The 63,766-nt window shown below is 34.6% G+C and overlaps 3 protein-coding genes and 1 non-coding gene across 9 annotated transcripts; 2 read left to right on the forward strand and 2 right to left on the reverse strand.

Annotated features, from left to right (window-relative positions):
* Positions 1-7,392: 7,392 nt before the first annotated feature.
* LOC140990100 (uncharacterized) lies at positions 7,393-11,295 on the forward strand. The gene is made up of 4 exons (XM_073459678.1): positions 7,393-7,612; positions 8,925-9,475; positions 9,910-10,818; positions 10,918-11,295. The coding sequence occupies exons 1-4, from the start codon at positions 7,448-7,450 to the stop codon at positions 11,171-11,173; spliced, it is 1,881 nt and encodes a 626-aa protein (XP_073315779.1). The 5' UTR covers positions 7,393-7,447; the 3' UTR covers positions 11,174-11,295.
* Positions 11,296-11,935: 640 nt separating this feature from the next.
* Positions 11,936-26,899, forward strand: LOC140990756 (MAP3K epsilon protein kinase 1-like). 6 transcript variants are annotated; one of them, XM_073460604.1, is made up of 24 exons: positions 11,936-12,136; positions 12,220-12,354; positions 12,586-12,606; positions 12,962-13,035; positions 13,121-13,211; positions 13,288-13,371; positions 15,932-16,033; positions 16,894-17,025; positions 17,317-17,388; positions 17,660-17,763; positions 18,050-18,134; positions 18,318-18,722; positions 19,897-20,220; positions 20,302-20,346; positions 20,688-20,867; positions 20,939-21,022; positions 21,860-21,951; positions 22,051-22,134; positions 22,367-23,256; positions 23,420-23,808; positions 23,897-24,031; positions 24,495-24,901; positions 25,717-25,831; positions 26,510-26,899. In XM_073460604.1, exons 1-24 carry the CDS (start codon positions 12,077-12,079, stop codon positions 26,684-26,686), a joined length of 4,287 nt encoding a protein of 1,428 aa, XP_073316705.1. In that variant the 5' UTR covers positions 11,936-12,076; the 3' UTR covers positions 26,687-26,899. The 6 variants fall into 6 exon arrangements, with proteins under 6 accessions (XP_073316705.1, XP_073316702.1, XP_073316699.1 ...); XM_073460601.1 differs by lacking the exons at positions 11,936-12,136; positions 12,220-12,354; positions 12,586-12,606; ... (1 more) ...; positions 13,121-13,211; positions 13,288-13,371 and adding exons at positions 13,642-13,723; positions 14,079-14,152; positions 14,238-14,328; positions 14,405-14,488; XM_073460598.1 differs by lacking the exons at positions 11,936-12,136; positions 12,220-12,354; positions 12,586-12,606; ... (1 more) ...; positions 13,121-13,211; positions 13,288-13,371 and adding exons at positions 14,107-14,237; positions 14,373-14,488.
* A 645-nt stretch (positions 26,900-27,544) lies between these two features.
* On the reverse strand, positions 27,545-30,909 carry LOC140990415 (probable metal-nicotianamine transporter YSL12). The gene is made up of 5 exons (XM_073460091.1): positions 30,400-30,909; positions 29,737-29,891; positions 29,412-29,644; positions 28,854-29,043; positions 27,545-28,781 (listed from the first exon to the last, which is right to left on the reverse strand). Exons 1-5 carry the CDS (start codon positions 30,764-30,766, stop codon positions 27,684-27,686), a joined length of 2,043 nt encoding a protein of 680 aa, XP_073316192.1. The 5' UTR covers positions 30,767-30,909; the 3' UTR covers positions 27,545-27,683.
* Positions 30,910-58,013: 27,104 nt separating this feature from the next.
* Positions 58,014-58,124, reverse strand: LOC140990781 (small nucleolar RNA R71). Its single transcript, XR_012177707.1, has one exon. It is a non-coding gene; the product is annotated as a small nucleolar RNA R71 (small nucleolar RNA).
* Between the last annotated feature and the right edge of the window lie 5,642 nt (positions 58,125-63,766).

Raw genomic sequence — 63,766 nt, forward strand, 5'->3', positions numbered from 1 at the left:
GTAAATCGGTCGATTGACTGATGAATCTTTAATATAAATAAATATAATTACTATATATATATATACACATACATATATACATATATATATTAATTTCAACGGGTATTCGGATCGGGTGTGGGTCGGATTATATCAAACCTGCCTCCATACTCGAACCCAAAAATCCCCATACCCGATTACCCAATTATTTAATCGGGTTTAAAAATCCCTCCATACCCTCTTCTATTCGGGTCGGGTATCGGATCCTCCAACGGGTTCGGACAAAATTGCCATCCCTAATAGCAACTACTTCGTATGCGTCCTCGTTTTACGAAAATGATTAACCCAAGTTGCTATAGAAGTCCATTGTAAGCCATTATAAACTAATTTTAAATATTTAATTTTTAAGATGTGGGACAAGGGTATCACACTATCGAACCTTCACTTTTTTGTCGCTACTTTTGATCCCCAAACCACCACCGAAGCCGCCGCCAGGGATGCTTTTGGGGTTTTGATCGAGAATTTGGGGCTTAATAAGTTGAAAGAACAGAGGCTAGGGTTCAACCCTGTTGTAAAATTATAAAAGGACATACAGAGAAGGACACAATAAGATATTGGAAGAGAAAGACTTTTTCTTGTCTTCTCATTTATTCATTGAGTGAACTTGCTTAAATAGACAAATATTACAACGTGCATCACCAAAAATTAGCAACAAATTATCACTAACTAAAAATCTGTGAACGTGCAAACTTACTCCTATAAACTAGGGCTAAGCTACTCCATTATTATTAAATTGAAATAGAAAAGCTAAATGCACGAAAGTTCTTGTAGAACAAGTTCAAGAAAGACCCACTACAATTGACCAAGTCATCCAATAATTCCTCCCTTAAACTGAAAATTTTCAAACATTCAGTTTAACACTATCAATAGCCATTTTTTTTTCAAACTTTAATCTGCATCATTTAAGGTGCAAACTCCTAGCAATTTTATCAACTTCTGGAATGTGCAGAATTTCAGTGGTTTGGTAAATATTCAGCCACTTGATCTTCGCTTTTGCAATAGACCAGATCAATGACACATTAATTTGTCAAGTTTCTTAAAAAATGAAACTTTACATCTATATGATTGTTTCTTCCATGTAGAAGAGGATTTTTGGACAGTTTAATAGCAGAACTATTGTCACAAAAAAATTTCGTTGGCCCTTTTTGCTTGAAGTTTAGCTCCTCGAGGATTTTTTTCAACCATGCATACAGCCTGACATGCGCATGAAGTTGCAGCTATGTACTCAGCTCCAGTTGTGGATAAATAACAATCGGTTGCTTCTTTGAACACCATGAAAAAGCTTCTAAACCCATCATAAATACATATCCGGAAATATTTTTTTCTATAATCAAGATCACCTGCATAATTATTGTCAGTAAAACCAAACAAATTTGACTTTTCACCCTTTTTATAAAATATCCTATATTCAATGGTTACTCGCAAGTATCTAAAGATTCTTTTGGCAGCTGAAAGATGCATCTCACATGGATGTTCCATGTACCTACTGATGAGACTCACATCATGCATTATATTTAGTGTTGTTGATGTCAAATACATTAAACTTCCCACTATTAGCTTATAAAGAGTGTTGTTTACATTTAATTCTTCATAGTTTCTAACAAGATTCGATCTTGTTTCCATATGAGTGCTTAATGAATTGCAATTCTTCATTTTAAACCTTTCTAAAACTTTCTACACATTTCTTTTGAGAAATAAAACTCCTAGCAGTAGACTGTTCCAATTCAATACCCAAAAAGTAATGCATCATACCCAAATCAGACGTATCAAACTCAACCATCATAGACTTCTTAAATTTCTCAAACATGGCCCTATCATTTCCTTTAAAGATTAAGTCATCCACTTTCAAACAAACAACAAGCATATTTCTTCCGTCAAATTTAATAAAAAGTGTATGCTCGTATGGACATTTTTTAAAACCTTCCTTCAAAAAATAAGCATCAATCCGACTATACCAAGCGTGAGGAGCTTGTTTTAATCCATATAAAGCTTTTTTAATTAATAAACTTTATGCTCATTTCTAACCTTAATGTATCTAGGAGATTGATCAATATATTCTCGTTCTTCCAAGTCGGCATGTAAAAAAACTGATTTTACATCTAACTAGAAAATAGGCCGTGAATTTTGTGCTGCTAAAGAAATCACCAATATTATTGTGTCATGTCTTGCCACAGGAGCAAATACTTCTCTATAATCAACACCAAGCTCTTGCTTGTTGCTTTTAGCTACTAAATGTGCCTTGTATTTATCAACTTCGCCATTTTCTTTCAACTTTGTCTTGTATACCTATTTCACACCAATGGTTTTCTGTCCTGCTGGAAGTTATACTAATTCCCAAGTGTTGTTCTTTTTAATAGCTGCAATTTCTTCATCCATTGCCTTTCGCCACTTTGATTCTTTTTCAGCATCTTCGACTGCCATAGGATCACAATATGAGAATAGAACAAAATGTGTGAGTGAATCATCAAAACTAGATACCTCATCATCGGTCATCTATGCAGGTCTTTTTCTGACACGTTGAGGTCGTTGATCTCCTTTAATAGGTGGACTTTGTGAGTTTGTAGTATCACTTTATATGACTGTTGAAAGTGGTGGTACTGGAACTGCTTGGTTTTTCTCATATTCCTGATTTTTTTCTTCAAAGTCCACTGGAATTTGTTGTTTTCTAGAGATCTCCCATGTCCAAACTTCTCTTCATCGAAAATAACATCGCGACTGATTACAATCTTTTTGGTGAGAGGATTGTACAACTTGTAAGCTTTCGACTGTTCACTTGTGAGAACCCTGAATTTCCGAAGCGTATCATCTAACATGGCTTGATGAAGTAGTTCAAAAGCTCGGAGATTTGCTCAACGGAAAGCTATTCTATAAAGAACCGCTTCAATCGAAGAGTCGTCATCGGAGAAGTAAACCCCCAGCTCAAGGATTCAATCTTTTAGCTCAATGAAGCTCAACCATGCTTGTCCTAAAAGGACCAAAACAAGAGCTAAAGGAATGGAAAAATTTATAGAGCAAGAATTGTCCATGAGCTAAAGGTTTGAACAAACTTATTGTGCAAGAGATGACAATTGAGTTAACCAAGGAAGGAACTAAAGGAGGTAAAGGTTTGAACAAACTTATTATGCCAGAGATGACCATTGAGTTAACTAAGAAAGCGAGCTAAAGAAAGAGCTAAGAGGCTTGGACCAATTTATTATGCAAGAAATGTTCTTTTAGAAAACCTAGATGATTCTTGGTGCTTGGATAGATTGTTGACCACAATGAATGCTTTCTTGGGGTGCAAGGGGTCGGCCAAGGGGGAAGAAAAGCCATGTTTTTCTCCTATAAATAGTACATGATCCTCACACCAAAGGCACTTCAAAAAAAATCCTCAAAAGCTCCCAAAATTTCGGCCCCCTCCTTACAAAAGAAATCCCTCGGCCGCCGCTAGCAAGGAAGGAGGAAGAAGATTCGTGCCGGAGTTCCGTACTGTAAATCACTGTCAACACTGTAGGAAGACTATGTCCAAATTTCGGTCACCACCTGGTCCGAATTCAGCAAGCTTCATGCGTCCAAGTTTGAGTAACTCGAAGTACACCTTCGCATTTCGGTAAGTGGGTTTTTGTCATGTATTTTATTGTAATTTTAAACTTTGCATAAAAATAACATGACATGCTTGTATGTGTGTCATTAATTTCGAAAATCAGTGTTTACATAATTTAAAATTTTGGTCGATGAATGTTATGTTCTTTTTAATTCGATATTCTTTGACTTTGCTGGATTCCTTTCAAACTTCTGAAAAGTTCTGTTCGATAAATCTGAATTATTTAATACACTGTTACAAATCGATTTGAAATGAGACGATAATTGTAATTCTGTCTGGCTTCCATCAGTGGGTATAAAACTGTGATCTGGCCTCACCCCTTAGAGGACTAACATATTGGGGACAATTTGACCATAGAAATGAGATGCGTAGCAGTGTTGTGCTTGTTCTGAATTGTTTCTGATTTGCTTCTGATTTGTTCTGAATCGTCTGATAACCTTTGTCTCATAATTCGAATTTGATTCGGCTCCGTTATGATAAGTAATAAGTTTTGAAAGTGTGTTAAAAAGAAATGCTTTAAAGATTAAGTTCTATATGTATCTTTGGAAATCGATCGACCCCACTTGCTGAGTATTTCCCAAAACACTCACCCCTTACAAATTTCAGATAAGAATGAAGAACAACTGAATGAGGAGGAACAAGAAGCTTTCTGGGAATGGTGATCGAACGACAAGATCAAGAATCAAGATTTTTACCTTTTCTTTTGTTTAGCTTCCGCAAAACTCTGATGTAAATTTTATTCTGTTGTCAGTGTAAAGACAATATTTTATTTATGAAAAAGACTGGTTTATTTAGCTTTTCGATACGAGACTTATTGAAAAATGACCACTATTTTTACTTGCAATGAAATTTACTTTAAAAGTTGATAATAAACATGTGAAAGCTTTCTTCAGAAATATAATATATTCTAAACCTGAGAAAGCCATATTATTAAGATGGCAAGCGTTGTGTCAAAATTATATTTTTGATATTGTAATCATTAAATCTCATGAGAATATTCTTGCAGATTTTTTAACTATAGATGGACAGCGGTGATATCGATGCCATCATAAAAATGTAGAGGCATTTGAGGGAACATCTTGAAATGCTTCAAATCGAGTTCAACAAGCTGGCCTTAAACGCAAAGGTTGCGGGAAGGCTACAACAAGCCGATAAGAGAATTGGCTCTGATCGAATTACAGGATGTTCACAGGCTTATACTTAGTTATGGTCTGTGACACAAAGGCCTCTCCTCCAAGGCATTGAGAAGCCACTGGTTTCCCAGATGGAGAGTTTTCGAGTACAGGACTCTATACCTGGAGCAGGGGATTGAAATACCCTTAGCACAAGTGTTAAATCGGGATCATCTCTAGATGAGTCGGTTGAAACAAAAATTGAGACTCTAGATCCTTATCTCGAGTCCTCAAGTCAACCCTTCACCTCGGGGATTGAAGAGGAAAAGATCAACTTTAGACCTAATACTGACAAGGGTAAATATAAGGTTGATACTAATGAAGCTACAATTTCTCCATTACAGGTGTACCAACAAAAATGGGAGAAATTAAAAACAAAAGTATGCATTAACCCAGCTACAATCAGGGTTGGTGTTTCAGAGAAATATCCTAGGGGTATGGATGAAACCAAATCCATATCCAAAGGAGGTCAAATAATAGTATGAATTCGGGGCTTTTGCCTTAGTTTATACCACATCACCAAGCTTTCCAGAAATTTCAGGACTACCAAAATGGATCCAGGAAGCTGTTTATGGAACTTGGACAAATAACGACTATTTGTCCAGATGAGATATTCTGGAGCCATACTTTTTCAGTATAGCACCAGAACCAGTAGGGAAAGGCTCGCACGAAGCTTTTCATTTTATCAAGTTAAGGAGGCCAGATACAAATATTCAGAAATTTATTAAGGATCCTCCGACAGAAGAAACACCCCTTGTTGTTTCAATAACTGAAGACGACATTTCCACCAAAAGAGCATGGGGTTTATGGGTCTGTCTTATTGAGATGGACAAAGCCAAGTTTCCATTTATATTCTATCATAATTCGGTAAACAGATCATTCCTGTTAAATACTATGACATGAAAAACCACAAGTTTTGCAGAAGATCTATTCGAAAAGAAAAGAAATCTTCTGTGGAATAGCAAGCTGTTGGGGAGTAAATAAACTCGTCGGAAATTCTGCAATATGACTCAAGTGGGAAGACGGTCAGAACAGATCTACCCAGAATGCCCAAACCAAAAGGAGCCAGAATTCGGAAAGGGCTTCACACCTCGATCAGACAAGAAGCATCTTGCAGAAACATGACCAAGTGGTGAAGGACTACAACCACGTTTTCCTCAGAGACATCAAAAGTTTAAGATTCCTCGACAAAAATAAATGGACATGTGAACCTAATCACCTTTCCTGGGGAATAACAAAAGTAAAAGATTCACCAACAAGAGATAATGGACATGTGAAAAACCCACTAAATGAACAAGAAAACTGGGACTCAATTTCACCTATAAATAACGAACAAATGGGAACCAATAAAAAATACACAAAGGAAAAATTCGGAACCTAAAGAAAATGTATTACACATACCTGAAGGTTTCTAAAAGATGCATCAAGACAATAAGAAGGGAGCTGACAAATTTCAAAGATTTCCACAAAAGACTGAAGGAATCAGGAAATGAAATATCAGCAGATATCATACAAACACAAATCTACTGGTTATGCTAGAAGATAAAAACCGAAGAACGAATTGTTTCTAGATTAATGATCTAGAAGAAGACAATTCAAGAAAAGTGGAAGGACCACTCAACCACCCACTCAAGAGATAGTGCCACCCATAGCTGAAAGGCATTATAGAAAAGTTATGGCAAGAATTTGAAGTCCGAAGAATAAATCCGTAAAGGGCTTCTATAAATAAGAAGGTAGAAGAAAGATAAAGGCATCGATCAACCTCTTCATTTTTCTTTCAACCAAGTTTTAGTATTTTCTCTTTCAAGTTTATGTGTGTTTTGAGTTCGACTACTATTAGTAGCTAAACAAGTTTCTCCTCCTCTACATGAGGTTACTATGTAATAATAATTTGTTATGTTTGAATAAAAGAACCGAAGCTTTTGCCACTCTCATGTATTATTTTCAAATTGAACTACTTTATCATACACCCTGAGGTAGGAAACGAAACAGGGTTGTGCTAAGTGCTGTTGAAGAAATCTGCGTCAGTAACCATCTGTTGCGACTGCGTGGTTGAGCTGTGAGGAGCAGTCTGTAAAACACTGTGGATATAACCCAACGACACTCTGGTCAAAGAGGTAAATTGTTCAATTTATTATACGGAAGCATGATGGGCCAATAAAAAAAAATCGATCATTTGATTATGTTATATAGGCTGAAAACCTTGCGTAGCTGTATGTCTTGAGGCTACATGCTTTTAAGAACATGCTCCACAGGTATAACAATACCACGTACCATATTTAGTAGAAAAGGGTATTATTGGAATTTTAAAAAATTGAGGTAGTTAAAACTAAGTTTTGAAGAGTTGGGTAGTAAAATAAAAGTTGAAAAAAGAGTTGGGTGTTTTTAAGGGGAAGTTGGTGAAAAATACCCAATCAAAATATTTTTTTGGGTTCACTCTCTACCCACAAAATTGTGATATTATGTCATACAAAATATGGTACACTTCATGTGGAAATGTGATACTAAAAAAATATCCAAGAACTGAACACAAAAAAAAATCGACGGAGTAAGAATGAAGGCTAATTTGCCGTGTTTTTAATCAAGTTGCCCTTTCAATTTCTCAAATATAAAATATCGAAAAACGCTTGAGAAGCGATACGAAGAGAAGAAGATGTCGGCCCGATTGCTGAAAAAGGTTCTTAACGAGCAAGCACCACCGCATCACCACCTCAACTCCGACGAAGCCAATGATTCCGACGATTCCGACGCCGCCCCTATACGCCGCCCTAATCCTTTCAATCTCCTTCAGGACGACGACTCCACCGCTTCAGACCAGGTCAAAATTTAATTTATATTTCTATCATTATTCTGACAAATTTTCTTTCCTCTTCTTCTTTCTTACTGCTATTGTTACTTAAGCATGAATCTTGGACTAATCACTTTATAAGAACAAAGAGGAGGATCGTGAATTTGGGCTTTCTTTCCGCGAAGTGATCGATTTTAAGATTTGAATTGGGGAAAATATTGAAGACTTGTTATGTTCAGACCTTGCTGGACCCGAAATCATAAAATATTACTTTACCTACCATCGTTTATTAATGCTCGTTAGAGATTCTAGCTATATTCCGTACCGCGTAGGTAACACCAATGAACATTCGCGTGGATTTATGACTTGAAACCTTGGAGGAGAGACCATAAGACTAATCTGTTAGCTGAAACTTAAGTACTAATCCACTATTTTTAGCGTAACTGATGTCAGACCATAACATGTGGCTGATTTGTGGATCTTGGGCCTTTAACATAGTAGGTGCTGCTTGAAGCAGCTTTAAAATAAAAATTCGCTGGTTGAATTGGAAATTGCTTAGTGGCATTCAAGCAGAAAATCACTTATTGAGTTCGAAATTGATTTCTAGCACATTCCTTACGATTGTATATCAAGTGGCTTTTTCGCTCTCCAATTTCTAGCAGAATTGTTTGACCGTAAGCTGTCATTTATGTAATATTCGATGATGTACTTGATACATATAGGCTATTGCTTCCCAGTTATGGTGGTCTATATTTTTGCTTGCCGTCTGGTGGATGGCACAGTGATTGAGACTTTCCTCAGAGGCTTCCTGAGGCTAACTACGTCCTCTTAAAACCTGATGTTTATTCATTTTGCTCTCAGTTCTCGTGGTTATACTGTAGACTACTATTTTTTTCCGGGTCTATTGTATTTTATGGTGTTAAATAGAAACTAGTTAGAAAAATAAGACCATTCACCTAACACAGTTCAGAGAAAGCAAGGGAATTAAATTTATGGGTAACTGTCAAAAATTTTGCCAACAAGGTTCATCACTCGACAAATGTGTCGGTCTTGCTGTGTATTACTTTATGTCATACTTTTGTTACTTCAGGCAGCAACACACTTAAATCCTGCGATTGATGCCACTACAGCACCATTGTAAAAGTACGTTTATGTTCAAAGCTCCAACTATTTATTAATTGAACTCGTTGTTTGCCCTCTTCATGCAATCATATGCAAATGCAGTTTATTTATTGTTGCTCCTGAAAATCATGCCTATAACGGAAAAATGCTTGTCTTTATGTTTTGTCAATTATATTGCTATTAGAATTTTTTGTTGCCATAAATGACAGTTTATCTGCAGGAAAAGGGTAACATTGTTGACGAGACCTCAAATTGTGACATTGGCGAGCATACGTCAACACTAAAAGCTGCAGATTCAAAGCCGAGTACCAAATCGAAGAAACAGAAGAAGAAGAAGAAGAAGAAAAACAAAGAAATAAGCATTGAAAATGATGAATTATCTTCTAATCAGTTGTTAGAAAACCTTACTCTGGAGACTAACTCTTTTAGCAGTAGCCGTCAACAGATTTCTTCTCGTATGAAAAAACCGAAGCTGCTAAAAGCAAATACTGGTGGGACGGTGAAGAAGCAGTTCAACTCCTCTATCTTACTGGTTGATCCGAAATTTCTGAAGGCTGAAAATGAGTTGCGTAGGATATTTGGTTCCAAGGTAGTAAATTCATATGAAAGAAGTCACTCATCTGTAAATTCTAGGCAGATTCATGGTGGGAGACGAGGGAGTCATAACCTCAGAAGGACTATTCTTATTTCTCCATCAGAACACTGGCCACGATGGGATGGATCTTTGTCCATGGAACTGCTTGAGACTAGAGATGGTGTTCACTATTTCAGGTAGTTGCAGATGAATGCTTTTATCTTGAAGCTGTGTAAAATAAGTCTAATTTTATTGTTGGAGATACTGCAGAAATATGGGAATTACATATGGCGCTTTAAAGTGTACGCATAATGCAAAACATAGATATCGTCAAGGAATGGTGCTTGGGAAAGATTAATCAAATAAAGTTTCAACTCCTAGTCAAAGAGAATTATGTCCCAGTCAATGTTCTCGCTTCACATTTAAAATTCTTGTGAGACATAATTGCAAGTGCAAGAAAGTCTTGTGCGAATTTGAATCCATAGAATACCCACCTCATAGGGTGAACTCTGATTAGGAAGATTATTACAAGTTTTTATGTCTTTTGTTGTCGTCTGTTTTTCTAGTTGCTAATTTGTGCTGTGAAATGTTGAATGCAACTTCGTAACAGTTTTTGGTTTATTCCATTTAGGTATATGCATTCATCATCATATTCCCAATCTCAGAAAGCTTTTGAAGCTGCAAAGGCTATGCACGATCTTAACGGTATTGCAAGTATTTTAATGTACCATCCTTATCACATAGATTCGTTAATGACATTGGCGGACTATTTCAAATTCACGGGCGAACACCAGATGTCGGCTGATGCTATTGCAAAGTGTCTCTATGCAATGGAATGCGCATGGCATCCACTATTTACTTCCTTGCAGAATGGCCAGCTAAAGTATGTCCATGAGACAAACAAACCATTCTTCTCACTACTTTTCAACCACATGAAAAACATGGACAGACGCGGCTGCCACAGATCTGCCCTTGAAATTTGTAAGCTGTTGCTTTCTTTAGATTTAGATGATCCTGTAGGCAGCATGTTCTGTATCGACTACTATTCTTTAAGAGCTGAGGAGTATGCCTGGTTGGAACATTTCTCCGAAGAATATACAGGTGATAATTCCCTGTGGCTATTTCCTAATTTTTCTTTCTCACTTGCTGTGGCAAGATTTTACCTCGAACAAACTGAAAGTTCAAATGACGGGCAAGTGGATGCTCGAAGAGCTGGTTCACTCGATCTTATGAAGCAGGCCTTGATGCTTCACCCATCAGTATTAAAAAAATTGGTTGCCAAGGTACCCCTTAAGGATCGGATGTGGACAAGTGTGGTCGAGCATAGTTTCTTTCGATCAGAGGAACTGGGAAATCCGTCCCTGGATCACTTGATTACTATATACATTGAGAAAAGTTATCTGATATGGAGGCTACCTGATCTGCAGAAGCTTTTACTCGACTCTGCACGCTTGGTAATTGAGACGCTGAAGGACCAAGGAAGCATTGCTAGGGACTGGGCTTGTGTGAGGGAAGAAGCCTTTTCGTCTGAGAATAACGAGTGAGCATCCTGTTGTTACTATGATCATCATTGAATCGATCTGCCATAATTTGTGCTTGCTAAACATTTTATTTCTCTTCCTCTTTGCTTCTTTTTCAGGTACTCTCACTTGCTGATATCGGATTTCTCGGATGCCACCCCAACAATGCCACCTGATAACTTGCAGGACTTCATAGTCGACCAGAGGGCGGTCGGGAATGACCAGCAGCTTCCGAATATTCATGAAGACCGTGTGTTTCGTGATGTTGCAGATCGAAATGCACTAGCTGTTTTATTCGAGTCCTTTCTACCGTGGGTGAATTATGGAACTGAAGATGGTGAGGTTCTCCACCCTGACCAGCCTGATCAAGATTAGATGTCTTTTTGAAACTTTATCTGAGCTATAGCAGAAATCAAGATTTTCCCAATCTTCATGTTTATGATTTGTTAATTTAATATAGTTTCGAGGATGAAAATTATTAATTTCCCCTTCTCACAGTTTGTGTACCAATATTAAAAAAATGTTTAAAAAGTTTCCCATCATTTTTAATCTAATCTTTAATAATATCAGACAATTTATTTGAAGTAAAATTATAACATTTAAAATTTTAAATCGATGATAATTGTGTTTTATAACTAATTTAAACACAAGTTTAGCAAGTTTTCATTTTTTTACAAGTTCATAGTTATTCATGGATAATATTATTTAGTTTTCATAATTTAATTATATTTTATATAAAATAAAATTTCAAGTTCTAAATTCAAATATATCATATAAAAAAGAGTAGGTCTCGTGTGAGACGGTCTCATGAATTTTTATCTGTGAGACGAGTCAACTCTACCGATGTTTACAATAAAAAGTAATACTCTTAGCATAAAAAGTAAAATTTTATATGGATGACCCAAATAAGTGATCAGTCTCACAAAATACGATCCGTGAGATCGTCTTACACAAGTTTTTGCCAATAAAAAATATAAATAATTTTGTTTTTGATAAAAATAATATAATTATAAATATAATATAATTAATATTAATAAATAATAAATAAATTAAATAAAAATATGAAAAAGCTTGTTGACAGGCTGGCGCCCCCACAGAATCACTGGTAAATATTTTAACAATTAATAATAACACGACGAGCTTAAAGAATAATAATAATCAATATAAAATTCTCTTCTCCGTTTCCTCCGACAATCTCCGCCGGAGTATCACACGGCCGATAAGGTGCCGCTACATTGATGAATGGAAGTAAACTAGTGTTCAGAGGGAGAAACAGCCATGTCTCGGCAAATGACGTCATCCGCTTTCCACAAATCCAAAACCCTAGATAACAAATATGTACGTACACGTCTTCACCGTAAGTGTTTCCCTTTATGTGCAGAAATAAGTGGAGACGGTTGAAATGAGATGATTGTGTGCAGATGCTTGGAGATGAGATTGGAAAAGGGGCGTATGGGAGAGTGTACAAGGGTTTGGATCTGGAGAATGGTGATTTCGTGGCAATCAAGCAAGTCTCTCTCGAGAACATTGCTCAAGAGGATCTTAACACCATTATGGTCTGATGAATTTCGTGTTTTAAAAGCAGTTTAATCGCTTTTTATTGTCATCATTATTATTATTGAGTTTTTATTATATATTTCTGCTTGAATTATAGTTAATTCAACTAAATGCTTTCGACCCAGATTATCTTGTGATAACATTTTTTCTAAAATTCAGCACGCTAGCTCATTCTCTGGTTTCTGTTTTTTTTTTCCCTGGGGGCGGGCGTTGGAAATGTGATTCAACAGCAAGAGATTGATCTTCTCAAGGTAAAATTTTGTTCTCAAGTGCGAATATTTTAAGTTTCTTTCTGCACAGCTTCGACTGCATCACTATTTAGCGATTAGGTACTGCCCTGTAACTCTGGCTGCTTATTACATTTACTAAAGAAAGTTGGTTAAACTCGGGTCTCTAATGCTTTTCCTCCACAATTGTTCGTGTCTATGGGTTTCCTAGTTGTTTTGATGTCCCTGCGTGCAATAGCTAACAATCTAATTGAAAAATGAACTTTAGTACCTGATTGACCACCTATCTGTGTTTCAGACTGCAGTTTTGTTGGACTGCAGATATATATGATTTGGTTTATACTCGTGATCTAATTACTGCGTGGTCTATCTCTTGCAGAATCTGAATCATAAAAATATTGTGAAATATCTTGGGTCGTTGAAGACAAAGACTCACCTTCACATAATATTAGAGTATGTTAAGCATTTAATCTTATCAGTGCTCTCCAGCTTGCAACCATTCGACAGGATTGGAAAATAATTTCTGTCTTTTTTGAAGGTACGTGGAGAATGGTTCGCTTGCAAACATCATTAAGCCGAATAAATTTGGGCCTTTCCCTGAGTCTTTGGTGGCTGTATACATAGCCCAGGTTTTAGAGCTGATTTATTTTCTATAATTTTTTTTTTGATTCAGGTTTCAAATATATTGTGGTGTGACGTGGTCAGGTATTGGAAGGTCTGGTATATCTACATGAACAAGGAGTAATTCATCGGGATATCAAGGGAGCTAACATATTAACGACAAAAGAGGTGTCTTATTTTTATTTTTGCTATCTTGTTATATCTTGCTCTTTGCCATTGTTTTTTCTAAAATTGTTATGATCTGTTCCAGTGTTGGGATCTAAATGATCGAAATATAGTATAGAGGGGGTGAATAAACTCTTGAAANTTTTATTGTCATCATTATTATTATTGAGTTTTTATTATATATTTCTGCTTGAATTATAGTTAATTCAACTAAATGCTTTCGACCCAGATTATCTTGTGATAACATTTTTTCTAAAATTCAGCACGCTAGCTCATTCTCTGGTTTCTGTTTTTTTTTTCCCTGGGGGCGGGCGTTGGAAATGTGATTCAACAGCAAGAGATTGATCTTCTCAAGGTAAAATTTTGTTCTCAAGTGCGAATATTTTAAGTTTCTTTCTGCACAGCTTCGACTGCATCACTATTTAGCGATTAGGTACTGCCCTGTAACTCTGGCTGCTTATTACATTTACTAAAGAAAGTTGGTTAAACTCGGGTCTCTAATGCTTTTCCTCCACAATTGTTCGTGTCTATGGGTTTCCTAGTTGTTTTGATGTCCCTGCGTGCAATAGCTAACAATCTAATTGAAAAATGAACTTTAGTACCTGATTGACCACCTATCTGTGTTTCAGACTGCAGTTTTGTTGGACTGCAGATATATATGATTTGGTTTATACTCGTGATCTAATTACTGCGTGGTCTATCTCTTGCAGAATCTGAATCATAAAAATATTGTGAAATATCTTGGGTCGTTGAAGACAAAGACTCACCTTCACATAATATTAGAGTATGTTAAGCATTTAATCTTATCAGTGCTCTCCAGCTTGCAACCATTCGACAGGATTGGAAAATAATTTCTGTCTTTTTTGAAGGTACGTGGAGAATGGTTCGCTTGCAAACATCATTAAGCCGAATAAATTTGGGCCTTTCCCTGAGTCTTTGGTGGCTGTATACATAGCCCAGGTTTTAGAGCTGATTTATTTTCTATAATTTTTTTTTTGATTCAGGTTTCAAATATATTGTGGTGTGACGTGGTCAGGTATTGGAAGGTCTGGTATATCTACATGAACAAGGAGTAATTCATCGGGATATCAAGGGAGCTAACATATTAACGACAAAAGAGGTGTCTTATTTTTATTTTTGCTATCTTGTTATATCTTGCTCTTTGCCATTGTTTTTTCTAAAATTGTTATGATCTGTTCCAGTGTTGGGATCTAAATGATCGAAATATAGTATAGAGGGGGTGAATAAACTCTTGAAAATATTTTTGTAAAAATGAGCTGTTCTAACAATTTTATTTTCTGTAAAAATGAGTTCTAACAATTTTTAGGCTGTTAAAACAACTATCTTTGAACGGCTGGCTTCGCTGGACCATTTAAAAGTGAACAAATGAGGAAATAGTCTGACTAGGCTACTGATAAGATTTTTGTAAAAATGAGCTGTTCTAACAATTTTATTTTCTGTAAAAATGAGTTGTTCTAACAATTTTTAGGCTGTTAAAACAAATATCTTTGAACGGCTGGCTTCGCTGGACCATTTAGAGTTGCATCTTGGACAACTACCTTGCAAAAGTTCAACCATCTATGCATTTCAGATTTAAATTTATTTGGTCATGAAAACTGTGCCTCTTTGTATTTCTGGTGTATTTTCAGGTTAAGCTTGTAGTAATGATGCCGTGACATGCTCATCCACGTACAAATTGTACTATTCAAGTATTATAATAAAATTAGTTTTCTATCAAAAAAAAAACAAACAACCTAACAAATAACCAACGGTTAGCTTGTAACTGCTTGAGTTGGTGAAGTAGCACAAAGATGATCCTTGATTATCGGAAATGAACTCTAAGGCATGTGCTTGATTAACAGCTTGAAGTTAGAAAGATTTGATTGCTCAAAGATCTTGGAATACAGATCTGCATATTTATAGTTGAAAAGCCTTAATAGTAGGAAATGACTTTTCAACGAATGTCATTCTCTCTCATGCATCGTACACTTGTCATTAAATGCCATTCATGTCTCCTTGTTTTTTCTAGATTTAGTCCCTATAGTTTTTGAAAAGTTGCTTGACTTGGAACATTTTAGGAAACATTCATGTCACATCAACGGTAGGTAGGATACTGTACCATGCACTTTATCCGTTTTGCTTGAGTTTGAAAGTATTCCTTGTTTTGCTCTCATCTGATCGGTTCAGAACGGTTGGATAATAACTTTTTATCACGTGTCCGGAATTAATTTCTGTGAACCGGTCATCAGACTTTGATACAACGGTCTGAGAAACCTGAAATACAAAGAGCAAGCGGCTGGATCTTGTAACAGTTCGATGTTGTTAATTTGTCAATAACCAAAACTTAGGGTAATATAAATATTCTTAACATCTAGTATAATTTGCCTGATTATTTTCTGCGTTTTGTGTGAAGCAGAGGGAATTGAATTTTGACAATTGATAGATCAGCTTCACCTTTAGGTGCCTTTGTTTTCTGTGTGCATCTATATTTTTCCCTTCATTTGTTTTAGCAAAATGTTCAAGCTTTTTGGATGGTACTTCTTTTGCTAACTTAAGCTTTCAGGGTCTTGTGAAACTTGCAGATTTTGGGGTGGCAACCAAACTAAATGAAGCTGATCTTAATACTCATTCGGTTGTTGGAACACCGTATTGGATGGCCCCTGAGGTATCTCTCTGATTCTCTTCCTCCATTCTAGTCTAAGTTTTTTCTATCAAGTTGAAGTTTCTTATATTATATGTGCCTTTGTTGTGTAAAACATTGTTTTGCTCCTTCTATCATTCTATGGTTGTGTAAATTACCTCTGTTTGTGACACTTCGACTTTGTTTGCTAGTAAGCTCACAAGATAATTTATAATCTTATCGCCTTATTGGAAATAATCAAATAAAAATATGGATAGTGAGTTCAAAGGCTCCACGTGAGGTGCAGTAGCTTAATAAAATGCAATGATTTTTTTACTCTTTGGAAAACAAATAGGTATGAAGGTTCGTGCTTGAACTCTGCATCAAACTTTGCTATGCTTTTGAGGTTATAATTAATTGAATATTGTTATGTGGTGAATTACTGAAATTATTTACTAGTTGCAGCATGTCATACTCTTTTTGGGATATCAAAATGTATTTCAGCCATTAACCATTAGTATTTGATGCTCAAACTTATTCTAATACCCCACCATTAGTAAATTGTAAAGTATGAATTTCATAATAAAGTTTTATAGTCATATACTGGGTGTGACTTACTCACACAAGTCAATTCAAGATTCCTTCATGATCTTGGGAGGATAAAATTGTGATTTTTGCCTGTGTGATATTTCTCCGTTTCATGTTGATGCCAATGCTTTTCCACACTTTCTAATGAGAGCATACTATTAATTTAATTTGACATGATGTATGATATACTTTATTTCACCCGTTGGATCAGTAAGTTATCCAGTGTTACATTTAGCAGCAATTACTTCTGAGAGGCATGATCGGTTTACTGCTTCTTTTAGGTACTCATGTTGTCATATTGATGTTCACTATTGCAGGTCATTGAAATGTCAGGAGTTTGTGCTGCTTCTGACATTTGGAGTGTCGGCTGCACTGTCATCGAGCTTCTCACATGTGTACCACCATATTATGATCTTCAGCCTATGCCCGCCCTATTTAGGATTGTGCAGGTAGAATCAGGTCTGGGTTATCATCATTCTAATCTGCATTCCACCATCATTATTGCTGCTCATCATGTGAGAATTTCATTGTTTTTTACAAGCCCCTGCATTTTATAACATGGCATTTCACCCTATGCTAATTATAAAAAATCAAGATACTTTGTACTTTTAACCAACAAACACATTGTACATGCTATATCCTTCCTTTGTGCTATAAAACAAACTGGGTGCGTTTATTGTGTTCTTCAGCCGAGATATAATTGCTACTCTGCACTAGATACTTTATTTGTTCTTTTCCAGGACGAGCATCCTCCAATTCCAGATGGTATATCTGCAGATATTACCGATTTCCTACGTCAGTGCTTTAAGAAGGTCAGCTGGAAGATATGCTTGATTTCTGTTTTCTTGTTTTTTTGGTATGCAACTGTTTAACGTGTAATGATGGTATTTGGTTGATGCGTTTAACGCAACTTGGTTCCAAAATTTTGAGTGTGTATTTGAAAATAACTTTGTGATAGTGTCTGGGTAACTTATTTGGGTAACTTTTTATCCATGAATGGACTTGCCTTGTCTTACCACGATAGTGACTTTTTATCATATGTATATATCTACGCTGACTTTAATATTTAATGTGATATTTCAGGATGCTAGACAGAGGCCTGACGCAAAGACGTTACTCTCACACCCTTGGATACCAAATTCAAGGCGTGCTCTGCAGACCTCTCTACGTCATAGTGAAACATTAAGGTATATTAATAGTGATTCTCTCTTTCTTTTCCAGTTTTCCCTCACCCATAAAATGAAGATATCTTTTTGTGTTGTTTTCCAGTTTTTGGTACTTTAAATAGTTTTGAATTTTGATATGGATATTACTGCAAGGGTGGAAGTACATGTTAATTGTTTTTTAACTTCAAAATATTCTGTTATTAGACATTGGATCCAAGCTGAAGGTACAAATTTAAGAAACTTACTTGGATCCAGTATTAGCGGGATAGTTCAATATATATGCATTTCAAATTCTAAAAATTTGCAGAACCATTGAGGACGTTGGATCTGGGGTTACTGAGTTAAGTAGAGGCGAACAAGGGCATAATGCTGAAATCTCTCCTGCTGAGAATGTAAAGTAAATTTTGTTTGAAATTTGCCTCTTTTCTGGCATTCTTTGTTGCTGCGCATCAAGTTATGCACACACACACACACACACACACACACACACATATATATATTCAATCGCATGCTTGTACTCCATGAGAGATGCTGTTTTTATCATTTGTTTTCACGAACCTTGTTTCGCATTTCAGAAAATCAAAACAGGGATGCTATCATCTGAGCGTGTGGGAATCAGCATGTCTTCTGGCAACAATATATCTAATGTTAATCACTCTGAGGAAAGAGCAAATAACATGGAGGAAGATATGATTTCAGATTATGTTCCCACATTTTCCGTTCATGAGAAATCACCATTACAAGCCACTTTAAATAACCTAGTAGACAGTTACGAGGAACCACTTTCTGATTTTTCGGGACGTAAGAAATCCAACCTGGATCATCAGCCTGAAATGTTGATCAATGGTGAATTTGAACGGCCTGAGCCTACTAAGAAAAAAGAAGTTGCTAAAACTGTTCAAGGAAAAGGCAGTTCGGTCAATACAGAGCAGGACACACTAAATTTTGGCCAAAAGAGCCAAGATTATAGTCCTCGGAAGGTAATTTGACCTTTTTGTGGATTATCTTTGCAGTTTGTCTATCTTGACATGAATTGTCAAGGACATATTTATGATGCTGAGTCAATCTTTTGCCGTATGTCTATCTTGACATGGAATGTTGAGGACATTTTTTAGGACATTGAGTCAATCTTATTGAGGGTGCAATAATCGGTCTTTGACATATGCATAATCTTTTATTTGAGGAGAATATTATAATTACTGATCAAACCTCTCAGGCTCTCACTTTATTTTATTTCTCAACGGAGCCTTCATGACATGAATCTTTAGTTGTATTATGCATGGGTGTCTGCTCATTCGAAATCTTGGTTATTCTTGTTTCTGCATTTGGTTGATTGTATTTTTGTTCCATGGTTGTTCGATGGCCAATGACGATTCTATTTACACAGTCAAATAGAAGTGTGTTATTGAGAGAAAGTTTTAGGCTCCTAGTTGGATCGGAAAGCATAAGGAGTTTAAGATTTTTTTTTTCTGTTTCAGAATTATCAATGAATTGGAGTTTTGTATGCTGTTAATATGTTTCGGGTTTTGCGTTAGGTTGCGCGGACCACTTGTCCGCCTTTTGTAATTATAAGTTTTAATTAATATAATATAATATAATATTGTTTCTTATATAAAAAAAGACTATCAACGATCAATTATGAGGCTTGATATCCAAAAAAATAGAAGTGGGTTAGTGGGCCACTTTAGCTTGCGCAGTTCCAATACTTGTGAGCCCAGAAAAGCAGAAGTGTGAATATTATCTAGCTCGTTGGCTGCCATTGGCTTCCATACTTTTGATTTTTTGTTTGCTTGTTTACAAATTACAATGAAGAAGCATTATTCAATAGATTAATAGAAGCTGTGTTGAACACTCATACAAGTTGAAGGTTTATATGCTACTGTGGTGCAACTGATCCTTTAAGTGATTCGAAAGAACAAGAGTAACTAGTTTTTCGTTGATTATTGCATTATTGCTTCATCCACCATTCCACTTTGTCGGGCTTCTCATTTATTTAAAATATTCTTATTCAGTTTATTTGTCTTCTACAATACTTAGACTGCATCTTCCATTGGATTGGTACACTGTATCTTTTTATTGCACAGGCATTTTATGGTAATTTGCACTATAATTTAATATCCTGACATTGATGGCTGTTGGTTACTCACCGTGAAGGCTGAGAAGTCATCAGTAATCTCAGGAGGAAATGAGCTGAGCAGATTCAGTGACACTCCTGGTGATGCTTCTTTGGACGACTTATTTCATCCATTAGAGAACCTTGAGGATCGGGGAGCTGAAGCTTCTACTTCTGCATCCTCCTCGCATGTTAAACGAGGCTATGCGGTCTCTGACAGTGGAAAGAATGATCTAGCCACAAAGTTAAGGGATACAATTGCTCAAAAACAAATGGAAAATGAATCAGCACAGACAAATGGTGGCGATCTATTGCGTCTAATGATGGGTGTTTTGAAGGAAGATGTAATTGACATTGATGCTCTGGTACGATATACATACTGTACTGGATTTCTTATGTTTTGGATATAAATGCCTACGTGTTGTTTACCCATACTTGCTTTGTAGGGATTTGAAGATAAATTACCTACAGAAAATCCTTTTCACCTTCAGGTATTTTTTATTCCTTATTGCTGGATGCTTCAATGTTATTTTCTCATTTTTGTTTACTCTATGGGTTTTTTTATGTCTTCTGGATTTTGGTCAGATCGCTTAAGTGGGATTTGACTGACTAATTTTCCGATTCTTGTTTTGGTATCATGTATATATTTCTTTCGTTTTTATCCATGTATTTGTGTTTCAGACTTGCGATCAGATTTCTTAAATTGGATTTAATTTATGAATTAGTGATTCAACGTTGTGGCATCATCCGTCAATTTCTGTGTTTTATTCTTCCAAAATAAGTACATAACTGATTAGCTTGTTGTGCATGCCATTGTGTTTCTTTGTTGCAGGCTGTCGAATTTAGCAGACTAGTGTCGTCCTTGAGACCAGATGAACCAGAAGATGTGATAGTCTCTGTTTGTCAGAAGTTGAACACTTTTTTCCGTCAACGACCTGAACAGAAAATAGTATTCATCACACAGCATGGTTTTCTTCCTGTAATGGAACTCCTAGAGGTTCCCAGAACTCGTGTATGTAATCTGCAAGAAAATGAGTTCATTTGCCTTGTTGACGCAGTGATTAATCCCTTTTTAAATTTCAGGTCATATGTTCTGTGCTTCAAGTTCTGAACCAAATAATCAAAGACAACACTGATTTTCAGGAGAATGCGTGCCTAGTTGGGCTTGTAAGTATTTTGAATGCCTTGTCAGTCTCTCCCTCCCTTAGGTTTTGATTCATGTACACAAATGGTGTGATGAAGAGAAAGATGGATGTGGTTGTAAGTTGATGGAAGTTGGTTATGGAATACCACACATGTGGGTTCTCTACACACTGAACCTCCCAAAAGGGGAAGTTCATTTGTAGGTGAAATATCCAACTTAGCATGAAAATTTTCTAATTCAAATTTCCAAGCTAATTTATTTGTACATACAAAGCTGTGATAAACGCATGTCGTTTGTTGGACAGTGGTTATTGTGCTCATAGTCTCCCAACTTCATCTGTTGACTTAATATGGGAAAAACAAAGCAAGCATCAGTTCCTCTTGAATTTGTTAAGTGAGCAAGTAGGGTCTTTGACCAAATTTTATACCAATGGAATCCTCGTATTCATAAGGTGCATGTAGTCAGTCGCTATTATGAACTAATTTAAATGCTGGAGTTGCCATTATAATTAACAATAGCTTTTAGTAAGCAATCTTATTAGGTTCTCAAAGTTTTCTCCAGTATCGATTTGCATCATTTTGAAAGTCATTTTTTGCTGCCACCTTGGCAGAAGCAGAGGACATCTAGGCAGAGTATTTGAGACAATGAATCTGAACCTCCAGCTCCGCTGCTTAAACGGGCTTAACATGATAGCTTTTTCATTACTTAAAGGCATAGTTGCATTTTTAAGCTGTGGACCATAAATAACATATATCTTTGCAACAGAGTAATATTATACTGTGAAAATCTTCATCAGCTAAATCAATCATGTGAATTTTAATATTTTTGTGAACCATACTTATCTATTGGTTATTTTTTAGATTCCTGTTGTGATGGGTTTTGCTGTGCCTGATCGTCCTCGAGAAGTTCGCATGGAAGCAGCATACTTTCTGCAGCAGCTATGTCAATCGAGGTTGGTTTGTTTATTTACTGTGTTGATTTTTCACCAAAATCCATTTTTTCCCACTTAAATCCTTCTTCTGAGCAGTGATAAAGACTTTGTTTTCTTCAGCTCTTTGACACTGCAGATGTTTATTGCTTGTCGTGGTATTCCCATCCTGGTGGGATTTTTGGAGGCTGATTATGCAAAATATAGGTTTGTGATGGATGTACTTGTGTCCGTTGTAGAATTTTGAAAACTTGGAACCAAAATGTATGCACACCCTAGTGCAATATCAATTTAATCCAAAATCACTGAGTCTTTTTCTTCCTAATAGGAGAGTAAACTTTACAAGGCTCAGATTCTGAAAAGTTCCATATATACTCATCATGAATTGCATTTTATTTGTATACCCATTAACTCATTCTTATTTCTTCTTCACATGCAGAGAAATGGTTCACATGGCTATTGATGGTATGTGGCAGGTTTTCAAGCTTCAGAAGTCCACCTCTAGAAATGATTTCTGTCGTATAGCCGGAAAGAATGGGATATTACTCAGGCTTATTAACACTCTGTATAGTTTGAATGAGGCAACACGTCTAGCTGCTATATCTAGTGGAGGTGGATTTCCTCCAGACGGTTTAGCTCCAAGACCGAGATCTGGTCCTCTGGATTCTAGCAATCCTTCTTTTGTGCAGATGGATCCATCTTATCATGGGATCGACCAGCCAGATCACTTTAAATTTAAGCAGGGAGATCATGTATCACAAATTGGAGCACAAGAACCTTCACGAGTTTCAATATCGTATTCGCCTGATTCAAAAATTTTTCCTCCAGATACTGACAAACCTAGATCAAATATTGCCACTGTGGAGGCCTCAGGTGCTTTTAAGGTGCCAGATTCTGCATCATTGGAAAAAGGATCTGCACCTCTAATGAGAGATCACTTTCCAGCCATTTCAAGAGATCGGGAAGGTGTAGATCGGTGGAAGAATGACTCTTCCATAGCTGAAGTTGATGTAAAGCCGCAAAGAGGTGCAAATGTAGCCAGTAGAATATCGACGGATAGTGCCCCAAAATCTTTTGAAGCACCAAAATCTTTTGAAGCAGCATCTAATGGATTGCATTTGTCTGTTGCTGCTGCTAGCCAGCAAGAAAATGTTCGACCCCTTTTGAGTTTGTTGGACAAGGAACCTCCATCTCGCCACTTCTCAGGTCAGCTAGAGTATGTACGGCATCTCAGTGGTGTGGAGAAACACGAAAGCGTACTGCCATTATTACATGCATCTAACGACAAGAAGACAAATGGACTTGATTTTTTGATGGCTGAATTTGCAGGTGATTATTAGGGTTAAATTGCATCTGAAACTATTCATGTTATTACCATGCATAAATTTCTCTTCATGAATTTTTCTTCATTGCACTGGGATGAACTTTCCGTGCCGGGAACTTTTATTCATCTTTGAAGTTAAACGCTAAATTATTATGATTTTTTTGCCAGAGGTTTCTGGACGCGGAAGGGAAAATTCTAATGCTGATTTACTCCCAAGAAGTTCACCAAAAGCTGGAAATAAGAAGTTAGGATCTTTATCATCTAATGTAGGAAATGCTGCCACTTTGGGCCTTGCATACCATGCAGCATCTGGTGTGCTGTCTGGTTCTGGAGTATTGAATGCTAGACCAGGGAGTGCGACATCATCTGGGTTACTTTCTCATATGGTATCTCCATGGAATGTTGACGTTGCCCGGGAATATCTTGAAAAGGTGGCAGACCTTCTACTTGAGTTTGCCACAGCAGACACCGCTGTCAAATCTTACATGTGTAGCCAAAGTTTGCTTAGCCGTCTTTTTCAGATGTTCAATAAGATAGAACCCCCAATTTTGCTAAAGGTACTTCGAAAGGTTCCGAATGTAACATTGCACTTGATCTTCGATCCAGTCTAGCCGTCTAATTTTCTCATCATTTTGTGACTAATAGTTGTTGAAGTGTATTAATCATCTGTCAACCGATCCACACTGCTTAGAGCATCTTCAGCGAGCAGATGCAATCAAATATTTAATCCCAAATCTTGATCTCAAAGAAGGTGCTCTTGTGTCCCAAATACATCATGAGGTTAGTTTTTTTTTTGTCATCTATCATAATTTGGAAAATTCAGTATCAGAATAGGAGTACTTCAATGAAGGGGAACATGGCTGGTGTTTGAAAGATGCGCTTTGTATGTCTTTTCTGTTACGTATGATATGAAATAATCAAGCATCATGATGTCATACCACATGGTGGTTCCTCAATATACAACTTTTTTGTTGTAGTAGTTGAATTAGAAACTGAGTCAAGGAACAACTGCTGATTTATCTTTAGGGATATGCTTACTTGTGAAGAAAGTGAAATTTTTACATAAGATACAATTTCTAGGCAGGGAATACTTATTATTAAAATTTAAGATTCGTAAATATATTCTGTCAACAATGTGAAATTTGCTTGAAATACAAGTTATGAACTGTTCTCTTGCATAAACTTGAACATGCCAAGTTTATCCGTTACTGGATAAGTACCTAACAAGTTTCATTTGCTGAAGGTACTTAATGCGCTATTTAACCTCTGTAAAATTAACAAGAGGAGACAGGAGCAGGCGGCAGAAAATGGAATCATTCCACATTTAATGCAATTTATTATGATTGATTCCCCTTTGAAACAGTATGCATTACCTCTTTTATGTGATATGGCGCATGCTTCACGGAATTCAAGGGAGCAATTACGAGCTCATGGAGGATTGGATGTGTACTTGAGCCTTCTTGAAGACCAGCTCTGGTCTGTGACTGCCTTAGATTCAATTGCCATATGCTTGGCCCATGACAATGAAAACCGGAAAGTGGAACAGGCTTTATTAAAAAAGGATGCTGTGCAGAAACTTGTCATATTCTTCCAGTGCTGTCCGGAGCAGCACTTCTTGCACATATTGGAACCATTCTTGAAAATGATCACGTACTGGTTTCTACTTTATTGTCTATTTACCTTCTATGTATCTGTATGCACTTCTCATCATGCATCTCAATTATGTTAATATGCTTTTATTGTCAAGCTCGGCTTATTAAATATGCTTTTATTGTCAAGCTCGGCTTATTAAATTATTGATCACTTCTCCCTCTGTAACTGATTTATAAGAATTAGTTTTGGCCTACTTTAAATATGCAGCAGGCGATAAAATATAAAGTAATGAATGTCATTTGTCATTGTCATATGAATAGTTCGGCATGCCACGTGCAACCCCATTTATACTCGTGTGGGGGCTGCACCACCAGAAATCACGCTTGCAGCTCTATCTTACCAACGAGCCAACAGCGGATTACTGTTGTTCACGACTAAGCATGTCTTTGCTGGTTTTAAGAGTCCAGAATAAATTAATAAGTTTAAAATGAATTGAGTGGGATGGGTCTCTTTTTTGTATTGAGTGCCTTACATTTTTCTGGATCTCTTAACTGCTTGCAAGTTATGCATTAAGATATATTTTTAGTGGTATAGTTGTGTGAGTTCCTTTGATTTGTATCAGGTGAACCACTTTTGTTTAGCAAAACCTGTGTCTGGTCAGGGGGTTTAAACATTTCCATTAATCAGAGACAGCTTGCGAGTGTCCGACGAATAAATGTTAGAAAATAACATAGGGAATATAAAATGAAAGACAAACAGCCACCAGTTTTTTGTTGCTTTGTCAGTTTATCTGCTGTATCAAGTAACTGCAAGTCATTATTAATTTGATTCTGGCTTTCACCGAGAATCTTATATATACTTTTATGATGCAGGAAATCGTCTCGAATAAATACCACTCTTGCAGTTAATGGCTTAACTCCTCTGTTAATTTCTAGACTCGACCATCCGGATGCAATAGCTCGTCTGAATTTACTTAAATTGATTAAGGTGTGCAGCTGAGTTCTCACATTTGTTCATATCTTCTGCATGTCATATAGTGTAAACTCAGTCTCTAATGAAATTCTTGGTAGTAGACCCAGGCCACTCTTTTTTCTCCTGGTGTGTATTACTAACAGAAATACTTGTTCTTGTGAAGATGTACTCAAGCCTTAGGTGTACATAATTGATCTCGGCTAGTGGTAGTTTTGATTTTCCATTTCTGACTCTAGTTTCTATGATAGTCATGTTAAGAAGTTCCTTGTTTGGTGGGTGGTTAAGATGTATTCATAACTCTGTGAATAGCATAATTTGATTGAAAGTTTAGCATGAAAGTTGATGCCCTTAACTGGATGCGCTTCATTTGTCTGTGGGCTTTTCTGTCGAGGTTCTTGCCTGGAATAGCTTTCATGGCGGTGATGTTCATTATAAGTGGGTGACGCTTGGTGGATGTGTATTTTTGTAAAGATTAATGGCTTTATCGCCAAGTGTTCTTACCCTTGCATGTAAATTTGTTTGCGAAGTTTTTCATCTTCGTCCGTACCTGTAACTGGATGAATGCTTAAAATGAATCTAAATCCATTTTGAGGCATTTACGAGGTTGTTTGATCTTCTGCTGTTTAAAAATGGCAAGGGAATTTTTTTGTTACTTTTCACCATCTGATCATTGTTATTTATTATTGTTGTCAGGCTGTATACGAGCATCATCCTCGTCCAAAGCAACTGATAGTCGAGAACGATCTGCCTCAGAAGCTTCAGAATTTGATCGAGGAGCGAAGAGACGGGCAAAGTTCCGGAGGGCAAGTTTTGGTAAAACAAATGGCTACTTCACTTCTTAAAGCACTTCATATCAACACGGTTTTGTAAATTCATGTTTGGTTGGCTGTGTTTCTTGAGGTTGTTGTAAAGTCATTCATTTCATTTACAATGATATTTTCTAATTATTTGTTTTCCTTTTTCTTCCCTACATTATTTGTTCTTCAGTGAGATTTGGAAATCTCGATTTGTGTAATTTTGTGAAAAGTATTTCAGTGGGTAAGAATCTAATAGAGCCATTTTCCTCGATGCGTCTACGTTACTTATTTTACCTTACAAAGGATCCTTAATTCCATAATTTTTTTTTAATATATGGAACATAATTTTTAAATATAAAGCCAGGCTACATATTCTTAAGCATGTTTATACTCTTATTTGCAGTACTGATATCTATATTTATGATATTTGCGTGCTTATATTTATTATACTGTTAATTACGTTGATTTACCTCTTATATTTAATTATTAATGACATTCAATATTTTATGATGGACGGACTTAGTTTCTTCTTATAATCTTAATAATACGTAGTCGAATATGAGAACATGTTGAATACACACGCACAAGGGATTCTCGAACCTGATTTCTTTTTCTTTTGAAAGAGTATATTTTGAGCTACACTATCTTACTAAGTACTTGATCGATTAATTTCACATATTTATAAAAATAATGAATAATTGATGTAATAATCTTATGCACAAGATCCATAAATTTATTATGCTAAGATAGTTATACCATCCATTCTTTTTGAGAATCGTGTCCATTTTTAAGTTAAAGAAATGGTGTGTGTGTGCGTATTGTGGATTTAAAATAAAACAACTCTTTGTTGTATCGTGGATGAAACTTGACAATATCTTCAAATGAAACTTTGATATTTGTAGTAATAATAATATACTAGCTGAATTATGAATCTATATGTTGTTAATAAGCTAAAAAGTAAAAGACAAAAGTTAAAATTGTTCCAAAACCAAAAAGAATTTTAAACTTTAATAAACAAATAATGAAACTAGAACACTAAACTAGATGAGATATTCATAAATTTTTAATGTTCACCCTTGAAGGAAACCATCCACTTTAGTGTTAACCGAGGAAGACAAAAACTTCATGCATATCGGTGAATTTACTCCAGATAGAGCCAATATGGCACCAGGTATTCCCCACAAAGATTCTCCACATATCAATCCTGAGGCTACCGCAGGTCCATATTCCTTTGCACCCTTCTTACTCTGTCTCTGCCATAAGAACAGAATCAAGCTTCCAACGCACATGTCTATGGCGAAATACGCTCCGAGATAGAATGGTATAGCCATGCACATGGGGCTCGGTATCAACTTCCATATCTTGATGTCATATTTCTTCAAGATTTCGATAAGCACATTGATCACCACAGCAGAGACAAAAAACACAATCATGAGCGATAAGCAGTTCTTGGGTAGTGAGGAGAAACCTTCGACTCCTAAAGTGGCAATTGCACGGTACATCGTGGCGAATGGAGCAGGATATGAGCCACTTTGATCCCCGACATTGTAAGCTTTGAAGAAGAACCAGAACACGAGAGGCGACATGATGCAGCCAAGGAATGTGCCGTAGACTTGGCCGAAAAACATAGAGCGAGGGGATGATAGAGTTAAGTATCCAGTCTTGAAATCTTGCATCAGATCGGAAGCTGTTGACACGATGCTCATCATCACACCGCAAGAGGCGAGCCCAGCAATGATCCCACCATGTTCTACGCCGGCCCATGAGCTGAAAATGAGGATTGCTAGTTTTCCGTAGTTTGACGCCAAAGACCAGTCTGTTAGGCCACAACCATAGGCATTGCAGAAGGCTAGAATGGGTGCGACGGAGTATGCCACAAGTACGTGGTACCATTTTAGCTGATGAAATATCATAGGTATTAATCCCACTGATAAGGCTGCCAATAGGACGTATCCAGTTATGGCAGCTACATTTGGGATTTGATCTTTCAAGAAATACTCTTTTCGCTTTTTTTCGTCATAGTCTCCAATCTGCTGGTCTTCCTCCATGCTATCACTTACATGTTTCTGTTCTGATTGTTGAGCCATGAAATTTTTTAGGGTGACTATCACCATGTAGACTACATGATATAGGCCATCTCCAAGCATCATTGAAATAGCAATAAAGACCTGTTCAATTAAATCCAATAGTTGATAACAGAGGACAATGTTTATTTGAGGATGTAGTTACAGATTACTTACCCTGTATCCTTGAATTCCATGAATATCGCTCGCTTTAAGACCAGCCTTATACCAGCTGCCTTCCTTGGTCTGGATTAATGGCCACATTACTCCCCAAGAAAGAATTGCGCCAACGAGTAATGATACGTTAACCATGTAAGGGCAGATCATACCAACACCAACATATGTAGTCGAGAAATCAAAGTTGAACCTGGAACAGAACAAAGTTAAAAAATAATCATATAAGAAGAATCCCACGAGTTAACTACCAGCAACATCAAATGACGTTTATACATAAAATTGGCTTTTAAATCAATCCTCGTCCCTAAGAACTTCGTTTTGCATGATTCGAAAGCAAAAACAGACCAAACCTTCGTTTCAAAGCTTGGAGACCAAATGTTAATACCAGCTAGCTTCACATCAAATGACGTGTATATATAAAGTTGGCGTTTAAATGAATCCTGGTTCCTAAGAACTTCGTTTCTTCAAGTGAAAATACCTCTGTAGGCATATATGAGTACTCATTGCATGACTCGCGAGCAAAATTTTAACAACATACTGCCCATAATAGAACCTAACCTTTGTTTCAAAGCATGGAGACCAAATGTAGGAAAGCTGTCGAATCCACAGCCGTCACTAGCAGCGAAGAACCACTTGAAACATGCGAACATAAAGCTACCAACGAAGGATTTGAAGAGACACCACACTTGTTTCTTGGCTAGCTTGGCTCCTTTAGGAGTGTGGAAACTGTTGATAAGGTATGCAGTGGCAGTTCCACTGGGATATGACAATTTGTACTTCAAAATCATCACCTAAAATTTCAAAACTCCAAGTAATTATTACAGAAAGTTGAACCATGATAAATGGATTTATGTCTTCTAAAAGAAACTAATCGAGATCAAACCTTTCTGAGTGGTACTATTGAGAACAAACCCACAAAGCTAACAACAAAAAGGTATCCAATCATCCATCCAACAGAGAGTTCCTTTACATTAATCGCCGCGCTTCCAGCTCCAGCAATCTTAGGAGTCATTGCAAGCAGATAACTTGCTGTCCCACCTGCAGATATCATCATTCGACATTAATGGATATATTCATTGTGCATCATTAATAAATTTCTTAGCTTATTTATAAGGATATTGGTATATGGATACAAGGTATAAATTTTTTTAAAATAATTGAGATACACTAGCAGGGGAGGATACATCTATTTCATATACTAGTAGACACACACACACATATATATAATTGTTTAACTGTATATTTTTTGTAAAATATCTAAAACGGTAAAAAGTTTGAAGAGTATAGGGATCAGGCATGCAACAATAACGAACTATGGAACTTGAGATTTCATCAGTAAAAAGTGTAACCTAAACAAGATATTCAAACACTAAAATTGTACATAAAATATTCAGTCGTTCAAATTAGTATTGAATTACTAATCAAATAAAATAACACAGAAACATGCAGAAAAGGATTCGGAAAGTGATTTGCAATATATATATATATATATATATATATATAATTATGTTCAAGACATTGTTGTAGTACTGAGTGAGAAACATACTGCTAAAAGCTATGCCAGATGATGCAACGATACAAGTTTGTATGACAGTATTCTCCTGTCTGGTAAAAGGTTGCTTCAAAAGACCGCATTTCTCGACCAAAACAGTCCAAGTCTTCACCATCGCAAATCCAAGAAGCCCCGCCGCCACGTTCAGCGAAGGTATAACCCCCGTCGTCAGATTCAACTTGCACACGATCACATTGAACACAAGGCTCAACACCAGACTCGTCACCATAGATCGAAGCGTTATCTGTTTCCGCCAAGACGGAATAGCCGTGTTCACAATGGCCTTCTCCATCGCCGCCTCCTCGTCACTGTGATCGTCGCCGCAGTGGCCGCCTTCGATATCTTTTGTTCCATCCACCATTATATATATTACCAGAAAAACCCAGTTTCTTTTTCTCGATCAAGAAGACTAAACGTCAGCAAAAGTACTGAAAGATCACGCAGAAGGCGTATTTATAGACGATCGAAAGAGATATTGGAGAGATCGAAATCATAATCCAAGTACAATAACTGTAGAACCGATAACTCCGGACTCCCAGTGGACTCAGGAGACTGCATGAAAATATAAATTCATAATTAATGATACTGATTTTAAATCAAATAAAATAATTTGTTTGTGGATAATGGATATAAATATATGAAAATTAAGTTTTGATTAATAGAGCAATTTATTTGTAATTTGTAGAGAAACTAATTAATACGTACAGTCAACTTACACTTTTATTTTTTCAAAAACTTCATACATCACCATTGATAATTGGTATATCTTTCAGATAAAACCGTAAAAAACTAAAATCCAAATAAAAAAAACCAAACACCGAATCTAACCGAAAGCCGAATTTTGTGATTCGGATATAAATATCAAAACCAAAGTTTATTTGGTTCTGTTTCGGATTATATACGTCAAAATCGAAAAAATCGAAATTTCATTAAATTAATAATTTTTTTTATATTTTGATATGATATGCGGTGAATGAAGAGTCATTTTGAATAATTTTTAGTTAATTGTTATTTGTTTAATTAATTTAGATTTTATAATTAAATATTTTACTAAGAAATCATGTAAAAATTTAACATGTTATATTTTACAATATATTTATGTTTTTAATTTAAATACGTATACCAAAACCAAATTAACCAAATCGTTTTGGTAAAAAACCGAACTGAACCGAAGGAAAATGGTTCGGATATCGGATTATATATTTCTAAAACCGAAAACCGAAAAAACCGAAATAAATAACCGAAAACCGAACTGAACCGACCGATGAACACCCCTACTGTATATCCGTCATCCACAAGATAATAAGGATCTTAAAAATTATAGAAAAATCCAGGAGTTTGTCTTCACTACATTACGAGCTATGTTATCTTTAAGAAAATTATGGTAAATGAATCATACTTCTAAGAACAAACCTAAATATCTTCAGAAGAAATGCCTTAAAATATTTCCTTCTCTAATTTTAAAACTCTCATAAGTATATTATAACATATAAACTAAATTATATAAAATATAATAAACTAATTAAAATACCTTAAAATATTTCCTTTTCTCATCCGTAGAGTTATCAGGCACTGCCTCGGGTTTCTTAAGTATTTCTCCTTGAAGGTTAATAATTAGAGCATTTATCACTTTTTTAAAATTATCTACTAATTATTTCCCCTGGACTTTCAAAAATTATGTTCATATTATGTTGACCTTGTAATAATAAAATTATTATGATTTTCTATAAATTTAAGAACAATGATCCAAAACCAATTTACTAATTGCAGTATGTTCAACCAAAAAGATAACATTATCATGTATTTCTTTTTCCTGGTCAATTTTCTTCTTGTTAAACTTAATCTTGTCACGACTATATTGAAAAGAATATATATTAGCTGGTTTAGTTCCAAAACATTCACACAACAATTTGCTAAAGTCTCGGCCATTTTATACTAAAGTTGTTGGAGTATTATTTTAATATAATTTAAATTCTTTTGGAAAAAAATTTGTCTCCATATACTAATGCATAATATACAGATAAAAACATTGATCATACCATAATACATGAAAGATCAAGTCATACATATGGTGACGATCATTAACATATATTTTAATTGTTGTATATTCTAAACGTGTTTCTAGTTATTTGGGTTACCTAAAAAGATAATAAAAGTCACTCAAACTTGAGACTAACATCCGTGATACTGTATATCACGTTTCATTGGTAATGATATATAAATATTCAAACAAACCGATGTATACTCATATGATGAATTCATAGGACTGGTTTCTATTGAATGGATAAATCATTGGTTGTTGTTTAAAAATAATTAAAAAAAATGTTCAAACTTAAAATGGTGCGAACTATCCTTTAAAAAAAATATTGGTGCGAACTAAGCGTATACATAAATGAGGCGAATATAAGGAATGCGACTAATGAACAAATGTAAAACGTTAGGTTGCACTTGGTTTGATGGATTCTAAATCCATGGATTTCAAATATATTAAAATGTATTTTTGTTATTACACAACCTTAGTGGGGTGTATTCAATTCAGAGTTTTGATGATTTTTAATGATTTTTTCAAATGATAGACTTTTATGAATTTGATAGACTTTTATTGACTTTTATGGATTCCCACAAATTTATAAACATATTTATGTTGATTCATGTAGACTTTTTTACAAGATTTTTATAGACTTTTGTGAAATTTTTTTTATAAAATTTTATAAATTTTTTACTTAATTATAACATATTATTTTTTATTAATTTCTTTGAACTAATAATTAATTGACATATATAATATATTCAGTTTGAAATAGTTTTTCAATATTTATATTAATAAATAAATATACTTATTTAAAAGTTAAATCATTTAATCCTTACACGTGTATATATGTGGATTTGTATGCGTGTTTGTAAATTTTTTAAAATACATCAATTGATTAATCTGTAATCTTGTTTTTGAATTGATAATATATATGTGAAAAGAATATTATTTAGCATTTTGTAGATATAATTTTGTATAAAAATATCATAGCTTATATATTAATTGAAAACGCAAAAAAAAATTTAAAAAATCATGGTTGTCGCGAGGCTATTCAAATATTAAGAATTAAACGACATTTTTAGATCATCTTTTATTATTATTGAATATTACATTAATTTGTATAAATCATAAATTAAAAATCACAAAATCAATTCTAGAATTCAAAATTTCTTATGATATTAAAATAAAAAATTATTAAATGAACAATCAGTCAAAAAATGAAAAATTTGAAAAAGAAAGATGAAAATATATATAGAGATACACTTCGAAAATTTGAGACAATGATAGAGATAAATGAGAGGAGAGAAGATAAGATAAGAAAAAAGTTGATGTAAAGCGACAAAGAGAAAAATAAATAGCTTGTGTATTAGGTAGAAGTTTTAAAAATCCATCCAAATCTTTGGGTTGAACCAAATACAATTTTTGACAATTTATAGTTGTACCTTAAGCTTTAATGTTTGTATGTTAATGAATTCCATGAAGTTATTAAAAGTCTATTGAAACTTTGAATACCTATAGAATTTTATAGAGTTTTTAAAAGTCAATATTGAATAACACTTGACTTTTTAAAACTATATGAAAGTCTATTTGGAATATCACTAGACTTCTATGGAATATGTAAAAGTATTAATTAAATATATCTAGACCTTTAAAATCTACAAAAGTCATTAAAAGTTAATAAATCTCCTACATTGAATACACCCCCCTTAGTGAATTTCTACAAATACACATCTAACATTAAATCACTTCACATCAATACGGTTTTGTAAATTTCCATCATGTTTGGTTAAGTGTTTTTTGAGGTTGTAAGTCATTCATTTCATTTAATTTAGTAATATTTTCTAACGGTTTATCTTCCTTTTGCTTTTTCTACGTTATTTGTTCTTCAGTGAGCTATGGAAATCACAATTTGTGTAATTTTGTGAAAAGTATTTCAGTGGGTAATAATCAAATAGTGCTATTTTCCTCCATATGTCGATCTACGTTTCTCATTTTTCCCTACAAAAGACCTATATTTTTGTGTAGCATACAAGATTTTTAAATATATAACTAGGCCACATATATATTCTTTGATTTTCTATACAATGTTACAAAGTAAAATTATGAATAATTGATATAATAATCTTACGCATAAAATCCATAAATTTAATATGCGAAGACAGTTATATACCCTCTATTCTTTTTAGAATCATTAGGGGTGTCAATTCGGTTGGGTGGGTCGTGTCGGGTTGAGCAATAATACTATTAAAAAATTGCTCAACGTACTATTGCTCAACCCGAACCCGAGTCAACCCGAAAACTCTCAACCCGAACCTGAACTCGAATCAACCCGTATAACCTGATCTTGAATTTTTTAAATAAAATTCAAANATGATCCGAGATTATGAAACCAATTGATTTTCACAAAAACAAAAATGTCCCTGCCTTATAAAATAATATTTTCTCATTTGACAAAAACTCATATATATATAGTCATAATATAATGTCATAATATTCATTTATTTAACTCAATAATTGACGATATGTCGAAATTTCGCAGTATTATATTCGAAGTGACAACATAACCATTTCGACTACTCGGAGACCTTTCTTGAAAATCATTATTATGACAATGTCTAGTTTACTTTTACGTTGTGGAATTATTGGTTGTTTTGTTTGCTTCCTTTTCCTGCTCTCCTTTTTTGAGCCACCATGAAATAAAATGCTAGTATAGTAGAAGCACTTCAGCAATTGCAGCCCTAACCAAAAAAAAAACATTGAGAAAAAGAAACTTCTACACATTTTATATTAACATAATTTTTTTTTTCCTAATAATAAAAATATTAAAGAGAAAATTTGTTTTTTTAAAAAATACATAATAATAATTGACGAAAATCATAACACTCGAATATCGCATATGATTATCGAATAAATTCATATTTTGATTTAGGATCTTTGTAGTTGATTTACTAACCTTCCTCGATGATATTAACACACTTCGATAGTCTGACGCCGATCACAAACGGAAAGGAATCAATTTTGCACAATCCAAATGCTTAATATTGTGATATGATTTGTGTTGTTTGAAATGAATGTCTCGGCCTTCTTTATGCTTCCGAGAACCAAAACAATATTATCACTTCAATTTTTTTTGTGTAGTGGAAGTTTTAAAGGAAGTTATCCAACCAAAATAACTACTCCCTCTTAAATAAAAATTTAACATTTGAATTCTATTTGGTTCGGGTCGGGTCAGCCCTCATGGGCGACCCATTACCATTAACCCATTTATTATTTCTTACATCTCCAACTCGCACATGAGGGATAGACATCTTGCCTAGATTGATCACAATCATATATCACCAATTTCATACAAACAAATGGATCGTGTGACCAGCGAGCATATTGAATAAGAGCTCAGAGCTATACACCGGTTAAGGATATATATAGCAGCTCAATTCAAAACATATTTATGAGGACATTGTACTCGTTATACCTCAGATTTATTTTATTACATTAATCAACGTATCTCTTGTCCCAAAATAAAATTAAAAGAGCATACTTGATTCAAAATTATTCATATCTGTATGTATTCACAATTATGTTCTAACAATTAAGTTAAACATAATTAGCCGGCTTGTGAATACAATATAAGTGTCAAAATAAATCTTCCTTTCCCACTAGAATCTTTCAATCTTTATTTTAGCTGCTTTCTTAGACATGTACCTTATCACCGAATCGTCCATAGCTATTGGTATCATGCTAAAGTAGCATCACTAAAATAAAATTAAAGAGACTGTTGAAAGTCTTAAGGGTATAATATTAGGTTTATATATATAAACCTATAGATCTCACACAATGATCTGGGACTCGAATAATCATTATCCAAATGGTCACTCTAGCACACGCGGTATAAAACACGTGCTACGATGTGTTTCTTCCTCTTTAAAATATGTATGTCACAAAAAAAATATTCACATCGTACAGATCTTAGTTCAAGTGCATCTCAGCACTTAACTTGAGTTTTCTTTTTCTTTTTTTTTTTTACTTATCCTCCAACATGTATCAATATAAAGAAAACTCTAATCTGGCTTTAAGACAAGTTTAAATGGATTGTGGGAATATCCATTTCGATTACAATAAAATCTACATAAGTAATCTCATCTTGGTAATATATACCAAGGAAACATATGTATGGATTTGTTCTCAAGAAAACCAATATCGTCTCATCTCTGCATGTTTCTCAGCACCAGAGGTGATTGCTCGTGTGAGAGAGCCAATCTCAACTTGTCAGACATACGTTCAATTTTTCAGATTAGTAATTCATAAAGTGTACACATTACTCATAATGAAAACATCATTATAATAATGAGTACAATGTCTTAAATACATGTGTTTAGTTACAATCATANTTTTATTTTAGCTGCTTTCTTAGACATGTACCTTATCACCGAATCGTCCATAGCTATTGGTATCATGCTAAAGTAGCATCACTAAAATAAAATTAAAGAGACTGTTGAAAGTCTTAAGGGTATAATATTAGGTTTATATATATAAACCTATGGATCTCACACAATGATCTGGGACTCGAATAATCATTATCCAAATGGTCACTCTAGCACACGCGGTATAAAACACGTGCTACGATGTGTTTCTTCCTCTTTAAAATATGTATGTCACAAAAAAAATATTCACATCGTACAGATCTTAGTTCAAGTGCATCTCAGCACTTAACTTGAGTTTTCTTTTTCTTTTTTTTTTTTACTTATCCTCCAACATGTATCAATATAAAGAAAACTCTAATATGGCTTTAAGACAAATTTAAATGGATTGTGGGAATATCCATTTCGATTACAATAAAATCTACATAAGTAATCTCATCTTGGTAATATATACCAAGGCAACATATGTATGGATTTGTTCTCAAGAAAACCAATATCGTCTCATCTCTGCATGTTTCTCAGCACCAGAGGTGATTGCTCGTGTGAGAGAGCCAATCTCAACTTGTCAGACATACGTTCAATTTTTCAGATTAGTAATTCATAAAGTGTACACATTACTCATAATGAAAACATCATTATAATAATGAGTACAATGTCTTAAATACATGTGTTTAGTTACAATCATATCCTACGTAATCCAAGAGATCTAATATGATCTATAAATATGTCTCTTGGTATTGGCTTAGTAAACGGATCAGCCACCATCATGCGTGTAGGAATGTATTTCAAAATCACTTCTTTCTTTTCAACTATATCTCTGATAAAGTTTTATTTTGTGTCAATATGTTTGGTTTTTCCATGGTATTTGGGGTCTTNAGATCTCACACAATGATCTGGGACTCGAATAATCATTATCCAAATGGTCACTCTAGCACACGCGGTATGAAACACGTGCTACGATGTGTTTCTTCCTCTTTAAAAAATGTATTTCACAAAAAAAAATATTCACATCGTACAGATCTTAGTTCAAGTGCATCTCAGCACTTAACTTGAGTTTTTTTNGTCTTGCTTCTCCAAGAGATGCATCCATCATTTAGCAAGAAAGCATANTTAAGACAAATTTAAATGGATTGTGGGAATATCCATTTCGATTACAATAAAATCTACATAAGTAATCTCATCTTGGTAATATATACCAAGGCAACATATGTATGGATTTGTTCTCAAGAAAACCAATATCGTCTCATCTCTGCATGTTTCTCAGCACCAGAGGTGATTGCTCGTGTGAGAGAGCCAATCTCAACTTGTCAGACATACGTTCAATTTTTCAGATTAGTAATTCATAAAGTGTACACATTACTCATAATGAGAACATCATTATAATAATGAGTACAATGTCTTAAATACATGTGTTTAGTTACAATCATATCCTACGTAATCCAAGAGATCTAATATGATCTATAAATATGTCTCTTGGTATTGGCTTAGTAAACGGATCAGCCACCATCATGCGTGTAGGAATGTATTTCAAAATCACTTCTTTCTTTTCAACTATATCTCTGATAAAGTTGTATTTTGTGTCAATATGTTTGGTTTTTCCATGGTATTTGGGGTCTTTTGCGTAAGCAATTGCTGATTGACTATCACAATAAATTGTTAAAGCTCGCACTGGACTGCTTACGATACCCAAATGACATAGGAATCTCTTTAACCAAACACTTTCTTGCACTGCAGAAGCACATGCCACAAATTCTGCTTCCATTGTGGATAGTGATACACAAGTTTGTGTCTTGCTTCTCCAAGAGATGCATCCATCATTTAGCAAGAAAGCATAACCAGAAGTTGATTTACGCTCATCTAAATCACCACCCCAATCAGCATCTGTGTATCCTTTCAATGTTAAATCTTTTCCTTGATAACAAAGGAAGTAATCTGTAGTGCTTTTTAGGTATCTTAGAATCCTTTTAACTGCACTCCAGTGTCTTCTTCCTAGATTAGATTGATACCTGCTGACCAGACCCACGGCATAACAAATATCGGGACGAGTACACATCATTGCATACATTAAACTNGAACATCATTATAATAATGAGTACAATGTCTTAAATACATGTGTTTAGTTACAATCATATCCTACGTAATCCAAGAGATCTAATATGATCTATAAATATGTCTCTTGGTATTGGCTTAGTAAACGGATCAGCCACCATCATGCGTGTAGGAATGTATTTCAAAATCACTTCTTTCTTTTCAACTATATCTCTGATAAAGTTTTATTTTGTGTCAATATGTTTGGTTTTTCCATGGTATTTGGGGTCTTTTGCGTAAGCAATTGCTGATTGACTATCACAATAAATTGTTAAAGCTCGCACTGGACTGCTTACGATACCCAAATGACATAGGAATCTCTTTAACCAAACACTTTCTTGCACTGCAGAAGCACATGCCACAAATTCTGCTTCCATTGTGGATAGTGATACACAAGTTTGTGTCTTGCTTCTCCAAGAGATGCATCCATCATTTAGCAAGAAAGCATAACCAGAAGTTGATTTACGCTCATCTAAATCACCACCCCAATCAGCATCTGTTTATCCTTTCAATGTTAAATCTTTTCCTTGATAACAAAGGAAGTAATCTGTAGTGCCTTTTAGGTATCTTAGAATCCTTTTAACTGCACTCCAGTGTCTTCTTCCTAGATTAGATTGATACCTGCTGACCAGACCCACGGCATAACAAATATCGGGACGAGTACACATCATTGCATACATTAAACTCCCAACTGCACTAGAATATGGCACTTTGGACATCTCATGGATTTCTTCAGAAGTGTTTGGGCATATTTCACGACTTAAGCTTTCACCTTTGGCCACAGGAGTATCAATGGGTTTGCAATTTGACATTCTAAATCGTTCTAGAATCTTTTTAATGTAGGATTCTTGAGACAGTGCAAGAAGTCTCTTAGAACGATCTCTGTGAATTTTAACACCTAGAATGTAATCTGCCTCACCCATATCTGTAACGTACCGTAAATTTTTTTTTTTTTACTACTTCAAAATTTGCGGAAAAATTTANTCACTGGACTGCTTACGATACCCAAATGACATAGGAATCTCTTTAACCAAACACTTTCTTGCACTGCAGAAGCACATGCCACAAATTCTGCTTCCATTGTGGATAGTGATACACAAGTTTGTGTCTTGCTTCTCCAAGAGATGCATCCATCATTTAGCAAGAAAGCATAACCAGAAGTTGATTTACGCTCATCTAAATCACCACCCCAATCAGCATCTGTTTATCCTTTCAATGTTAAATCTTTTCCTTGATAACAAAGGAAGTAATCTGTAGTGCCTTTTAGGTATCTTAGAATCCTTTTAACTGCACTCCAGTGTCTTCTTCCTAGATTAGATTGATACCTGCTGACCAGACCCACGGCATAACAAATATCGGGACGAGTACACATCATTGCATACATTAAACTCCCAACTGCACTAGAATATGGCACTTTGGACATCTCATGGATTTCTTCAGAAGTGTTTGGGCATATTTCACGACTTAAGCTTTCACCTTTGGCCACAGGAATATCAATGGGTTTGCAATTTGACATTCTAAATCGTTCTAGAATCTTTTTAATGTAGGATTCTTGAGACAGTGCAAGAAGTCTCTTAGAACGATCTCTGTGAATTTTAACACCTAAAATGTAATCTGCCTCACCCATATCTGTAACGTACCGTAAATTTTTTTTTTTTTACTACTTCAAAATTTGCGGAAAAATTTAAGATTTTCTTAAACATAAAATCTATAAGGTCGTCACTCATTATTCATCATATTAATATTTGAAATCAACATCACCAAATAAATTTTTCAACAACATAGTTGTTTCAATTGTCTCACATCCAACATAAAAGAAGAGTATTTTAAACTTTCCATAAAAACATAAACTTAGTGGTCCTCGGTTTTAGCCTTCCGCTCAGTCCAAGCCTGCCCCTTGGTCGCCACCTCCTGTCTCCTCTTCAACNAGACGAGTACACATCATTGCATACATTAAACTCCCAACTGCACTAGAATATGGCACTTTGGACATCTCATGGATTTCTTCAGAAGTATTTGGGCACATTTCACGACTTAAGCTTTCACCTTTGGCCACAGGAGTATCAATGGGTTTGCAATTTGACATTCTAANGCGTGCCATCAACTTAAATTTTTCATAAACATACTTGCATACTTGAACATACTTGAACATACATAACTTCAATATTTTTCGTAGAGGATGTTTCAAAGCAAGNCCATTTCTTAATGGTTTCTATATACTCCTTGTCATTCCTAGCTAACAATATGTCATCGACATAAAGAGATAGAATTACAAACCTTTTATTGGATCTTTTCACATATACACAATGGTCTTCATCTATCATAATGAAGTCATATGAGATTATTGCTCTGTGAAATCTCAAATACCATTGTCTAGAAGACTGCTTAAGGCCATAAATTGATCTATTCAATTTACAAACNATCAAAAACTTAAAATATTTTCTTTGCACGTCATACATACTTACTGGGTGTCGAGGGATTCGTTGGACTTTGACTGGGGCCGTTGCTGCAACATACTACATGAAATTTCATAATTACCTTGCATAACTTAGACGTAAATATCATGCTTACNATCAATACCCTCTTGTTGAGTATAATCTTTTGCCACTAGTTGAGCCTTATACCTCTCTATAGTTCCATCAGACTTTCGCTTAATTTTGAGAACCCATTTGTTCCCAATAGTTTTACGTCCCTTTGGAAGTTCAACTAGTTCCCAAACTTGGTTTGATTTCATTGAATCCATTTCTTCTTCCATTGCATTCATCCATTTTTCCCTTGAAGGACAAGATAGAGCCTCACCGATGTTTTTAGGCTCTTCATCATCTATTACAGATATGACATAAGCATGCCCTTCAATCTCATAGTGACGTTTGGGCATACCTTTCCTATTACTCTTTCGAAGTTGGGGATCAGATGAATCAAAATGATCAGGATTGCTCCCACTAGGATCACATGAACCATTGTGATCATGATTGATCCCATTGGAATTAATCCCACTCGGATCAAATGAATCATTGTTATCAGGATTTCTCCAGTTGGAATCAAACAACAACTCATTATCTGAATTAGATAACTCAAATAAAGGTTCATTCCCCTTTATTTCACCTTTCTTAGGAAAGTCATTCTCCAGAAATTTTACATTTCGTGATTCAATCTCAGTAATGCTTCCATCTTCTTGTTCACCAATGAACACGTAACCCTTAGAATGCTCAGAGTATCTAACAAAAATACATTTCTTTCCTCGAGGACCCAACTTTCCATATTTACTTGTTGAGTCATAAATATATGCAGCTGATCCCCAAGGTATAAGGTTACTTAGGTCTGGTTTTCTACCAGTCCATAGTTCATATGGCGTGGAAGGAACTGACTTTGAAGGCACCTTGTTTAGTATATAGGCTGCAGTTAATAAAGCATCTCCCCAAAAGGAAATAGGCAAATTAGCTTGCGCCATCATGGACCTTGTCATGTCTAACAATGTTCTATTCCTTCTTTCAGTAACACCATTTTGCTGAGGTGTGTAAGGAATGGTCAATTGTCTAATTATTCCCTTTTCATTACATAGATCCTTGAATTGATCAGACAGATATTCACGGCCTCTATCAGTTCTCAAGGCCTTTATTGTCTTATCCATTTGATTTTCTACTTCATTTGCATAACGTCTAAAACATTCCAATGCTTCAGATTTATGTGAAATCAAATAGACATGACCATAACGAGTGAAATCATCTATAAATGTAATGAAGTAAGAAGCTCCATGTCTAGCCTTCACATTCATTGGACCACATATGTCTGAATGAATCAATTGCAACGGAAATTCTGCCCTAATTGCTTTTCCAAATGGTTTTCTTGTCATTTTACCAGCAAGACAGTGTTCACAATCCAACAAATCAAGTTTAGACAGAGAACCTAAAAGTTCTACTTTGATAAGTCGATTCATCCTGTCTTTTCCAATGTGACCTAGTCTAGCATGCCAAGTGTAAGCATCCACATTTGCATTACTAGATGAACAAACATTTAACGAAACACAACGATCAACATAATAATTAAACATTTGTCTGTCACAATCTAGCACGATAAAACCATTCCTAATATGTCCACAACCATAATACATATTGCCATAGTAAATACGAACAAGATCACAACTAAAATTCAAACTGAATTCTAGTCTTAAAAGAACAACAACAAATACTAGATTTCGTCGAATCTCTGGTGCATAGAGGACATCATGTAAGATAAGAGTCCGACCACCATGCAACTCTAGTTTGCAAGTACCGATGCCTCTAACTTCAACTTTCGCATTATTTCCTACATATATCCATCTCGTGTCCCAAGGAACTCGACGAAAATCTACAAACGCTTCACAATCTCTAGTTACATGGTCTGTTGCTCCTGAGTCTACAATCCACACAGGATAAGATTCAGTTAGTAAAACAGTACTAGAGACACATATAGTACTCACAAAAGCGTTAGTAAGTGCTACCTTTTTAGGCTCAGGGCACTCACGAGCGAAATGACCAAATGCTTGGCAATTGAAACACTTCATTTTGCTCTTATCTTTCTTCTTCCCAAACCTCTTACGCTTGTTCTTTTGGTTTGGCTTGAAGTTGTTCTTCTTAGACCCTTCCACAACATTCTTCCCTTTCCAGTTTTTCTTCCAGTTCTTAAAGCGTTTAAAGCCCGGAGCTTTCTTGGAACTAGATTCAGCCACAAAAGCACTTGCTATGGACTTAGCAGCACCAAGTGGCTCATCCTCAAGCTCAACATGTCGAGCAACATCAGAGAAAGTCTTAATGCTATCATTGTGAGTCAGATTGACTTTNCTTTTCTTGTCATTTTACCAGCAAGACAGTGTTCACAATCCAATAAATCAAGTTTAGACAGAGAACCTAAAAGTTCTACTTTGATAAGTCGATTCATCCTGTCTTTTCCAATGTGACCTAGTCTAGCATGCCAAGTGTAANCAGGAAAGTCATTCTCCAGAAATTTTACATTTCGTGATTCAATCTCAGTAATGCTTCCATCTTCTTGTTCACCAATGAACACGTAACCCTTAGAATGCTCAGAGTATCTAACAAAAATACATTTCTTTCCTCGAGGACCCAACTTTCCATATTTACTTGTTGAGTCATAAATATATGCAGCTGATCCCCAAGGTATAAGGTNTCTAGTCTTAAAAGAACAACAACAGATACTAGATTTCGTCGAATCTCTGGTGCATAGAGNCTGACTTTGAAGGCACCTTGTTTAGTAAATAGGATGCAGTTAATAAAGCATCTCCCCAAAAGGAAATAGGCAAATTAGCTTGCGCCATCATGGATCTTGTCATGTCTAACAATGTTCTATTCCTTCTTTCAGCAACACCATTTTGCTGAGGTGTGTAAGGAATGGTCAATTGTCTAATTATTCCCTTTTCATTACATAGATCCTTGAATTGATCAGACAGATATTCACGGCCTCTATCAGTTCTCAAGGCCTTTATTGTCTTATCCATTTGATTTTCTACTTCATTTGCATAACGTCTAAAACATTCCAATGCTTCAGATTTATGTGAAATCAAATAGACATGATCATAACGAGTGAAATCATCTATAAATGTAATGAAGTAAGAAGCTCCATGTCTAGCCTTCACATTCATTGGACCACATATGTCTGAATGAATCAATTGCAATGGAAATTCTGCCCTAATTGCTTTTCCAAATGGTTTTCTTGTCATTTTACCAGCAAGACAGTGTTCACAATCCAACAAATCAAGTTTAGACAGAGAACCTAAAAGTTCTACTTTGATAAGTCGATTCATCCTGTCTTTTCCAATGTGACCTAGTCTAGCATGCCAAGTGTAAGCATCCACATTTGCATTACTAGATGAACAAACATTTAACGAAACACAACGATCAACATAATAGTTAAACATTTGTCTGTCACAATCTAGCACGATAAAACCATTCCTAATATGTCCACAACCATAATACATATTGCCATAGTAAATACGAACAAGATCACAACTAAAATTCAAACTGAATTCTAGTCTTAAAAGAACAACAACAGATACTAGATTTCGTCGAATCTCTGGTGCATAGAGGACATCATGTAAGATAAGAGTCCGACCACCATGCAACTCTAGTTTGCAAGTACCGATGCCTCTAACTTCAACTTTCGCATTATTTCCTACATATATCCATCTCGTGTCCCAAGGAACTCGACGAAAATCTACAAACGCTTCACAATCTCTAGTTACATGGTCTGTTGCTCCTGAGTCTACAATCCACACAGGATAAGATTCAGTTAGTAAAACAGTACTAGAGACACATATAGTACTCACAAAAGCGTTAGTAAGTGCTACCTTTTTAGGCTCAGGGCACTCACGAGCGAAATGACCAAATGCTTGGCAATTGAAGCACTTTATTTTGCTCTTATCTTTCTTCTTCCCAAACCTCGTACGCTTGTTCTTTTGGTTTGGCTTGAAGTTGTTCTTCTTAGACCCTTCCACAACATTCTTCCCTTTCCAGTTTTTCTTCCAGTTCTTAAAGCGTTTAAAGCCCGGAGCTTTCTTGGAACTAGATTCAGCCACAAAAGCACTTGCTATGGACTTAGCAGCACCAAGTCGCTCATCCTCAAGCTCAACATGTCGAGCAGCATCAGAGAAAGTCTTAATGCTATCATTGTGAGTCAGATTGACTTTCAGATGCTCCCACTTTTCAGGAAGAGATCGGATCAAAGCTTGAACCTGTTGCTCATCAGAGAGGATATGACCAGCTGAAGTCAATTCACGTATCATGTTTGACATAGTTCTCAAATGTTGTTTGATGCTGTGATCAGCCTGTTTCTTGTAAGTGTCAAACTTGATAGTCAATTGCCTCAGACGAGTGACAGTAGTACCTCCATATTTCTCTCTCAGGTACACCCAAATGTCATGAGCAGTGAGATGTTGTTCACATTCATGGATGAGATCATCAATCACAGAACTAACCAGTATAGCTCGAGCAGTGGAATCTTTCTTTTTCCATGCTTGGCAAGCTTCCTGATCTCTCCTCTGCTGAGCAGTGTTACCCACACCGGGATCCTGCATGACTTGGTTGATACCTTCTAAGGCATCTTGCTCATCAAGCACATACCCAATCTTATGGCCCCAAGTATCGTAGTTGTCACCATTTAGTTTGTCACCCTTGTTGAGATCAGCAATGATAGATNATTAAAAATATTAAAAATTCATAAATTATTTAAAATATCTCAAACCTAACTTAAAATAAAATACCACAATTAAAGTCACTAAAAATCATCCCGGTCTCCTTTCCTCGATCCCGCCTCGAATAATCGTCTGAAACATAAAACTCAAGAAAACATTTTAACGTAGATNTAATTTCTAAGTAACAAAAAATATCAATTGATTTTAGGTGAGAATCACTCAAAATCTTCCAACCTAAAAACTCCCACTCAATTTGAGATATCTCAATAAATTCCAAATAAATATATGTAGATAAACATGTATTNAACTTATAAAAATTTCGTCCTCGAAATTAAGTCTTACCGAACAACTCCAGGTAGCGAAGTCTCATGTCTGTTTCAGCTTCCCAAGTGGCCTCCTCCGCTGATTGATTCAGCCACTGGACTTTGACTAGCTTAGTCGTCTTGTTCCGAAGCCTACGCTCTTGTCTGTCTAAGATTTGAATCGGTCTTTCCTCATAAGACAGATCTGGAGNTTTTTTATTTTTACACATGCGGGATATCATTTTGGTCATTCCCTTCGAGAGCCTATCTGATGGAGCGAACTTCAAAAAACGANGCGGCGGTAAGGCTACACGATAAGCTAGAGTTCCAACTCTGTCAAGAATTTCGAACGGTCCAATAAATCTCGGACTAAGCTTGCCTCTCTTCCCAAATCTCATAACACCCTTCATAGGTGCTATTTTGACGAATACATGATCACCTACGGCAAACTCAAGATCCCTTCTTCTCTTGTCAGCATAACTCTTTTGACGGNATCCAACTATTATATTATGTTCAAAGTGATGACCCAAATGCATAAGATATAAACGTTTACTATCCCAAACTTTAATATGTTGAAGCAAGGTGTGTGTGGGATCCATTTTATAATTTTTAAACATTTGATATTTTGCTATTCGTTCTGGAGCTCTTTGAACTTTAGCTTCTCCCCGAANTACTAGAGGTAACTTCGACTCCCAAGTCCCCTGAAAATCAATCATACAGGCTCTCAGCAAATCCTCCAAAATCTGTATCACACGCTCAGACTGACCATCTGTCTGCGGGTGAAACGNTAATATTATTGACAAGCTATCCTTTGATATTAAACACATGATACTCTTATTGTGGATCACATGTAGCCATTAAAAAAAAATTATTTTTATTTATTTTGACACACTTAGCCCATACGATTTCCAGTCATGAATCTCAAACGTTGCTTCCTGGAACCAAGATGAAAACGTGGTGCAATGATGTAATCACATGAAACAAACTTTGCAATTTTATAATCACATGAAACAAGCCGTGAGTCTAATGAATTGGCCAATGAATTAGATTCAACATCATAACATTAAAAAACAAAACCCACCGCGTGGCAAAAAAAAAACAAAACATAATTGTGAGATTATCGTGTCAAATATTCCATTTTGAACACTTTTGTTTCTTCATTCTCATTCTTCCTTACTTCATATATATTTATTTTCGAGAATAAATTTTACATGCATATGAAGTTTTGGAATTAATATTGAACGAACATAAAACATTATCGAAATGCATAAAACCAAGTTAGAATATCAACTAGCACATAACTCTGATACCAATGACGGAAATCATAACACTCGAATATCGCATATGATTATCGAATAAATTCATATTTTGATTTAGGATCTTTGTAGTTGATTTACTAACCTTCCTCGATGATATTAACACACTTCGATGGTCTGGCGCCGATCACAAACGGAAAGGAATCAATTTTGCACAACCCAAATGCTTAATATTGTGATATGATTTGTGTTGTTTGAAATGAATGTCTCGGCCTCCTTTATGCTTCCAAGAACCATAACAATATTATCACTTCAATTTTTTGTGTAGTCGAAGTTTTAAAGGAAGTTATCCAACCAAAATAACTACTCCCTCTTAAATTCAAATTTAACATTTGAATTCTATTTTGTTCGGGTCGGGTCGGGTCGGGTCGGGTCGGGTCAGCCCTCATGGGCGACCCATTACCATTAACCCATTTATTATTTCTTACATAGGTATTCCCCACAGATCAATCCTGAGGCAACCGCTGGTCCATAATCCTGAGGCAACCTTCTTATCCTGCCTCTCCCATAAGGAGAAAATCAAGCTTCCAACACACGTCTATGGCGAAATACGCCCCTAGATAGAACGGTATAGCCATGTACATGGGGCTTGGTATGAACTTGTAAATCTTGATGCTTCCAGATTTAGATCAGCACATTTATCGCCACAGCCGAGATAAAGAACAAAATCATCAGGGTCAAGCAGTGCTTGTGTAGTGCGGAGAAACCTTCGACTCCTAACTTGGTGATTGCACGATACATATTGGCGAATGGAGCAGGATACGAGTACTTTCACATCCGACATCATATGCTTTGTAGAAGAACCAGAAAACTAGAGGTGACATGATACAGCCAAGGGCTGTGCCATAAACTTGGCCGAAATACATAGAGCGCGGGGTGATGGTAGAGTTAAGTATCCAGTCTTGAAATCTTGCATTAGATCAGAAGCTGTGGCACAACGCTCATCATCATACCGCAAGAGGCGATCCCAGCAACCATCCCACCATGTTCTAAGCCGACCAGAAAATGAGGATTGCCAGTTTTCCGTAGTTTGAGGCCAAAGTCCAGTCTATTAGGCCACAAGGTTTTAATGAGGCGATTAGCAAGAAGTAATAGATGTCGTACTCTTTTTCCTTCACTTGATTTTTGTCTCATTGAGTTTTTCTTAGCAAAGTTTTAATGAGGCGTATTCATCGTCAACAAAACATACAAAGATAATTTTCTATTGTTGGATTCTTTTTCCTTCGTTCAAGTTTTTCCCCTTGGGTTTTATTTTCAAGGTTTTAACGAGGCAGGACCCCACTCTCCATGAAGTTTTCAAGCAACCATCTTGCCAAATGAAATATTCAACGAAGTAGTTGTTGTGTAGATAATTATCAAGGGGGGTGTTATGATATGATTGTGAATGTAGGTGATTATGTAGGTATATTTTCTATTAAGATTAATATCTCAATCTTTTTATCTACGTATTTGTATTCTAACATTGTATCCTATAAATAGAGATTATTAGTTATGGATAAAATAGTTCTAAGTCATTCTTCGAACTCACTTTTCTATCTTCTCTTCTATTATTTCTTACTTTTATAACACTGATAACATACAGTTAATGTAAGGCCCGAGATGTTATCAATTGTGTGAGATCCCGAAAAGAAAATAGTATTGATGGCATTTTTGTAATTAAGTGAAAAATACTTAATTTAAATTTGATGGCAATTTTGTAATTAAGTGAAAAATACTTGATTTAAATTTGAGGGCAATTTCGTAATTATTGGATGGCAATTTCGTAATTATTGAGGGCTGAATTGCAAATAGTGAAGATTTCAGGGACTAATATGCAATTAATGATATTTGATGGGACACTTGGCTTGCTATGCATTGAATTATATATATTTGCAATCTCCTTCACAATTCATAAGGAAGAAACCGAGAGTTCTCCAGAGCAATTCCTTCAAGCTTCAATTTTTCTTAGAATTTGATTTTGTACGATCCGTCTATCAGAATTTCAATCCGAGCACAGTTTTGAGATCCCCTCGTCAAGAGCTACACAAGGACGTAAGTTTTATTAAGTTTTATCTTGATGCAAAAATATGATGTTGGAGAAATTGTGATTTGATTATTATTATGTGTTCTGGAAATACTGGTAATAGTAGAAACGAGACCGGATCGAAAAACAGACTGTTTATGCGATTGTTATTATTTATCAGATTATATTTGAAGGAAATGATACAGATTTGAGATTGTGGAATTATGATTGTATTTGTTGAGATTATAAGTTGTTGAGATTGTTTATTGATATTGAGTTGCTGAGGGTATGCCGAGATCGTACCGTTATGCCGTCAAAATTTGATAAGATTGAGATTGATCAATCATGTCGTGATTTGAGTTCTATATTGATATGGTACTTCTCGAATGTCATTCCAGATTAGTATTGAAGATTTTAAAAGACAGAACAAAGCCGAACCCTGAGAAAAAAAATGTATAAATCAATGTTAAACCGGGAAGAATGACTCAAGTGAGTTAGAACTTGAGTTTCCCTAAACCACATACTTATTTGCTATTGTTTTCAGTTATTTAAATTTATTGCATTGATATGCTTGTTCTATTGATTTATAGAACGCATGATTTAGACGATTGGTCTTGTGACAGAGGTGCCAGATTGTGATAGAGTAGTCACTGGCCCATTGCACATTGTCACAGAGGAGTAATTGACGGATGTGCCAAAGTCTTTGACGGATAGGTCAAGATACTGGATGTTTGGTTTATATCGATGTTTGCTTAGGAATGGAGTTACTTTTATTGCTGAGATTCGATATAGTATGCCAACGTCTGGAAAACCGGGATCCCTAGACTAGGAATGAGTCTAGTCTGAGATGTGGAGTCACAAGTTTATTTACAGGTTTATATTGATTCATGTGTTCAGATTTGATGCTTGTTCTTGATATCTATTTCATGCGTTTCTATCGATTATATGATTGCATGTTTTGTTGATTTATACTGGGATGTATTTCTCAGCGGAATTATCCGGCTGTTGTCGTGTTTGTATGTGTGCATGACAACAGGTGGACAGGATCAGGGTCGAGGAGATGAGAAGAGATCGTGATTAGAGCGGAGACTACGGACTTTGATGTAAATAGGGTTTGAACACTTGATAATTAGTTGTTGAACCTTAGTTTTAAATGGTTGTATGTGTACAAGACTTGTACTGTTATACTGATATGTATATTAGCTGAATTCCATTACGTTCCACACTGTATAAAAAAAAAAAAATTAGACCCAGATTAATTACTTTGATCCAACTATCTCAATGACAATTGAGAAGATTATTAGCGTCCGGGTCCCCACAGTTAATTTTCTCATATTGGTTGGATAAATTTTCTGGAAGTTGCATATATAGACTTGGATATCATCCCTTTCGAGCTCGCTTTTTGGATTGAATTAGGTCTAAGTCTCAATCTTAACATGATATCAGAGTCCAGGTTCCATCGTTATATGTTGGACTGCCCATAGTTCGACCACCAGTTATGCCCATAGTTTGTTCACTTGTAAATTTCACGCTCCAGATATTTATTCATGGGCGTGAACGGGATGTGTTAGTTGTCCTATATCAGTTGGATAAAATCTCTGGGAGTTGCATATATGAACTTGAACAATTCTCTATTCTTGAACTAGCTTTTAGGGTCAAGTTAAGTCCAAGTTTAAATATTAACAAATACTTTTGCTCAATGTGTATTGCATGTTTTTTGGAATTTTGAGAATGATGGGATAAAGTAAACTGTGGGTCAGGAACTAAATTTACATAAAAAAAACTAAATTTCAAACAAGGGACGGATATGTAGAGCAATATTTTATCTCAATATTAATTACATAATAATTCTTTTTAAAAAATCATAAAATAATTTAATTTTGTTGAGTATATAAGAATCGTGACGACATCCAACTATATATATTCATTCTTGATTTTATCAAGCTTTTAAAAACAAGAGTAAGCTTACAAATAACTAACTAATCCAAAGGATTTAACAATAAGATACTGTTAACATTCTATAAAATCTTGAATTACCTATATAATTGGTTATAGCCCTGATAAAAAGATTTCCGCAATTCTAGAAGCTTCTAGAAGAGTTAGTCTAAAGCAACTACATATATATAATGATCTCATGCATATTTAATTCACTCTTTCGGAAAAATAAGTTTCATGTACGTAAAAAGCTAGATGATGAATTATTTGTCACTTGGATTTTGGGTTGTGTCAGATGATGATTGTAATGATCATGGGTCATATGCTGACTTAACAAGAGCCTCGATTCATACACATGCACCAGTACCAGTTATGAGCAGTAGGTTAGTCCATCATGAGCCGTAGCTCATGATCATGTCTATGCACCTTCACTCGTAGAATATTTCACTCCTGAGAAGTAATTTCTTTCGTTTTCTCTAACACTCGAACACAAGACCTTCAAATTTAAGTACTATTCTTAAAATCTTGGTACCAATTGGATTTTGTACGAGGATAGTTTGATTAGTTTGAATGAAATAATTTCATGTGACCTCTGAGACAAGTGTATCGTTTCTGCTAGGATAGTGAAGATTGTTAGAATTTTTCTTAAAATCATGTTTCTACGTATATATAAACATGATATATAATATGCGGAAGCTTAATCGAGAATTACCTCCGGTCATTGAAAACTTTGAAATTCTCTGCTTTTCTTCTCGGTTGAAGCCTTCTAAGCACTTCACTCTCTCTGTAGATGGTGTATATTTCTTATGAGGTGTGTGTGCGTAGGGACCTCAATCGCTCTATTTATAGGCGTTTTTCATACCATCGATGAGTTATTGCAGGAGCCGAGATTCAGAAGGAGAGTCGTGTACGCATCTAAATTTTCTTGGCCGTCGCCAATTTCAATTTGTACACGCTACTTCTTTTAACATGTGTCATATTTCTTACATTCTCCCACTTGACACATATATCTCATTTACCATAGGAGAAAACATAATACATGAATCATGGCGATAGTTCCTCTAGAAGTGAGTATTATCTTCCATGTATCACAATGCATTATGTATCTCAAACTGTATAACTTAATGAATAAACCTTATGTTTATTCGAGGTCCAACTTTATTGATATTTCTCAAATCAATGAATGTGTACACAACAAATATGAGAAAATATCACATCATAGTTTCATTAAATTTGTTCTTACAACAAAATTACATAAAGGAACCAAGTCTCATTCTTTCTGTATGATCCTTAAATTTCAATGGTGGCATGCCCTTAGTCAAAGGATCCGCAATCATCAATTCAGTGCTAATGTGCTCGATAAGTAACTTCTTATCTTTAACACGTTCTCGTATGGCTAAATACTTAATGTCGATGTGCTTGCTTCGACTACCACTTTTGTTATTTTTAGCCATAAAAACAGCAGCTGAATTGTCACAATATATTCTTAATGGCCTAGATATAGAATCCATGATTCTAAGCCTCGAAATGAAACTCTTCAACCATACACCATATGAGGTTCCCTCAAAACAAGTTACGAACTCAGCTTCCATAGTGGAAGTAGCAGTCAATGTCTGCTTTGCACTTCTCCAAGATACAGCTCCACCAGCTAGCATAAAAATATATCCTGAAGTGGATTTTCTTGAATCAATGCAGTCAGCATAGTCTGAATCAGAGTAGCCAAATATTTCTAAATTCTCAGTTCGTCTGAACATAAGCATATAATCTTTGGTTCCTTGAAGGCACCTCATGACTTTCTTTGCAGCTTTCCAATGATCTAAACCTGGATTACTCTGATATCTTCCCAACATCCTAACAATAAATGCAATGTCAGGTCTAATGCAAACCTGAGCATACATCAAGCTTCCGACAGCAGAAGCATAAGGAACGTTTTTCATTTGTTCCCGCTTTAGATCATTCTTTGGGCATTGGCTCAAATTGAATTTATCGCCTTTCACAACAGGAGCTATACTTGGTGAACAATCTTTCATCCGATATCTCTCTAAAACTTTGTTGATATAGGTTTCTTGAGACAGATCTATAATACCTCTAATTCGGTCTCTATGTATCTTAATGCCAATGACATAAGATGCATCGCCCATATCCTTCATGTCAAAGTTTTTAGAGAGGAATTGTTTCACCTCATATAACAGACCCTTATCACTGGTTGCAAGTAATATATCATTCACATATAGAATAAGGAGACAAATCTTGCTCCCACTGACCTTCTGGTATATACATTGATCCATGAGGTTCTCAACGAATCCGAATGAAGATATAACATCATGAAATTTCAAATACCATTGACGGGAAGCTTGTTTCAATCCATATATAGATTTCTTAAGCTTACATACCAATTGCTCACCATTACTAGAGAAAAATCCTTCAGGTTGTTTCATATAAACCTCTTCCTCTAGTTCTCCATTGAGAAAAGTTGTTTTCACATCCATTTGTTGTAAATCGAAGTCAAAATTTGCAACCAATGCTAGAATGATACGGAGAGAATCTTTCTTAGATACAGGAGAAAAATTCTCCTTATAATCGATTCCTTCTTGCTGAGTGAATCCTTTAGCAACGAGTCTTGCTTTATACCTTTCAATGTTGCCTAACGAGTTTTTCTTTGTTTTGAAGACCCATTTACATCCAATGGCTTTTACACCATCAGGCAACTGAACAAGATCCCAGAATCCATTAACTGCCATAGAATTCATCTCTTCTTTCATAGCATTAAACCATAGGTTTGACTCATTACAACTCATGGCTTGTGAAAACGTTTCAAGATCATTTGCGGCTCCGATGTTAAAGTCCGATTCTTGTAAATACATAACATACTCACTAGATATAGCTGATCTTTTTATTCTAGTAGATCTCCTAAGGTTGTTTGGCTGATCAACAATTTCTTGTTGTTCTTCATTAACAAATTGATCTACTGGATTTTGATCAGCGATTTGTGGAACTTCAGTAACTGGTTGTCTAACACCCTATTGGTCTTGAGAGGTGTGAATAACAATCAATCTGTCATTTGAATAAGGGGTTTGTTTATTAATGTGATCATTCTCAAAAACTATGTCATGATCACTCCCACTAATCAAGTCATTTTCAAGAAATTTTGCATTTTTTGATTCCACAATTCTAGTGTTGTGAGATGGACAATAAAATCTGTACCATTTGGATTTTTCATCATACCCAATGAAATATCCACTTATGGTTCTTGGGTCCAGTTTCTTTTCATGTGGGTTGTAAACTCTTATTTCTGAAGGACAACCCCAAACGCGTATATGTTGCAAACTCGACTTCCAACCTTTAAATAACTCAAATGGCGTCTTCGAGACAGCCTTAGTTGGAACTCGGTTTAATATATACACAGCTGTCTTAAGAGCTTCAGTCCACAAGGATTTAGGAAGTTTAGAGCTACTAAACATGCTCCTCACCATGTCTAATAATGTTCGGTTTCTCCTCTCAGCTACACCATTTTGGTTCGGAGAACCAGGTGATGAAACTTAAAATTAATAATTTATTATATGTTAAAACCTATATTTTAAAATTTAAGTTTCATTAAAATTATAAAATTATGTTATTTTAGTATTGTGTGTTTATATTTAAATGTCTTACTAAATATGTTTTATTTTCAGGTTTTCTACGTGTTGGTAAAATAATGATAACTCAAGCTAGAAAATTCAAATGGAGGTGATTTAAATATTTTTGGAATCCTTGAGAAATTATCTACAACTTTGCAGAAGACATGATTGCCTAAAAAGTTGGTTAAGATGATCAAATTGTGAAAATATCAAAAGGAGGACAAATTTACTTTCACCATGACCAGCATATAGTAAAAAAATCATAACTATTTCAATATTTAACCAAATGAGGTGAACCAAGTGGCCAAATTCATCTACAGACAATTCCCCACATGTTTGCTGTTTTGAGCTGAGTCAAATTCGGTGATTAAAGTCGTGGAACAAAGCATTGAAAGAAGGGGCATGGAATTGAAGTTGGAGGAGACAAAGACTACTATTACAACTACATTGCATTAATAGAATTTTTGACCCTTTCTCTCATTTGGCCTATAAATAGAGGCCTTGTGCTAGCTTGAGAATCATTCTATCTCATTGTAAAATATAGTGTGAGTGTGTATAAAAGTTCTAAGTTCCAATATATTTTTCATTTTCCAAATTATGAGTGATGTTTTTAGTGTTGATCAAAAGTAAGTTCATGGAAAGCTAAATCTATTATGTCAAGGTGAAGAGGATGAATTCTTGGTGAAGTAAGATTGTTTATATTTTGTATATTCTTTCTTTATTTCTTTTCATTTTGCTAATTTCTTTTTATTGTAGGTATAAAAATGAATTATTTGTTGTTATCAATTTACATCAAATGCTTGATACCATTGAAGTGGTTATCTTGATTTGTTGTTTAATTTTGATACAATAAATATTTCATCAATTATTATTGTTATATTATACATACATTTATACATACATATATATATATATATATATATATATAATTATATCATATATTTCATTTAGACGATAGCGTGGTTCTGCCGGTTGTTCTAAATGAAATATTATGATATCTAACAATCTAACATTTACTTTATCGCAACTAACTTTTACTTTCCGCATCTAACATTTACTTTATCGCAACTAACTTTTACTTTCCGCATCTAACATTTACTTTATCGCAACTAACTTTTACTTTCCGCATCTAACATTTACTTTATCGCAACTAACTTTTACTTTCCGCATCTAACATTTACTTTATCGCAACTAACTTTTACTTTCCGCATCTAACATTTACTTTATCGCAACTAACTTTTACTTTCCGCATCTAACATTTACTTTATCGCAACTAACTTTTACTTTCCGCATCTAACATTTACTTTATCGCAACTAACTTTTACTTTCCGCATCTAACATTTACTTTATCGCAACTAACTTTTACTTTCCGCATCTAACATTTACTTTATCGCAACTAACTTTTACTTTCCGCATCTAACATTTACTTTATCGCAACTAACTTTTACTTTCCGCATCTAACATTTACTTTATCGCAACTAACTTTTACTTTCCGCATCTAACATTTACTTTATCGCAACTAACTTTTACTTTCCGCATCTAACATTTACTTTATCGCAACTAACTTTTACTTTCCGCATCTAACATTTACTTTATCGCAACTAACTTTTACTTTCCGCATCTAACATTTACTTTATCGCAACTAACTTTTACTTTCCCGCAACTAACTTATTAAATCATATATTTCATTTAGGCAATAGCGTGGCTCTGCCGGTTGTTCTAAATGAAATATAATGATTTAATTTAACATTTATTTTATGCAGTTATATATTTATATAGTTATATATATAATCATAGGTACCATATATAAAATATCGGTGAATTCGGTATTTTCTATAGTGGGAACTATATTATATTAGGTGTGTGTTTAAATATTTAATTTTCTTGGAACCATTATTTATGGTGGTTTCCTTTGTTTTACTTTTAGTTAAACAATATTGCATAAACCAAGAATAAATCCTCGAGCCTTGACAAAATTTATAATTTGTAAACTTCGTTCTTGCATTTGGTAATCTATAAATTAATAAATTTAAACTTAAAATAACCTCTCTGTGGATCGATCTCGTACTTACGAAATATATTACTTGCAGACAACCTACACTTGGGTGAATTATAATTTAAGTAGTAGCAAGTTTTTGGCGCCGTTGCCGGGGAGGTATAAATTAAGTTTATATTTGTTAATTATGTTTTATTTATAAGTATTGTTGTGTTTTTTTTTTGTATGAGTATTTGGAGTCGAAAAAAAAGTGGTAGACTTATTCGAGTATCTGAAAATAATTTAAACATGGATGATAATTCAAATAATCAAGATAATGATAACAATAATAACAATAATAATAATAATAATCAAGAACATGATCAATTAAGAACACTTAGGCACCATATGAACCCTATTAGAACTAGTGCCCCATCTTGTTTAGTTTTTCCTCCTGATGCATCTAATTTCAACTTTAAACCTCAAATTATTCAACTTTTACCAAATTTTCATGGCTTAGATTCTGAAAATCCATATTTACATCTAAGAGAATTTGAGGAAGTTTGTAACACTTATAATGATCAAAATTGTAGCATGGATATAGTTCGATTAAAGCTTTTCCCTTTTTCTTTAAAAGATAAAGCTAAAACATGGCTACAAAATTTGAGATCAAGTTCAATAAGATCATGGGAAGAAATGCAACAACAATTTCTCAAAAAGTTTTTTCCTTCCCATAGAACAAACTCTTTTAAAAGACAAATTACTACTTTTTCTCAAAAACAAGGAGAAACATTTTATCAATGTTGGGATAGATATAAAGAATTACTTAATACATGCCCACATCATGGTTTTGAAACATGGAGAATAGTTTCTCACTTTTATGAAGGTCTAATACCTAAAGATAGGCAAATGATAGAATTCATGTGTAATGGAACTTTTGAAGATAAAAACCCAAATGAAGCTATGGAGTATTTGGATTCATTAGCAGAAAATGCTCAAAATTGGGATAATATAGGCACAATAGAACCACCAACAACTAAAATCAATAATTCAACAAATGGGGGTGGTATCTATAATCTTAAAGATGATATAGATATTCAAGCTAAACTTGCATCTTTAGCAAGAAAAATTGAGTCATTAGAAATGAAAAAGAGTGGTCAATTAAAAAGTATTCAAGAAATTGTTTGTCATATATGTGATACACATGATCATGCTACAAAAGATTGTCCAACATTACCTTCATTTAAAGAATGTCTCCATGAACAAGCAAATTATGTTAACAATTATAAAAAACCAATACTAGATCCTTTTTCAACATCATATAATCCTGGATGGAAAAATCATCCTAATTTTAGTTGGAGGAATGATAATAATGCACAACCCTCACAACAATATTTTCAAAATAACCAAAATCATCAAGGTTATATTCCTTATGTTACACCTCCAAGAAAAAACTTTGAAGATGTAATTCATGCATTTATCCAAAAGCAAGAATCTATCAATATTCAAAACAGTCAATCTATGACTGATTTGAAAGAAACTCTTGCAAAATTTGCATCTGCACTTAATATTCATGAAAAAGGAAAATTTCCATCTCAACCTCAACCTAATCCTAAAAATCAAAATCAAGAATTAAAAAATGAAAAAATTGATCAAATAAAATCTGTTATTACCCTTAGAAGTGGTAAAATAGTTAATGATCCATATAGTAATGAAAACAAGGATCATTTAAAATCAAAGAGTAAGGATGATAATCCTGATACTTTTGAGAATGATGATACCTTAAATTCTAAAAATAATATGTTGAATGATAAATCATCTGAAATAGTAAATGAATCAAATAAACCTCCACCATTTCCTCATGCATTAACAAATCATAAAAAACAAAAAAATGATTCTGATATCTATGAAGTTTTTAAACAAGTAAAGATAAATATTCCATTATTAGATGCTATTAAACAAGTACCTTCATATGCAAAATTTTTAAAAGACTTATGTACTGTGAAGAGAAAATTGCATGTGAAGAAGAAAGCATTCTTGGCTGAACAAGTAAGTTCTATTCTTCAAAATAATTCTAGTTTAAAATATAAAGATCCTGGTTGTCCAACAATTTCATGTATTATTGGAGAAAATAAAATTAAAAAAGCTTTGTTAGATTTGGGAGCAAGTGTGAATTTACTTCCTTATTCAGTTTATGAAAAACTTAATTTAGGAGAATTAAAACCCACTTCTGTTACTCTCTTACTGGCGGATAGGTCAATCAAAATACCTAGAGGTATTGTAGAAGATGTGTTGGTTCAAGTTGATAAATTCATATATCCTGTAGATTTTATTGTTTTGGATACACAACCAATAGAAGTACATAATGAAATTCCAGTAATATTGGGACGACCATTTCTAGCAACTTCAAATGCTTTAATTAATTGTCGAAATGGAATAATGAAATTGTCTTTTGGAAATATGACTCTAGAACTTAATGTGTTCAATTTATGTAAACAACCAAGTATTAATGAAAATGAATATGATAATGAAATTGAAACAATTATGGAAGAAAATATACAAGAAGAAAACTTAAATCAACAATCTGAAGTTTTTTCAATAGAATGTTTTGAGTCTGAAAATAATTTTAAAAAAGATGATAATACAAAACTTGAATTAAAAGTTTTACCATTCGAATTGAAATATGTATTTCTTGGTGAAAATAAAACATTTCCTGTTGTAATTTCTTCCACTCTTCTACCAAATCAAGAAGAAGATTTAATTAAATTACTTAAGAAATATAAAAATGCAATTGGATGGACTTTGAAAGATATAAAAGGTATAAATCCTTTAATTTGCACACATAAAATTCATTTGGAAGAAAATGCTAAAACATATCAACAACCACAAAGAAGGTTAAATCCACATATGAAGGAAGTTGTTAAGAATGAAGTATTAAAACTATTAGACGCTGGAATTATCTATCCAATCTCAGATAGTAAATGGGTAAGTCCAACACAAGTAGTACCTAAAAAGTCAGGCATCACTGTTATAAAAAATGAAAAGGGAGAGTTATTACAAGCTAGGATTCCATCTAGTTGGCGTATGTGTATTGATTATAGAAAATTAAATGATGCAACTAGAAAAGATCATTTCCCACTACCATTTTTAGATCAAATTCTAGAAAAAGTAGCAGGAAATTCTTATTACTGTTTTCTTGATGGGTATTCGGGGTATTATCAAATACCTATATCATTAGAAGATCAAGAAAAAACTACTTTCACTTGTCCTTTCGGAACTTTTGCATTTAAAAGAATGCCATTTGGTTTATGTAATGCTCCGGCTACTTTTCAAAGATGCATGTTAAGTATTTTCAGTGATATGATTGAAGAATTTGTAGAAGTTTTTATGGATGATATAACTGTTTTTGGAAACTCATTTGAAAATTGTCTTAAAAACCTAGAAGAAGTATTAAAACGATGTGAAGAAAAAAATCTTGTTTTAAATTGGGAAAAATGTCATTATATGGTTAAATCTGGGATTGTGTTAGGTCATGTGATATCTGAAAAAGGAATTGAAGTTGATAAAGCCAAAGTTGATGTTATTGCTAATTTAACATCACCAAAAACGGTCAAACAAGTTCGATCATTCTTGGGTCATGCAGGTTTTTATAGAAGGTTTATAAAAAATTTCAGCATAATATCTAAACCAATTTCGAATCTTTTAACAAAAGATACACAATTTGAATGGACTCAGAGATGTGAAAATGCTTTTAAAAAAATAATTAATCTTTTAATTACATCACCTATTTTACAACCTCCAGATTGGTCTTTACCATTTGAATTAATGTGTGATGCAAGTGATTATGCTATAGGAGCTGTGTTAGGACAAAGAAAAGAAGGAAAACCGTATGCAATCTATTATGCTAGTAGAACCTTAAATAGTGCTCAAATAAATTATTCAACTACTGAAAAAAAATTACTTTCAGTAGTATTTGCATTTGCAAATAGAGAAATAAAATAAATTTTAGAAAAAAAAGTTAATCCAAATCAAAAAGATTGATCTTTAAAATTAACTGATGCAATATGGGCATATAGAACTGCATTTAAGACATCATTAGGGATGTCACCATATAGGTTAGTTTTTGGTAAACATTGTCATTTACCCGTTGAACTTGAACATAAAGCTTATTGGGCAATTAAAGCATTTAATATTAATTTAGATGATGCATTCAAATTAAGAAAATTACAATTAAATGAACTAGAAGAATTAAGAAATGATGCATATGAAAATTCAAAGATTTATAAAGATAAAACTAAAGCCTTTCCTGATAAAAATATTATGAGAAAGTCATTTGAAATTGGACAAAAAGTTTTACTTTATAATTCTCGTTTGCATTTATTTCCAGGAAAACTAAGATCGAGATGGTCAGGACCATTTATAGTTAAATTTGTTTATCTTCATGGTGTTGTTGATATTGAAAATCCTAAAAATAAGGACGTGTTTAAAGTTAATGGGCAAAGACTTAAGCCTTTTATAGAAAATGAAATTCTTAATGATGATTTTATGCCTTTATATGATCCACAATAGTAGTTTGATATTTTCATTTTGTTTTTGCAGATTCTAGTTTCCCGGTTAAGTGGCGGATAACGGTACTCCGTGACTATCTAAGTCGGTTTTTTTTCAGTTTTCCCAAAATAATTGAAATATATAATAATAATAATAATAATAATAATAATAATATGGATGCTTGTATTGTTAATCTTCGTAAATATTTTGCTTGTTTACCTGAAAATGCGTTGAAAAAAATTTATAAAGCTAGATGTGAGCGACTAAGGTTGATGATGTCATATGGCATATCGAATGATATCCGGTTGATAATTGAAGCAAAAGTCCGATTGGTTGGGGAAGCAAGTGAAATAATAATAAGACATATGCCAGGATTTGGTAAAAGCACATGTGCCCAGAAACGAAGAGCTAAACGTATAGGTGGATGTCATAAATGTGCAAGGTGGACTTGTAAAGGGAAATGCAAAAATGTTGGAATGACATCAATGAATAGAGAAGATAAAATTTTATTCATTAAGAATGGTTTGAGTAAAGAGCCTTTGGATAATTTTCTAGAGGTTCTTGATACGTATTCTAGTGGGTACGTGCAAAATGAACTTCTTAAACTATGATGGCAATTTCAACATGAGGAATATCAATATGGACGGTGGAATCAGCCTTATAAATATCCTAATGTAGTAACGCAGATCTGTTTAAATAAGTAAATATATATATACAATTTCGTCTCGGGAATCTGACGTTAAAAGACCCTGTTTGCCAATTTATAAGAAAATTGGATGGGAAGCATATCCTCGACTCATAGAAGGCGTTGAAGCCGTTACTGAACGTAAAATCAAAGGAAGATGTGAACCACAATCACAACTACGCTGTATATATGTGTTTTAATTTATGTCATTTTTATTTTCTTTTAATAATAATAATTTCATGTTCAAATACTGACTTTTGGCATGTTACGCTTATAAATTCATATGCTGTGATTTAACAATTGCAGAAAACATATTTCTCAACATGTCGACGTCCACGGTAAGTAAAATCAAAAATATTTGTGTATTTTGTGGATCTAGTGCAGGAAAAGATTCAATTTATGAAGAGGCAGCAGAAAAGCTTGGAATAACACTCGCTAAAAAAAAGATTCATTTGGTATATGGTGGTGGTGAAGTTGGTCTCATGGGAAAAGTTGCAAAAGCTGCGCATGCAGGTGGAAGTGAAGTCTTAGGCATTATTCCGATTACCTTAGCCAGTCTTACTGGACCAACAATAGGATAAGAAATGAAAGTGGACAACATGTATGAACGAATTACTCAAATGATTGAACATTCAGATGCTTTCATTGCTTTGCCAGGAGGTTTCGGTACTTTGGAAGAAATATTTCATACTGTTTGTTGGGCACAATTAAATATCCACAATAAGCCAATTGGTTTGTTAAATGTTAACAATTATTATGATAAACTGCTATCGCTTCTTGATGATGTTGTAGAATAGGGATTTATTTCATTAGTTTCGCGAAGGATGTTAGTTTCTGCTACAAGTGAAGGTGAACTTATTGACTTACTACAAGGATTTAGTCATGAACCAGATCCATTCTTATCTCAACTTAATTGGCCAACATCCAAGAGTAAGAAAAGAAAATTCATGTGATGCTGAACTTGTGATTCAACGGTATGTTTTAATATTTTGTTTTCTCTTTAAGGTATGAAAAATCTCCTCTTCTTCTTCTCCTCTTAGTTTGTTTTTATAAAAAAATATATATATATTCATATATATAGTAATAATAATAATTATAATTTTTAGTTCAATGACGAGTAAGGTGTCAGTAAAATGCACCCAAGACGCATTAGTTAATAATTATTGTAAAATCACAATACACTAGATTTTAATATTCATTATATTCAAATTACAGATTAAAAGAAAAATTAGTTTTTCATATACCAATTTATATATATAT

This window comes from Primulina huaijiensis, chromosome 12 (genome assembly GCF_012295235.1).
Source record: "Primulina huaijiensis isolate GDHJ02 chromosome 12, ASM1229523v2, whole genome shotgun sequence".
Lineage (NCBI taxonomy): Eukaryota > Viridiplantae > Streptophyta > Magnoliopsida > Lamiales > Gesneriaceae > Primulina > Primulina huaijiensis.

Excerpts from the sequence above, each read along its gene's own strand:
- LOC140990100 (XM_073459678.1), top strand. The coding sequence starts at position 7,448 with ATGTCGGCCCGATTGCTGAAAAAGGTTCTTAACGAGCAAGCACCACCG. Across the intron at positions 7,613-8,924 it reads ACTCCACCGCTTCAGACCAG|GAAAAGGGTAACATTGTTGA; the intron begins GTCAAAATTTAA and ends GTTTATCTGCAG. Across the intron at positions 9,476-9,909 it reads GATGGTGTTCACTATTTCAG|GTATATGCATTCATCATCAT; the intron begins GTAGTTGCAGAT and ends TATTCCATTTAG.
- LOC140990756 (XM_073460604.1), top strand. The coding sequence starts at position 12,077 with ATGTCTCGGCAAATGACGTCATCCGCTTTCCACAAATCCAAAACCCTA. Across the intron at positions 16,034-16,893 it reads CGTATTGGATGGCCCCTGAG|GTCATTGAAATGTCAGGAGT; the intron begins GTATCTCTCTGA and ends TCACTATTGCAG. Across the intron at positions 17,026-17,316 it reads CCCTATTTAGGATTGTGCAG|GACGAGCATCCTCCAATTCC; the intron begins GTAGAATCAGGT and ends GTTCTTTTCCAG.
- LOC140990415 (XM_073460091.1), bottom strand. The coding sequence starts at position 30,766 with ATGGTGGATGGAACAAAAGATATCGAAGGCGGCCACTGCGGCGACGAT. Across the intron at positions 29,892-30,399 it reads ATCTGGCATAGCTTTTAGCA|GTGGGACAGCAAGTTATCTG; the intron begins GTATGTTTCTCA and ends TGATATCTGCAG. Across the intron at positions 29,645-29,736 it reads CAATAGTACCACTCAGAAAG|GTGATGATTTTGAAGTACAA; the intron begins GTTTGATCTCGA and ends TTGAAATTTTAG.